The sequence below is a fragment of the Harpia harpyja genome, chromosome 16, assembly GCF_026419915.1.
Source record: "Harpia harpyja isolate bHarHar1 chromosome 16, bHarHar1 primary haplotype, whole genome shotgun sequence".
NCBI classification, from domain to species: Eukaryota; Metazoa; Chordata; class Aves; order Accipitriformes; family Accipitridae; genus Harpia; species Harpia harpyja.
The window spans coordinates 31,544,215-31,614,083 of NC_068955.1; the positions used below are offsets into that span (position 1 = coordinate 31,544,215).

General features: G+C 48.8%; 3 protein-coding genes across 13 annotated transcripts; 1 reads left to right on the plus strand and 2 right to left on the minus strand.

Moving 5' to 3' along the window:
* Positions 1-12,342: 12,342 nt before the first annotated feature.
* Positions 12,343-44,327, minus strand: RAB3IL1 (RAB3A interacting protein like 1). Of its 10 annotated transcripts, XM_052811739.1 has the most exons (14): positions 44,237-44,327; positions 43,501-43,746; positions 29,075-29,126; positions 26,315-26,549; positions 25,705-25,800; positions 24,057-24,134; positions 23,217-23,432; positions 21,058-21,177; positions 19,694-19,822; positions 19,467-19,579; positions 18,535-18,558; positions 16,544-16,643; positions 15,483-15,549; positions 12,343-15,029 (listed from the first exon to the last, which is right to left on the minus strand). In XM_052811739.1, the coding sequence occupies exons 3-14, from the start codon at positions 29,086-29,088 to the stop codon at positions 14,947-14,949; spliced, it is 1,275 nt and encodes a 424-aa protein (XP_052667699.1). In that variant the 5' UTR covers positions 29,089-29,126; positions 43,501-43,746; positions 44,237-44,327; the 3' UTR covers positions 12,343-14,946. The 10 variants fall into 10 exon arrangements, 9 of the variants coding, with proteins under 9 accessions (XP_052667699.1, XP_052667700.1, XP_052667694.1 ...); XM_052811740.1 differs by lacking the exon at positions 29,075-29,126; XM_052811734.1 differs by lacking the exons at positions 43,501-43,746; positions 44,237-44,327 and adding an exon at positions 32,820-33,389.
* Positions 39,653-52,718, plus strand: BEST1 (bestrophin 1). Of its 2 annotated transcripts, XM_052811729.1 has the most exons (10): positions 39,654-40,263; positions 42,626-42,785; positions 43,740-43,834; positions 44,243-44,476; positions 45,548-45,702; positions 46,802-46,879; positions 48,454-48,606; positions 49,111-49,191; positions 50,052-50,203; positions 50,561-52,718. In XM_052811729.1, the coding sequence occupies exons 2-10, from the start codon at positions 42,634-42,636 to the stop codon at positions 51,759-51,761; spliced, it is 2,301 nt and encodes a 766-aa protein (XP_052667689.1). In that variant the 5' UTR covers positions 39,654-40,263; positions 42,626-42,633; the 3' UTR covers positions 51,762-52,718. The 2 variants fall into 2 exon arrangements, with proteins under 2 accessions (XP_052667690.1, XP_052667689.1); XM_052811730.1 differs by lacking the exon at positions 49,111-49,191 and having other exon boundaries at positions 39,653-40,263.
* A 572-nt stretch (positions 52,719-53,290) lies between these two features.
* Positions 53,291-58,087, minus strand: FTH1 (ferritin heavy chain 1). The gene is made up of 4 exons (XM_052811747.1): positions 57,856-58,087; positions 55,752-55,898; positions 54,639-54,764; positions 53,291-53,630 (listed from the first exon to the last, which is right to left on the minus strand). The coding sequence occupies exons 1-4, from the start codon at positions 57,964-57,966 to the stop codon at positions 53,466-53,468; spliced, it is 549 nt and encodes a 182-aa protein (XP_052667707.1). The 5' UTR covers positions 57,967-58,087; the 3' UTR covers positions 53,291-53,465.
* Positions 58,088-69,869: the final 11,782 nt, after the last annotated feature.

Consider the following 69,869-nt stretch of genomic DNA (forward strand, 5'->3'; position numbering starts at 1 on the left):
TAAACCGTTACAAATTGATATATCACCTGGCTTTCTTCCCTGGGAGAGTACGACTGTTCCCAGAACCTCTGAGCATCCCAATGCAACATGGCTTGAAGGGGACCAAAGACCTGATGGTTCTGAGTTCGCATGCTGGATTAAGATGCCTACACTCCAGCCACATCTCACAGCCATACTAAAACCCTCGCTGCTTTTACACGGGGCTTGTACCTCTGCTGAGAATCCACTGGCATTAGCTGAAATGCACTAAGCTAGCCAGTTTTCCAAGTTTTGTCTTCCACAAGCTTAGGCTCTGCTTATCCAAAGTTCAGCTCATCCTTCAGCTGGGAACCTGGGAAACATACTGGCCCTGTGAACCCAGTTGTACAAGTGGCTGGCTGGGTTTCTTTTGGTTTGGTTTTTTTTTATTTATCTGACTTTAAGCGTGAGGAAATTGTGACAGACTAAACTTTCCATGGGCTATTTGAAATTAAGCCTTTTCAGTTCCCTCCCTCCCTTGAAATTAGCACATAGATGGTAAGGAATCTAAGGCATGAAATCAACATAAAATGCACCTAGTATTCTTACGTTAAATACTCATATGCCAGGCATCGAGCTCATCGGTTCCAACTCTATTTTAAGTTACTTAATGGCCTGAAAAATAGAGATTTATGATTGGCAAGATCTATAAAGAAGCTTTCATCCATGAGCAATATTGCTTTAAAAAAAAAAAAAAATCTGTTTTACTTACTCTGCAATGGCCCAATTCCAGATGTGTCGGGAAAGTCTGTGTTTCACAACATACTTAGAATGCAGCATCGACACGATAAGAAATGTGTCTGTGGTGCTCATACATCCAGTTTTTACCCAGCTAGTGCAGGCAGGTACATTGTCACATAGTTCCCTCCTTGCAACAGGTTGTTTAAATTCTGTTCAGAAAAGTCAATGACAAGTTCAGCCTCTGAAGAAACTCAATTTTTAGTTCAGCATTTGTGCTGGGGCTATATCATATTATTATACATTTTATTGGGCAGCTTGAAAAATCTGTCCGCATTCCTCAGATATAATATAGAAACATTTCCATACTATGTCCCACTTACACTGTCCCTCTCTCCTAGCTGCTTTGCAGTTTCTACAGAACAGGGTATAGGTGAAGTTGCTAGCCTCTTGTAAGGCAGATATTTAATTTACATTTCCAGACAGAGAATCATCATTTGTTTGAAAACCATGTTATAAATAGTATTAAGGGAGGAATACAGAAGTCCAGAATTCAAAAGCAGGCCAGGAGGTGAATCATTCCCCCATGGCAACCCTAACGCTGTCCTGGGACAGTTCTCTTTAACACAATATGATTTTCCTTTGCATAGCATGGTGCACAACCCTTCCAGCATCCTAGAAATTTCTCCATTCAAGCACCCTAAGGTCTGAATCGAGATGTCATTCCTGTTCTTCAGGAAGATGTTAAGATCCTTCATGACCCCAGCCACGTCAGTTGTTTAACAACCTGAAGTCATTTTCTACTGAAAGTGTGTGTTTTTAGAAGCACCATGATCCCCAGCCACCGCAGGAATGCAGTGATTCAGCTAGCGGGAGTCACCAGCTAAGCCAGGAGCAAGACAGACGAGGAACATTTTGCAGAAGTCCAACTCGACCACTAACAGAGAGGAGAGATATTACAGAGTCCTTTCAGCAAGGTGGTAAGAAGCCTTTCAAAAAGGATGATGTTTATGGTGCTGCTCAGCCTCTTGCTGATGAACGAGATGGGGAGGAGGAGATCATTGTGAAAAGGTCTCGTTTGTGTACAGAAGTTATTCTTTTCAAATTTCACTTGCTGACAGAATTATTTCCCAAGCACTGACTAGAAACAACATGAAAACAATTAATCCAATAAGAGCTACAGGATAAGCTCATTTATTTCCCAATTCAGAGTGAGAAATCTACTGAGTCTAGACACAGATACGCTATTGAAGTCGCAGCATAGGTGATTTCTCTTTTCTACAAAGAAATCTTTTCTGCATGGATTATGGGCTGGTCCGTGAATTGTCCAAATTCATCTTGTTTCTTTGAGCAACAGGCTGTGTACTCAAGCTGAGAATCTGAGTCTCATAGAAGGTTTAATTTAAAAACAGTCTTCCACAATCCTGAATAAAGACATGTAGCAGACATCCATTTCTATGTGCGTTTATAGGAAAATACAGTGAGAGTAGTCCAAAAGTTCACAGATCCAGAAAAACAGCTTCAATATATTCACCATATACTTCTCTCTCTCCTATAAATATAATGTAAAAGGACCAAAGTTTCAGTCCAATTATTACTATAGTATATCAGTTATAATAGCAAACACATAAAATCTATTTACGAGCAGTGCATTATGAATTTTTTGAAATTAAGTTTTTTGATAAAGTCACTCCAGCCCCTCACAGAAGAACATTCAGCCCTGTGCTAAGAACCAGCGTTAGAAATATCCATAAAATTAACTACTGGCAATGGGAACAGAGACGGAAAGCCTGTTGGCAAGCGTAACTCAAGGGAAACAACTGCTAAAATGCATTCCAGCAAAAACAAACCACAAACACCCAGCCGTGACGAGCAAGATGAAATGCAGAAAAATCCTCATATCTGAGATCCTTTTCTATGATATGCAGGCCAACTCATGATGTATATGGAAAGTTAAGGTTTTTTTCCTTAAATATCATGGTGCGGGTTTGATGATTATGGACCTGTTAAGCTGACTTTCATGGTAACAAGTGCTGTGTGTAGACAGCTATATAAAATTGAACCATAAGACTAATATGTTCCAACTTTTTACCTCCAGCCAACGTTTTTTGTAGACTCAGTGAGAGAATGGACTCCCTGTCAACCAGGCGTTACATTCAAAGCCTTCCCTAGTCACCGAACAAGTCCTGGATTACAGCTTTGCTCTGAATCAAGATGCCTTTCCTAGCACCCCAGGGAGACAAGCTGTCCATCAGCGTGCTGCAGAGTTAGACAGCATACGTACCCAGTTCCAAATGTCTGGTGAGAAGCAGAAAGCCCAAGACCAAAAACCAAAACAAACCAGCATGCCAAATTAACTTCTGTTGCACTTCTTGATCAGAATTAGCCAGTCAGTCTGGGAGGAAAAGTTTTTTTTTTTAGCCTGGGGTTAATTGTGATCGACCAAAAGATAAGGGTATCCAGACCTCAGGATGCTAACACAATATCCTGCTACAACTACACCTACTGCTGATCCTGAGACAAAGACATTATTCTTAGACTGTATCTATGCTTGGGGATTCTACCCAAGTCAGCGAGCTGTATTATAAATAAAGGTGCTATCCAACTCCCATGGAGATTGCTTGGTTGCAAATATGAGCTTCACGGGTGTGAATGACGACTGTTTTCTTAAATACCCTGGGGTTTTGTAACAGTGAGAAGGATTCTCACATGGAAGCACCACCCTTGCTTGAAGCATCATTCTTAGCACAGTTAGACAGCTATGCAACTTATTGGCCAAGTGCTGACTTTGTATATGTCAATGAGAAGATTAATTGCAGTTATTGCTTGTAATTGCACACATCCTAGTTGAAATGGGTGTGGTTGGTTTGTTTGATTAATTTCATTGACTTCACTTAACTTGCACTCAGATCTGCACCCTGTTTCATTAAGCAGTGACCCGTTTTATATAAAACATAGGAACCATACTGTGCTTTCTCTTCTGTGATTTTTCCCATATTTTTGTAGTGACCAGCGCAAAGCCAGAGCCCGTGTGCACGGCTCTAATTACAAAGAATGCCTGGCAGTCGTTGGGTCCGGCCCAAATCAACCTACTTCACTGGGAGTCTTCATGGGTTTCATGTCAGCTCTTGTCCATGCTGTTTCACTGCCCTTCTACCAGAAGTCTATATAGCAGCTTCTGAAATTGTTTCAGGTCCCTTCCGTGCCAAACAATATCCCAGATCAGGAAAGCACCTCTGGTGAAGAGATCTGTGAGGGATTTTGGGAGTCACTGCTCATGGAGATGTAAAAGTGCCAGCTGAGACCAGAACAACATGCTTAGCAGAGTAAATTAGACTGATGATACTACCACCAGAATTAGTCCAGACAAACTATATTAAAAAAAAAAAAAATCCTTACTTACAGATGCCTGATAAAACCTGAAGATTTGGTTTCTGAATCTGCAGAAGATGCTGTTGGTTTCTCAGCTGGAGCTAGTTCCTCCTTCTGCCTGATAAGCATCTCCAGATAAATCACTCCGAGTTGAAATTATCGCCCTTTGCAAGTCAACAGACCTTTCGGCCATACTCGTGATCCCAAATGGGCCTAAGCAGCAAAGCCTATTCTTCACCATCACCCAGGGTGGGAAATAAAGTGTGAACATAAACGAAGGTGCTGCCGCCAATACCAATTCCAATCCCTTGCTCATTCTTGTCTCCCGATCATGCTGAAACTCACAAAATGCTAAAATTAAACATCTGATTTGGTAAAGGTATGTAACTGAAATGCAATCCAACATCACTAGAGGACAAGGCATCATCAGGATGACTTTAAAGCTACAGTGTTCATCGCAGCATTCCAGCATCATGACTCCTTTCACATCCCTGCAAAAAATCAACAATTTGCTTAATAACAAGATGTCTGGACTTGAATGTTGCAGCATGAGATTCTGTCTCTTACCTTGGGCAAGTCAGGAACTAGATGATCTTTAAAGGTCCCTTCCAACCCAAACCATTCTATGACTCTATGAACACTTCTGTCTGCATAACTGAAAATCTATAAATAAAAAGCAAAGAGACATTGCATCAGTCTGCTCTGTGATGTGCAAACGAATCACACACAAAACGGGGGATAGAGATTAAGAAGCAATTTCCCTTCCACAACGTCTCTGTAACCACCTCTCAACAGAAAAGGACAACTTTCCAAGTGTCTATTGAAATACTTTGTAAATGTACCTAAGTTTCAGAAAGGCTCTCACAGATGTGTTGTTGCCAAGATAGCGAGGGCAAGTCAGACTGTGGGAACACACATGCTGCAGTAAGAGGGTTTAAGATATTTGTGCATTTTGAATGAGTAAAGGTAGGCTTTTACAATCAGCATAATGAAGAGAAGCTAGTGACACTACTGCTGACAACAGCAAAATTACTTCTGGGTTTTCAAAACTCGGTTGGATAAGGCACTGGCTGGCCTGACCTAACTCAAATATAGCCCAGCTATGAACAGGGAGAAGGACTAAATTATCTCCAGAGTTTTCTTCCCTCTGTGCAAATATCCTGTGATATTTGCATTGCATGTGAAATGAAAGAACCATCTGCTGCAAAGGAGGTAAGTTTTATCCCATCACTCAGTCATGGACCCAGTAGCACCAGCCCAAGCCAAAATAATTGGAGGACTACGAGCCACAGGGAAACTCTCAAATCTTCACAGAGTCACTGAGGATTTTAAGGAGCTTGTTGTAGTGTCTGATGCATCTAAATTAGTTGTCACACCAGGAGTCCTTTTGCAAACCAGGAGTGAAGTATCACTAAATCCATGGATATGCAATGGTCTGGTCAGAAGAATGAGGGGCTGGAAAGACAACCTAAACAGGGGGTTAAACGTGAGGTCTTCTCTCAGGCACATGCATATCATTTCCATGCTAGATGAACAAGATTTGGTCCTCACATCCCCTCTGTTAGTGTTCCTAGTGTAGAAGTAGAAGAGTCTTTAGGCTTAATGCAAGTCAGAGCTGTCAGGCTTTTTGGGTGGTCCCAGCACTTTACCTGTCCAAAAGGTCATCCACTTGTGGGACCATTAGACACTGCTGCAATTCCCACTGAAACATTATTTGTCAAGCCCACTGCACTATCATCAGTTTAACTGAAAGCTGGATTCGTGCTTCATTCCTTATCATTTTTGTCTACTGACATTCAGCAGGTGGCCTGACCAAGGGGAAGGTCATCAAAGGCAACGGACAAGTCATCTCTTCCAGCCTCAGCTGCAATTCTGCTGCAGAAAAAGCAAAGGTGTCTTTCAGTCGTGACGGACATACATGTCCACTGGCATGAGGCATCTTAAATTGACTCTAAGGTGATTAACAGAGCAGAATTAGCACAATGGGCCAGGGGAATTAAGGGCAAAGAGCTGTCCTTGAGCCAACACCATGTCTACATCTGCCAGAGGAAAACCTGCAGTCCCAGAACTCAAGTGAAAGCATAAATAGGAAACATTAACGAAGTCTCTGGTATGGTACATTGAGTTAAAAAGCTCATGAGGTTCTGCGTGCCCACGCGAATATCACTGAAAGCTAAGTAGTACATAAGTGCTAGAGTTTTCACTGCAAAGTTTTCTAGGAACCACCTCCAATTTCTCTTTCAACTTCCTTTTCACAGGTCCCCTCTCTGAGACCATCCCATGGGGAGCTGTTCTGGGGCTTCTCCTGCACAAATGGCTGTGAACCGCTTTTCCGTCACTGAAGTTACTTGTAAGTAATCAGACATGTACCAATGACTCAACTTTTCCTGTTCAGCTAACCCAGCCTGATATCTTCTCCTACAAGGGGAATCATTTCAAGTTCAACCTGGCCAAAAGCAAGCTAAGAATTACCTTTTCCTTCCCAAACTTTCCCAAACTTTTAACTAGCTAGTGCTATCACATCTCCTGAACAAAGGCATCACTGTCAGCTCAGATTTGCCCTTCTTCCCCTCACAGCCAACCCACAACTAGACCTAGTCTCATTTTCTCTACATTCTCTTTCCCTTCTAATTCACCTCCAAATGAGCTCTTTCACTTCTCTCTTCTTCAGGCTGTGCACTGCATACCTGCCATCTCACTAGTGAAATCATACCGAGTTATGAATTCCCCCATCACGCCAGCGACCCAGCACGAGTTCCCCTCCAACAATATCCACCACTGAGTCTTGCTGCTTCTCTCTGATTTCATCTCCTTTCACGTTCCCTGGCTTGCCTCCTGCCACTGCCCACTAAATACCTTATTTAAAGCTTTCCCTGTTCTTCACCTCAATGCCTTCTGCCACAATGTGTGCCCAGATCCCCCGTGATGGAGGAACCCACAGAATATACTATTACTTGATAAGTAGAGAGGGGTTGGTCTCTTTGGACACCTGCTATGAAGAGGATGCAGAAGATCCTTTGCTGCTTCGCCAAGCTCCGTGGTGCACAGTCTTTGCAGCTGCTTTACCACAGTTCTCTGTGGCAGACATCAGCCCTTCTGGAAGGGCCCTCACTGTCCACTGAGCCCCATCCACTTGACCTCAAGACAAAGTAGATAACGGCACACTTTAGCCTTCTGCTTGACCTAGCCCCCAGCAACAGGCGTGCAACTATAGCATTTCACCGGTGACCAAAATTTGAAGGGTATCGTTACAGCCACGGGGTAAACAGGGCTAGAAGGCATCTTGCTAGCTATTCAATTCATCTCTTGCAAATGGGAATTACCCCACTGGGGGTCTGTTCTGGCTTCTGACAATCCTGCCAGTGTTAGGTAAACCAGCACAAAGTCCATCTGCTTTAACAGGCTGGCCAAAGTCAATGTTTCAGCTCTTTTCGGCTCAGCCCAATAACCCTCGCACAAACGTGGAAATATTGACATGATAAATAGCAAAACTGACCTCTTGGCTTCCAGCACCAGTGGTACCACTGGGACTGCTCCTATAAGGAACGTGGTGCTTTGACAGAGCTGACCAGTCCCAGCCCTCAGTGCCACGTGCACATTAGGAATTGTGCCAGGACATTGACTTCTTCCTGGCAGGGCCACGCTCCCCAGATTTCTGAACCGATTGGAATTTCCCCCTCGCTGATGTAGTGTTGTCTATTCTGCAGTAATCCTCACTGGTTTGACAGATTTGTCATAAAAGAAGGTTACTAGTCATCATGAAAGCTTTGAAATAACTGACTTTTTTGAGGCCATCTGCTTACCTCCTCCCTTCTCCTTGTCTGCACCTGAAACAAACAAAAAAATCTTTCGTTTGTTGGTTCCTGGAAACATACATCTCTCTGTGCATGTGGGGACAGCCTGACCGACTGTGCAAAGACAGCCTGATTTACAGCCCTGTGCAAACCTTGTGTAACCTTGAAGGCAGTGTAAAGCACGGGACCAGCTGACCCAGGGAACTGCCATGAGCAACCAAATCTCTAGGTCCCTTACCCTGGTTTCTCTCTTCTTGCCATTCAAAGTCTCCTAGATTCTGCACTTAAACATGTATTAACATCTAAGTACCTAAAAGCGCCTCATTACACACAACACTAACCTCCATCAGAGATATAAAATTTCCCTTTTCTCTTCCAAACCCAAGCTCCTTTGCAGTCCAGGTTAAGATGCCTCATTCTGGACCTGCAGACCCTTATCCCTCCCAGCCACGAATACATGCACAAATGCTCAGAGCCTCACATACAGGTAGACCAAATATAGCAAGCATACGCACACCTTATCACTCCTACTAGAGCTCTAGATAGAAGCTGTCCTAAATGCTGGGGCCCAAACATCCACCTCATGGTGGAAACTAATCATCTCCCAGTTTGACAGATGGGGAAAGTAAAGCTCCAAGACAGGTAGCTGAACTGATACCACCCAGGATAATTTACACTAGAACCAGTGCAGGAAAAAAAACCACAGGAAGAGCTCTAGTAGCTTTTGCTGGAACTGCCAGACTATTTGCGTTCTGGTGCCACACCAAGATGCCTCACATCCTGAAAATTTGGTTATTAACAATACTAACAAACATCACAGCCTGCTGATGAAGACGCTGGTGGCACAACGGACGTGCTATCAAGCTATGTGTACATTTGTCCTGGTGCCTATATACCTATAGTACTACCATAAAACATCATTACTCAAGGTGGCCAAGCCTCTGCATGAATTATCACAGGGATGACTGAGGACCACTATCCTTCACAGCACACCCTTCGCTGGTCCTACAGTTACTAGGGCATCTCCAGGGCAAATAGGCAGTCAGCTCCCACTTGCTCTCTCCCTTACGAGCTCCAAGAAAAGATTGAGGTCACACACACTTTCTTTTCTACTTACAGAGCGTGAGAATGCAAGAGGAATTGCACAAAGGCTGGTTTATGGACATGGAAGTCCAGATGTGATATAAAACCACCTTTATGCTTTATGGCAGGGAAAAAGGATTTAGGAGGAAGGGAGGAAGGAAAACAAAATCCTCTCTGATGGTTTTGCTCATTGTCCTTCAAAAGCAAGTCAAACACATCTACGAAGTGAGATGTTTGACCTGCCATCCGGTTGAAGCTCTTTTTTGGCCCAGGACAGGTTAGCAGGCCCTAAGTTGTGGGGCAAATGGGCGCAAGGAGAAATGTTATTCATACAGCAACATGTACAAGGGACCCAGAGACTCTGTTCAAAGGACACGGAGAGGATCTGGCAACTGAACCATGGTTTATTTTTGAGAGGGAAACCAGCAGGAAAGCTCTGGTGGAAGAGGTGGGCAGAAGGGATAAGGGACAGGGCTGATGTCTTCTCAGAGCATAGAAACTTGGGCACCAACCTCATGGTTCAGCTCCCAGCCACAGCAAAGTTTCTGAACAGCAATCCCTGCCGATTCTAGTGAGGACGTCACACCTAAAGACCCAGACATAGCAAAACATTCACAGTCTCTCACCTGGCCATCCTCAGTGCTTTGCAATGTTCTTCAGGCTTAACCAAGAATCCCTTAAAGAAATCCAAATCCTTCCTCTCCCTTCCACATCACAGACTTACTCTCCAGTTGCCTAAGGAGAACGGCACCCATCTAACGCCAATTCCCATTGCCAGCAGGGGAGGAAGGCTGCAGAAATACACCTAAGAAGAGGCTGCAGAAGACAAGTCAGCAGGTGGGATGCCTTCAGAGGCAGGAGCAGAAGCGAGGGAGGACCCTGGAAATGCTCCATCCTCGCAGGGTGACCAGCGAGGGGGGACAGTCCCTGCCTGGTCTGCCTGTGCCCTCTTGTGGCTGCATGACCATGTTGCACAGGGTAGGACCAAACCTCCGGAGAAAAAGAGGAGAGGCTACTCTCCCTTGCAAAGAGCAAAGATTCTTGTATTACGTTTTAATACAGAATCTAGAGGATCCTAAATTAAAAAAAAAAAAAAAAAAATTAAATTATAACCCTTTCTGGCGACAGCTCTCAATTCAAAACGTAGGTGCTTAACGCAGGACAGCTCAGGAGCCAAAAAGCACGGTGCAACTTTACAGTCACCTGAGCACAAACAGCTCACTCCGGACCCAGCAGGGAAGGGACGTGCAGACACAGCTCTGAGTTTGGCAGGAGGACAGCCCTTCTAATTCCTCCATCATATCTGCTGTTGGCCCTGGCAGCTGCCTGCTATCTCCTCCTTGAAGCCCCAAACCATCCAGGGGGATTTGTTGTGTCTCTGCCGGCAGCTCCCCTCCGCTCCCACCCCTGCTCTGCTCCAGCACTGGCAGCGAGGGCACGGGCAGGACGGGCACCCACCACCAGCTCTGTTCCTGCCTTGCCAGCACCAGTTGGTTTCCTTCTCCATGCCTAGACGACTCGTCCTATTAAATGGTAACGCTATTTGAAAAATGAGAACATCGCTTTAGAATAAGGCACAGTACCTTTGGGTAAGCATCGCTGCTATCTGTTGGGGTTCTTCGCATCCCAGAGGTGGCAGCCCCTTCCTCTGGGCGCTGGTTTTCTCCCTCCCATGATGTCAAATGCCAATGAGTGCGAATCCCGACAGGGAAAAGCTTATGGACCCTCACCAACCTGAGCAGGACAGGGAATTCTGAGAGCAGCAGCTCATCCCATCAGAGGAAGGCAACAATGCCCACGTTTACACAGGAATGGAAAGGGAAAAGGATGACAAGGAGATTTGGGGGCCTGGCTAAGTGTCTCAGGGCACTCTGAGTAGGGAGGACACAGGACCCCAGTTCCTGGCTTTAAACGCAGTGTGGAGAAGGCTACAGTGATGTTTCTGTCACGCTGTCATAGCAAGCGTCAGCGACTGGGTCTCAGGATTGCATGCAAACAAGAAAAATGGCAAAGGCCTGACCACCCTTGCCTCAAGCACGAATCCAGAGGAAGCCCATGGGGGTTCAGAGGTTCGTTGCCCCATGCTGGGAAGAACCTCAGCACTGCTCACTCACCCTGCCTCACGCAGAGACACAAGGTTCCCTGGGACCAGTCTTTCTCTTACTCATCCTCATGCAAGTTTACCCTTAGTCTAAGAGAAGCCCCAGGTCCCAGAACCAGTACCAGCATGAGGTCTAATCCTGTTTTCTGCTCTGGCTGTACCTCTGCTTCATTTCCCAAAGGCCTTTGATGTTTTGCTTTTTCCCTCCACTGCCATCACCAAGAGATGATGACAAGAGATCTCCCGTGTTAATATCCACAGCTAAATGCAGGAGGAGAGAAAAATTACTTTAGTGAAGCTAGAGCGACCCAGCTTCCCAACTCGGAGGGTCTGAGAGCTGCTGCTGCTGCAGGGCAGGTACACGCTGTGCCCACAACCAGCTGGCATCTCTCACTTGTGCTTGCCTCTGCTGTGGCATGGAGAGCTGCACAGGGGCTGGGGCCAAGGGAATCCAGCCACAGTCCCCCTTCTCCTTCTACAAAGGACAAGAAAGGGCCCGCAGGAGCTGGACCTACCTTTTTAATAAGAAAAGGCAGCCTTTTTCAAATCAAGTTGCAGCTAAAAGCAGGGGAAAATTACCTGAACAGCAGGAGCAAGCTCAGTCCCCGGCGCCGCTACAACTCATGCTTGCCAGCTCCTGCCTTTGCATCCAAAGCCCCAGGCCCCCGCGCAGCCAAGGGAAGACCGGCCAAAGAAGAGTCCGTGATCCAAAAGTCTCCAGAGAAGAGAACCATTCACTCTACACCACTAAGGGCCCATTGGTAACAGCAGCTTCTGAAAGGCAGTGGTGGATCCTGTTGATCATGGACTCTCCTTTGGCAGGTCTGACTTCTCCCTGACTTCTCCGCAGTTCTGCTTCCACCTGCTGATAGGAAAAGCAGGAGACTGCTCAGCCCTGCAAGGAAAGAGGAAGGAAGAAGATCGTTGAATCAACCAGCCTTTGGGACAGCCAGCATATCCCACGCAATGCTTCAAGCCAGTAAACTGAACCAGACCACAGCAGAGCTGGAAGAGACCTCAGCCTTGCTCAGCACGAACCACACAGGCCTGCCTTGTCACAAGAAATACTTGTGATAAAACTCTGTTTGCTACCAAAACACTGTCACTTAGTCCCCTGGGGAAGTCAGGGAGCAGCCAGCTACAGGAGGGGCAGACTGATGAAGAAAAGCATTAAAACCCCGTCCCTTAGGGCACACAGCAGCAGGACAAGCACAGACCACAATGCCAGCCAAACTTGATTTTTCTCTTGGCTACCGAGCACACACCCCCAACCAACCCAACAACTGCGATCAGACCTTTAAAGAGGTTAATAACAAATGTTTATTTTCCTTTAATAAAGAGCAGGGTGCAACCATCCCGCTGTTAACGGAGTGACTTCATATTAATTTACAAATTGTTCTCTCTGCTTTGTTTCAAATGTAAGACAACCTTATACAATGCATTTCTCTAATTCCTTTCATCTCAAAGTGCTTTACAAAGTGACACTGGGGGAAAATTAATCCCACAAACCAAAACGTCTCCTACATAGAGATCATCTCATTCCCAGTGCTGCAGTGCAGCCACGTCTGTTGTGCAATGTAGCAGCTAATGGCACACGATGACATGTAGAGATCAAAAGGTCAGGGGGAACAGATACAAGGAGAAACTGCCAAGGATAGAATTTACCTGAGCTGAAATTTGCAGCTGGGAAAAAGCATTTCTATTCTCTCCTCTGGAAAAGCTGATGTCAACTTGCTACAAGTCTGAAGACACCACCAAAAGAGATACAGGTTTATCACTAGCTCAAGACCCAGCCAGACTCTTACCCAAAGATGTACTTTCCAGGCTTTTACTCCACATTTGAAACATACTCCTTTGGTGAACAGTAGCAGATGTACACACTCATCTAGCTAGGGTGAGCAGCGTGAGTTGGGGCACCCAGCCGTGGGAACCAAAAGCAGAATTGGGGTGGTAACAACTTGGACTTGCAGGTCAGCCCTTCCTGAGCTGAAGGAGGTGGATTCAAAGTTAGTATGTATTGTCAGGAATGTGTTCTCCCAGCTCTGGGGATGACGACTCATGTTTCACTAAGCTACTAACCCTTGGCAAAAAAATACCGTATGCCAATATAGCTATAAGGAAAGGAGTCCCCTGAGGAGCAACTCAGCAGCGTACTGTAAGTGTGCTCAGTGACAGGAAAGCTTGTGCTTATGGGGGTCTTCCACAGAAGGTTCTCAGATCTGCTGTGGATCTGTCCTTGTATTAAGTTCCAAACCAAAAACTTTTTGTCTTCCCTGTCTACTCCTCCCTCCCCTGGACAAAACCACAGCAGCTCAGTTAATTTTCTTCCACTGAAGATAGAGTTCCTCCTGTAGCATCTCCCAGGAAAGGATGAAACTTAATGGAGCTGAGGATGGTGATCTGGTTCTGGGCACCAACTTGCTAAGAAGGGAGTTATGATGATGGCAGAGGGACAGGGTGACACGGCAGTCAAGAATGCAGACATGCCACATGAGATGAAACCTCCAGGGTGGGTGGTGGCTGAGCTGATTCCACAGTCACTGAAAAAAAGGCTAAATTGGCTACAAAACACTGTCATGGCTTTAACACAGTTCTGTACAGACAAGCCTGAGCTCAAGCTGTAGCGAGCCTCTGCTTTCCAACAACTTTAGTGACATCCTTCCCAGCACATTTTGAACTGCAGCCACATCCCTCATGTCCACACACAGATGTCTCAAATCTCCTCACTGGAGATGGTAGCCCAGGAGAAGCTGGGTTTCCCAGGGCACATGCATCTCTAGGTCTGATGTAATACTGGGGAGAAAATCTCAGGGCCTCAAGACAGTGCCCAGCCTGGGCGTGCTCCTCCTGCAGACAAAGAACCCAGCCTGGGACCATGGTTTCCATCTAAACAGTGGGAACAGTACTGCCCAAAGCTCCCTTAGAGCAGGAAAAGCTCAAAGGCATCTGTTTGTGGGTGAGGTTTGTACCTAAGAGCACCATGCGGGAAGGACTTCTGCACCAAGGACTGTCACAGGGCACTGCCTGTCAAGGTCGGCATCTGCCTGTGACAACTGCAGCAGATTCACTAGACCAGGAGAAAACATCCTGCACCGACTGCAGCCAAGCCGTGGCCAGCTGTGAGTTACACAATTTCCCAGCTCGCTTTCTTCTGCCGAAGGCCCCAGGTGCACAGCTCCGGCCTCTGCTCCGGCTGCTCCCCCAGCCTGGATTACCCAGTGCCAAATTGCAAGCTAAAACCAGAAACAAATCCCTCTTTGTGACTCAGTTGGCAGAAAGCTTCTCTTGCAGGCTCCTTTAAAAGGAGCAAGGAAATACTTGGAAACAGGCTGTTCATGGCTCTCCATAAGATTATTGCATGCTGCTGGCATTTACAGGGCCATTCGGGGAGTAAGTGGTCAGCAGGACCTAGGTGTACAGCTGGGCACAGCACCTTCCACCCCAAAGGATGAGTGGAATAGATGGACAGACAGCCAGCATCTGTCCTGAAAGACTTGCGTACAAAGAAGGTCCAGGACTCCTGCCTTGCACAGGGCTGCCCTCAGACTATGCCAAAGCAGACTGCATATAAAAACAAAAGTTTAAAAAAAAAACAAAAAGGATATACACTGCATATAGGAGACTCCATAGAGGACAGTCTATAGACAGCTACCCCAGAGCAGCCAGGGCCAGCCCAGCTCTGAGGGAGTAGCTTGGCAGCTGCATTCCAGTCACAGTTGGAGAAGTGGGACAGCTGAAGGTGGAACTTGTGCTTCTTGCTCCTTGATCAGCTTCAGGCAGAGGGAGGGTGGGGAGGAGTAAGGCCCACTGCAGGAGAGGCACTGCATTAATCTGTTTGGCAGACTACGTTTGACAAGCCGTTCATACAGGAGCAGTTTCCTTCCATGCTCAGGCCTCCGCTTACATCTCACTGGGATAAAACCCAAGTTTGGCCAGAGACATCTCCCTCCGGAGCCGCATGACCTCCCAGTACATCAGCTCCACTGCAAAGCAAAAAGGGAGTAGGGAAGAGGAAGAGGAAAAAAAAAAGAAAAAAACCCCCACAAAACCAAAACCCAACCAAAAAAATCAGTAAGCAAGGCATAGCTGCACATCACCTCATGTTATGCTGTGCTCTCAGCGCAGCCCAGCCAGTCTCATCCCCAAAGTGAGGGAAGCAGACAGGCTGGATGGTCTAGCAGGAGAGGCCCATAAGGTTACCCCTTACCAGTTCCAACCCAGAGAAAAGCTCCCAACAAGCTGATGAGCAAGGAATGGGTGCGTCTATTCCTCCCGCTCATGCCTCTCTTTTGCTATTTAACTGTTCCTCAAAGACACAGGGAGTTCAGGGTACCCCAAGCTGGCCCCATTCCTGTCAAGCTGAATCGGACCTCTTAATTCCTCCCAATGTCCCACAGACAGCACCGCCCCCGCAGCCAGCTACTACCCCCTCTTACCGTCCTGCCTCACCAAGCCCTGCTGGATATAGCGAATGTACGTGAAAAAGTTGCACACCGCTGTGATCTGAGGGAGAGAGAGAAAAAGGAGTCAGCTACAGAAATGCTTTGCCTGTCAAGAGGCTTGCACAGGACCCAGCAGGAGAGCTCTTACTGTTCAGCACCTGAGAAATAGTACTACATACCATCAGATGGAAAGAGATAGGAAGAAAGCTGGTTAAAAAAAAAAAAAAAAAGTCAGCATTCTCTGGGCATCCGCAATCCTGTCCCAAGATACTGCACTATCCACGAGACACTGCACAGGAACTCCAATCTACTGCAGATTTGAGACACAAGTGATCACTACTTAATGTGGCAGCAAAGTCTGTGGTCTTCCTTCAAAGAGCACTGTTCTCCAACTGAATGAAAATCTTTGGAGTTAAAGGTTTGAGCAGAAAGTGTGTGTGCAGGGACGTAAGGGCGTTCATGACACATTACAGTGCTCTGGTGCAAGTGACAAAAATTAGTCGACTTAAGTCCATGCACAAAACCAACTTTTTGTCTCAGAAATTGCCACATGTTGCAGGATCAGCTCTTCTGATTCACAATCCAGGAAAGAATAAATTTCTAATATGCTCCATTGAATCAGAGCCCCAACAGCAACATTAACAAATCATTCACCTTCTCCCTTCCCTCCAAAGAAAGGACAGCTTGTTCTCATAACCATTTGAGTCACTGATCTGTACTGGAACAATAACAAGAGCCAGCATTTAAAGAGCAGACAATTACTGTGTTTTACAAAGGAAAATTAAAAAATAATAATAAAACAAAACAATCAAATCCCTGTCCTGAATCAAACCATGGAAAGCAAACACACTGAAGGAACACAAGGCAGAGCACTGGAGCGTGAGGCAGGGCTGGAGACCTGCACCCTAGTCATTGACCAAGAGCCACCCCAACTTCAGGAACAAACTCAAGCCCCACAGGTCTTAGTTTGAGGGCTTACCCTCAAGAGCTCCTCCATCTCAGGGCTTGGAACAATTTTGGAGGGCTGAGGCACCCTGAGAAGGTGAAGGACTCACCCTGGCCCTGCAGGATGGTGAAATGTAGTAGTAATTCCCAGAATCCCCCAGCATGATGCGGTGCTTGCAGGTCCTGGGGAGGCCACTCAGAGCACATTTCCTGCAGACAAAGAAAAAACACTTCAGCCTTCAACAATCTGGTGGCAGAGCAGAGCACACCAATTCAACAACCGCAAGACTATTCCAAAGAGATAGAAGTGGGAGCTCAGAAGCCAGACCTGTGTCAGTCAGCATGAAGAATTAAAAAACCATGGCTGATATGAGCCTTTTGCTCCTAGAAAGATTCCATAAATGGCAAGTTTAGGAGACCGTAGGCTAAATATCTGGAACCATGAATTATTCCACGCCCAAGCAAACCAAGGCTGTACCCCTTCCCTGGCAGACAGCCCAAGACAAAACCACAGAAAATTATTAAAGAGGTGAGGCTGGAGCAGAGTATAACAACTGCCATCTGGCCTCTGCACATCTCCTCCATGTTCCAGGCAAGGCTTTTGCTGAAGGAGTTCTGCTCAGGTGTATCAGCTTTCCTGATGAGACGCAAACATTCTGTCTGGGGCCCAAACCTGGTCTCAAAAGAGGTAAATCCAGCATTTGAGCAGAATCTGCTCATGCTAAGAACTCAAAACAAGCCACACTGCAGCCTCTATGCTAGGCTCCTACTAATTAATTTGGGCCTGATTTGAAGCTACTCTAGTTGAAGCCACATGGAGTGACTTTGTACTGACTTCAGGGGGCTTTGGATAAGGCTCGCAGTTCCTAAGAACAAGCCAATCCCTTCTTGTGCAGAGAGGGAAGAAGCTTGGCTTCACAATTGTAAGAAGATTTCAGACTGAGTGAAGAAAATAGTCTTTTCAAGACAGCTCAGTTCCCAGGGAGACCATCAAAAGATGTAATCAGCAAGGGTGAAGCATGCCTCTATTTTCTTGCCATTTCCTTCCCTTATTTGCAAGACAAATGGTTCCCAGCAGCAGCCAGTTGCCCTTCCTTCATCACCACTTAAAGCAGTAAAGCAGAATTTTCTGCTGCATAGTCATCACCACACTGCCCAGAGGCTTAGTGCCTGCATGGTGGGAAGAGGGACATAGCTCCCCAGCTGCAAAAAATTGCTCTGTGGGCCATGAAAGATGACAACACACAAGAGCAGATGTTTCAGAGAGCTTCTGAGCATGTCTCTGTGCTTGCTTTCCACTGCTATCAAGGCAAATACTAGCTAAGAGTAGAAGCATGGGCTGTAAGTGTTCAGAAGCAATGAGAAGTAATAGTTGCCCAATGATTAACACAACTTTCGGGGATCAAATCCTCAGGAGGTGCAGGATGACCGATACCTTTGTAAACAAGATACCTTTAAGAGGTCCTAAATTTGAGCATTGCAGCACACTGGAAAAAGAGACTACTGCTGGTCACTCTTAGCTTGGTTGATACCACTTGATGTAACCCCAGCTATCACAACTGTAGCTAGAAGTCACCTAACCCACAGCATTTGGACACCTGCCCGTCAGCGCTCTACACACCCCACGGCACTTTGCCAGACATGCTATCATGAAAGCCAGTTGTCCTCGCACCTCCTGGCCAGCGTTTTGCTCTGATGCTATATAGACAATGTCACATAGTGGCCAACTTGGTCTCTGCCTGTCCAGACTCCTCAAACTGTTGCACTGAGGTCTGTACAGTAGGGTACAGACCAGTAGGTCTGGTAGGTCCCAGCTTGCGCAGGTACCCCAGCTTTCTGCTTCCTGGTTCATAGCATGTCCAAAGTTGCCATAAAAATCAGTGGTTTGCATCTGGGAAATAAAAGGGAACGAATTCCTTTTGGGTCCTTTATTGCCAATAGCAAGATTCCTTACCATCCTGTCTGGGTAGAAATTAAACAGGGTTAAGAAGTTAGCTTAGTTCAGCTCTAGCCTCAAAGCTGCTAAATTGCACTAAGTTAGTAACTTGTTAATGGATTAGAGATCTTTGATCACTGACTGAAAAACAAATACTTCACTTACGTTACAATTTGTGACCGGAACCCACTGTGAAGACACAAAAAAAAAAAAAAAAATCAAAAGGAAACCGATAAAGATAAACACAGGATGGGTTGTTCTTGGAACAGGCCTGACATACTCGTGGAACAATTTGCCTAGAGATGACAGAAAACTCAGAAGAGAGTGGTAGGAAACCTGCATGTGAGCAGCATTTACTGTTACTTGAACACCCTCACTTAGAAGGTCCTCTGCTTGAAGGTAAGGGAAGGAAGAAGAAAGAGAGAGAGCCCTGACTGAACTTAAATTCAATAGCTGAACAAAATCCCCTATCTTCGTCTGGAATATCACGTCACTCCTGCTAGTGCTCCTCTTCTTTGAGGCAATCTCAAGTTGTCTGTCACATCAGATACAGTCACACAAGCTCTGGAGCAGTCATAGCCCAAATTCTGATGGCAAAGTGATCAGCATCAGGTGGGGAAGATGATATGCAGCAAGAGGAGATCTCTTCTGACCTAGGCTCAAGCCCACCTGGTGCACCAGCAAGGTCAGGAGGGCAAGGCAAGTTCAGACCTCACACGGTGCAAGAACATGAGATAATGCAGCTCTGACTTAATCCTTTCACCCTAGGTTATGCACAAACACTCCTTCAGAGAACATTAAACAAGTTGCTACCTTAAGGCAAAAAACCAAAACCCTCTCCCAAGCCAAGGGCACTAACACATCACTAGGTTATCCCCCCAACATAGTCAACTACAGTACATCAGCCGAGCTAATTCCCCTTCTCACGTGAAGAGTTGAGCCGAACTACCACTGGTCATAGGCTAGGAGAACACTCAACTGAGTCCTTTCAACTGTTCAACTCAACTGACTGAGCAAGGCCTGGCCAAACTCCGCTAGACGGTACAGAAAGACCAGTAGCAAGGAGAGGACGAGAGAGCATAAGCATGGTTCCTTACTTTGGCCCACCACACTCTTCTGCTGACACTTTCACCACAGGCAGTGTCTGGGAAGCAACCGGCTCAATGGTGAGTGTATTCTGCTCCACAGCCACTCGCACCAGCTCCGACAGCTGCAGCAAAGAGAAATGAATGCAGATATGAATGTGCAGAGGACACCTCCATAAAAGGTGCAAGTTTGGCACTGCCAGACTGCACAGGTTTTGTCCTTCTTTTCCAGCACTCACCTCCTGCTTAGTGAAGTCCAGACAAGGTCCTACATCTTCTCGATAAATTCTGTCCAGGAAGGAGCAAGATTTATCCAAAGTTGGAGATTCCTTCCAGGCCTGGAACTCAGCAAATAAAATGGAGTCGACCTGCAGCAAGTGTCCAAGAGGAGCAGGAAGAAGGAAGGTGGGTGGAGAGAGAGATACCATATCAGAAGGTATCTCTTACCATCCAGGTAACCTAACTAAAAACATGTGCTTTGGCATCTAGAAAGGCTCAGACATCACAGAAGTGTCTGAGGGAAGCTGGCTTGCTCCAAGGATCTTTCATCTCCCACCCACACTAACACAGCCATACTGGACTTATTCTGCCAGAAACCTGCAGGCACCTCTCTATCCCATCTTCCTCCAGGACAGGGCAGCACCTCTGCTGCAGGAAAGCCACCGCACAACCACCAAACAGACCAAGTGCCCACTCAGCTCATAGCAGGAATGACAATAGCAGCTGAATGGCAAAGCACAGTGGCAATGGCACTCAGGACACAGGAGGTAGAACCCTTCTATAAGGAAAAGATTGCTACAGAAAAGGATGAATTGGAAATATTAAGAAACAGCCATCAGCAGGACTACATTCAGTGAGCCCAAGTATGAGCTCACAGGGTATGCCAGCCCTTTAAAGACCACTCCAAGCCCAGAACTCTGGTGTTTGGGGAGTCACAGAAGTAATGGGAACACTGGGCAACCACACAGGCTTGCAGAGGCAAGCTGAGTGTAGGAAAGGAGCTCTCTCAAAGAGAACTCAGAGTAGGAACAGCTTTCCCTATTCTAATGTTTGCTTATTGCCTTTTACAGGTGGGCTTGAAAGCATTATCACTGCTCAGTAGAAAGGGACCCAGGACAGAGCTTGCTCCCATCCCCTGAGCCAGCAGGAAGGTTGCTTTCTCCATCCCTGTCTGGCTGAAAATACTTCAGTCCTGGAGACTCTCTGGGACCTGACATTTAAACCCCAGATGGATCATTAGCAGAACCACCAACCTGACTGACAGGGCATCTCCTTAAAAGGCCAGCAAATCCTGTTAAAGCTGCCGAAAGGAAAAGCAAAACTAAAGAAACCCTGCTGAGCAACACAAAGAACATAAGTGAACAAAGCTGAAAAAGGTCTGGGTTCTAGCATACTCGCTCTGTGCTACGGAGACTGCTCACCTGCTACCAGGAGACAGCTTCAGAGCCACAAGATGGAAAAACAAATTGAGAAACACACAAAAACAAAACAAACAAACAAACAAAAAAAGCAGGTTAGCATAAAAGCAAGCTAGAACTGAAAGGCTGGAAGTGTGAGAGGCAGATGGGTCCCACCCCTCCCCAGTGCTGTCCAGAAAGGTTACCTGCTGCAAGGATGAGGAAGCATCTGCTCCCAAGGCCTGCCAGCCTGGTTCATAGGTGATGTGGATAGCCTTCCCAGGGATGATACAAAGGAGCAGAGAGAGGAGAGCAGGTAACCCAGACTTTGAGGGCAGAGGAAGAGACAGACAGTGAAGGAAAAGGTTTAGAGAGACAAGCAAGAAAGGGAGGTAAAAAACATGACAAAACAGAAGATACAAAGAAAGGCTCAAGTCCTCCCTTCCAGGGCACTAAGCATGCTGCTTAAGACATCACAGGGCCACAAGCCACACCTTTTGACTTCAGCTTGAGGTGCAAAAAGGGAACAAAAATTCTGTCATTTTTAGGCTCAGTTAAAGATGGGGCACGTTTTTTCCATAGAGCACCTAGCACCAACTCTCTGAAAGCCAGGTTCCCTTTTATCACCTCTCACATAGGCCACTAAGGAATTTGAGAGACAGAAATTAACAAGTTAAAAAAAACCACCCCACCCTTGATATATAAAATTGTTAGTCACTTTGGAAGCTGTAGCCCTGGGATTTTAAGCCCCAGGATATCTGCACCATGTGGAAGTTACCTACACAAAGAAATGACAGGTCCAAGTCTTTAACAAGCAGTCATTTACAAGAGCTAGCATTTCTCTAAAGATCGTCAACACAAGATTTGCTGAGACTGAGCCAAGAACAGCAAAATTAACTACCCAGCAGGCAAAAGTTATCTCTGCTTGCTGTAAGCAGAGGGCAACTTCTACAGGATAGTCAGTGGTTCACCGAACTGAGCTCTCAGTTTGGAGCTCCTCTATTCTGACTGGAGGAATAGTTAGCACTGGGAGAGGTCACAGGACCTTAAAAAGATTAAAACCTTTTTCTTCCTGGCCCCCAAAGCAGCTTCTAGCTGACTGCATTTGACTCCAACTTCCAGTGTATCTGGACTGTTCCCTGCTTGACCAAGAGAAACCAGTGCATCAGGCCTTCACAGTTACTAACTGATTTTTCCTTTGGCTTTCTTTCTGACATAGCCTTTGTTCCTCTCTGCCTGTGAACAGAGTTAAAGATCTTCATCTATTGCTGTCTCAGGACAACGGCTATAGTCAATGTTGCCTGAAGCATTTCATCCAAACTCTAGCAACAAGAGCACTACGCAGAAGCTGACAAGGCACTTTCATTGAATCCACTGCCAAAAGCAGACGTTACCAGTGTTGCCAGCACAGTCGTGTTTGGTGAGAGTATTAATTTCACACGCGGCCCTTCTGCATACATACTCACACAAGCCAAGTGACCAGGTGCCTTCGTGTTCCCTCAACAATTCATGACAGATGCCGCAGCTCCCCAAAAATCATTAGGGAGACATAATCCCCCACCACATTCTCATTCATTTTCATTCTTCCTGACCAAGTGCCATAAGCTGCCTCCTTTTTGCTCCCTGGGACAGCTGTGTACACATCTGGCTAGTGGAAAGTTCCCAGATGGAAAGGTCCTGCTAGCAGGAAAAAGCGTTACTTACACCCACGGTCACAGCAGATGGGGGACTATCAAAGGATCACCGAAAGGAATTAAACAGTGTTTGTTTGAAAGATATTCACAAATGCCTTGTATGCTTCTCTAGCCAGTTTCTTCCAGTGGGGAAGGAATTAAATATAATTAATTAAATATACACTCTACAAAGAAGAAGAAGAACAGTGACATGCCCAAGAACATAAAACAAGTGACAGAGACTACAAGTTGACAGAGGTGTCCTGGTGTCCAAGCCAAACTAGGCAGAGAGAAGAAACAACAGCAAATCAACGCCAGAGCAGGTAGTGGACTCAACTGTCAAGATGCAGCAGAACAACTGGCTTCTCAGCAACTTCTGACATCCACTCTCAGCACTGGTAACTCCTGGATCTGTCCATGCCCTCCAGGGATCCCTCAACTGCTTCCTCTAGCAGTTGTCCTGACGCAGCCTTGAACGTGCTTCCCAGAAGGGGAAATCTCCACAAATGGAAACCCTCCAGAGCCTGCCTCAGCACAAATTTAGGGAACAAGCCAGATTACTGCACAGACAGCTTCTCCCAACACTGAAACCACAGAGCTCTCCAGGAAGCCTGAGTCAGAAGCCGCACACCTCCCTGAGCACAGTGACAGCAGTGGCTTTAAGGCCGATGCAGTGAATGGCCCTCACCCACCTCTTTGCATTCATGACTGACTGGCTCTGGAGTCACATTCTGGCTGGCAGCTGAGACCATTGCGCTGCTGGTGCTTTTGTTTCGCCCATGGCCCTTTCTGAAGACAGCTTTAGAAGGGCTCTGGAGCTGAGGATGCAGCTCCCGGTTTGGAGAGGAAGGTGTGGATGTGATCACCAGCGTCTTCAGAGCTGTTACCTCTGCCTGCAGCATGTCGATCTGAGGAGACAAGGCAAGAGTCAACAGCACCTTCAGCAATTGCTGAGCTCGAGCTTGCTGCACCCCACCAAACACTAAAGCCACAGGGAATCAGCTACAAGCCCAGTCCTGAAGCCTTGTCCCCATTCTCCCAAATGTCCACCATCACCCAGAATTTTAAAGAGGGCTAAACTGCAGCTACTTGGGAACCCACCCCACTGCTCCTCAGTCTGAGCACATTTCGCTCCAGGCTCTTTTTAGACCCAATAACCCAGAAGAAATTTCTCCCTCCTCAAGAATAAACCAGTTGAGCAGCCCTGTGATGCAGCCTTGTCAGGAAATTCCAACTCCCCAGCTCCCTGCTCTAACCATCCCCACAGCTGTGGCAATTAAACAGCATATCCCTTCTCTGTGGTTCCCCTGGCATCCATTTCTCAAAGGGGAGCTGGATCAGCAGCAGACTGCAAGGATGCCTTTTCCCCCTCAGTCAGCGTCTGCTGGAGAGGGAACAGAGCAAATGCAGCATCTCAAAGAGACCGAGCTGCAGGCACTTTACTCTCCTCCAGGCAACAGACAGCACCATGGCTGAGCAGGGATGGCACCAACCTAGCACAGAGATCAAGTCACAGAGAGCGCAGTTCTCACCTTCCCCCGTGCCTCCCTCAGCTGTTTCTCTGACGCCGCCTGTTTAGTGTTTGCTTCTCTCACCATCTTGTGCGCTTCCTGGACCAGAGAGAATTTTAGTCTGCCTGTTGCAGCCCCAACTCATGAAGCCACCAGGACAGGCCAAAGCTCTGCCATATCACATGCTCTGGGCAAGCAAGCAGGGGGACAGATATCACTGCCACATCCAAGGGTTTTACTCTGTCAGCTGTGAAGAGCCTTCCCCCAGAATTTCCCAGAGAAGGCTCTCAGTGCCAGAGCCTGGAGTGCATCCCCCTTCTAGGAGTGTAGTTGGCTAAATTAAAGAGTTCAGCTAGCTGAGTCCAAGGTCACCTCTTTCACTGATACGGGCTGCTGTGAAGAAAGCTAGAAGCAAAGGCCTGCCCCTCCTTGCCCTTGGGAATTGCTTTAAAGCTGAGGCTTTAACATTAGCACCCACCTGTGCTGCATCGCAGCTGTGTAGCAGCTGTGTCTGTGCCCAGTCCAATACCTCTGCAACTCTGACCTTGACTCACACACACTAGCTTGGCCTCCTGACTTGACCTCAGGCCTGTGTTGTCACTGCAGACTTGCTGCTTGATCACTGGACTGTTTTCTGACACTGATTGCTGTTTGTGGCACAGAGCCTGATCGAGACTTGCTGCTCCATGTCTTAGCTCCCCACTGGTGAGGTCACTGCTCTTGCCTGACTTATTATTGCACTTTGCTCCCACTTCCCTTGTGGAGCGGCCAACCCTCGCTGCTCTGGGCACGGCTGCAACACAGCAGGAGCTGTAACTCAGGTGAGGGCCAAACGGTAAAGGCTAGCTTAAAAGCATCTCCCACAGAAAGAGGGGAGCGGTGCAAGTCCCAGCTGGAGCCTCCCTGCAACGCTGTCTGGAAGCAGTCTGTCCAAGGCCACCAAAGGAAGGGGACAGCCCTCAGCTACTTATCACTAAGTTCACCCTGAATGCAGGCAGCCAAATTTCCAGAAGGGGGATGTTCTCTTGGCCCTCGCACTCAGCACCAGCCTGTGTTTCAAAGGTACAGATGGGCTCTGGCTTTCCTCACTGCCCAGTCAGATCCAGACATTAGAGCTGCTGCTAAATGGGATTTTGCCAGGATAGAGCTTGGCAAGAATCATATTACAAAAAAAAAAAAAACCAACCCCAAAAAACCCCAACCAACAGGCCTTCTGAACACTCATTGGAGCAGAGTATATGAGGACATCCAGCTTGTTCCCACCCCAAGCAAGGGCTGACACGAGCCAGGGAATCATCTCTATTACACAGCAGCTGCTGTCCAGACTAGAGAGCAGGCATGGGAGAGGGACAGGGAGCTATGCTTAGCTCCAGCTACAGGCATCCCCACATCTGTTTTTGCTACCAGACGTACAAACCCATAACTACTGTGCTTTTTATGCCACCCCACAGCTGCTAGAAGGGGAAAGAAATGCAAGCAAACACTCCCCAGGAGCAGGTACAAGCCCCTGCTCTGAGGCTCTGCCTGCAGCACTGCCCAGCTCTGCTTCTCCAAGTGGGAAAGAGGAAACTGTGGGAGGCGATGGCTGGAAGTTCAGGGAAAGCCTGTCTTAAAGGAGATGGATGTAAGCTTAGCTTAAGAAATGATGGGAAAAGGAAGAGGGTGGTACCTCAAATAGGCTCGCTGTTAACTCCTCTAGTTCCTGCTCCAGTTGTTCTCTGACTTTTGACAATCTCTCACATTCTTTGTCCTTCAGCTTCAGCTCCTGTTGAGGAAATGGAGAGGGATGCGTAAGCTCATAGCAGGCTCCAGTAGTGCTGATGCCTGCCTGCCTCCACCTGTCAATCACAACCTTTCCTCCCCACCATGGCACGGATTCCCAGCCCAAGACTCCAGTTGCTAAACTCCGTACCATGCTCCATGTCACCAAAGGCATCCCTCCAGAAGTTGTCGCAGGCTTTTCAGGCTAGAATTGCTCATTTGCCGTTAGCAAGGAGGCTCCATAGTAAGCACTGCCTGCCTCAAGCTGCTTTCTGCAGCAGGTTTCCAGGACTGATTTGGATGTTGGCACGGGGGCTTTGGGTCAACCTAGCAACTGATGTCCTGCTCCAAAGCACTTTATGGCCACCTCAGCTCAATCTCTCTCCTCTTCTGCCTGCTCCAGACTGCGGCACAGCCACATTGAGACTCTGCTGCCCTCAGTACCACCTCTTGGAAAACCCCCACTGCTCAAATCTGTACCACCATCCTCAGGTGTTCTCACAAACTCTGGGTCTTACCTTTTGTGCTTTGTGCAGCTCCTCCTTCAGGAATTCAGACCCCTTTTCACGGATCTCCACTGAAGAGCTGCGTAGACGCGACACGTTGAGCTGCTCAGTGGACTGGGTCTCATCCACACCTCGAGCATCCTGGCATCCAGTCTCTGGCTCCTCCTTGCTGCCTTTGGATGGCATCAGTGTCTTCCAGTGTCCCACAGCTGGTTGATTCTGGCCGTCTTCCTCAAAATTGGCCTGGCTGTGGGGTACCAGCACAAGGAAACTTTATATGGGGGCAATTCACAGCCTTCCTCTAACACTCGCAACACATCCACCTCCAGCCTCTCACAAGCACTGAAGTGAGGCAGGGAGGGTGGTGGTGTACGAAGAGGCCAGAATTGTCTTAGAGGACTTGGTCTGTGCTCAGCAGCAGCAGCACCAGTTTCTTTACGCTGCATGCAGGCACTGCCTCCCTATTGAAGTGCTTCACCCTTCTGGCATGGATTGTTTCCAGACCAGCAACAGAAGAGGAGATAATGGTCTAAAATAAAGACTCTGGGGGAAATCTCCGCTCCTATCCTGGGATCTTTAAGAATCACACCAAGTCTAGTTTGAGATGCCCAGCCTGCACTCCTTTTAAGAAGGGCTGGTTTCTCAACAGTGAGTACTCCCTCACAGATAATTCTGGACACACAAAACTTAGTAGGCAAAGCAACACTATGAGTAACTCCTGGTTTTACCCTTCTCAACCAGCATGTCCCAGATACCATTAACTCAGGATAAAGCAGGAGAACTGAAGACAGCTGCTCCAGGAATCCCATTCCTGCCTGCTTTCAGAGAGAAACAGACTGCAGCTGGCTTGTTTAGGACTCTGGTATACACCCAGTAGACCTAAGTTCAGAGACACTGAGAGTAGCAAGAAAAAGCGAGTACAGCTCTCCCATTCCCTAGCAATATACAGACCCTAATCCCCTCCACTGCAAACCCAGCCTTCCTCTCCCGCCCACCCCTGCTTCAGAGGGGAAGGATCTATTTTTAACCTACTGGTTTCCCACCAAAGTCTTCCACAGACCTGTCTAAAACAGTGTATTTCCACAGAGCTGAGATGAAGCCCTATTTTTTAGTTTCAGTGGCTGGCAAGTAAAGAGGTACTAGAAAGAGGAAACCAGAAGAGTCACCCAGGACACTGTTCCCCAGTGCTCAGTAGGGCTTTGTCAACTGTCAACAGACTAACACAGACCCTGGAAGGGGCTGATGAATTTAGTAGGCTTTGCAGCTGCTGAGGACTTACGAGAGGAAAACATAGGCTTGTACACCACCCCTTCTTCATGCATTGAACTGTCCTCACATGGTCACTAGCCATTTGAAGTCAGTGGGAGCACGATCAAGCCTTGCACACATGGAAGCTTTCTATCATGTGCAGCCACTCAGCAAGATGCACACACTGCACTACAGATTAACCTGCTGCCAGTTATCTCTGGGTCACAAGCCTCGGCTGAGCTGTGGTGCTATTGTCTTCCATGCACAGCACCAATCCCTCCTCTGCACACTCCTTCTGGCTACTGCTTCTTGCCCACTACCTTCTCCTGCAAGAAGCTATCACCTTCTTTTGGTTAGGTTCACTTTCTCTTCTTCCCTCTTCCCAATCTACGTATTTTCCTCTCCTGAATTTGCCTTACCTCTTGTATTCCAGCCAGGCCACACTCTTCCCCCTTGCCCTGACTCCAGCCCCATACTGCACGACAGAGCACCGACTGGGCTTATCTCCTCAGCCACGTGCAGCTCAAAAGAGCCTTGTTCTTCTTCATCTCACCCAAACACAAAAGGCAGTCAAACCATTAGGCTCAACTACTGACAGGCCTTTTTCTCCTAGGCTATGCCACCTGGCAACAGCATGGTGCTACCACCTTTTCTACTCAAATTGCTCCCTTTCTGCCCCCCCCCCCCCCCCCCCCCCAAGCTGTCCATGAGCAACAGTTGTCCACGGTCATCTTTCAAAGAGGGAAAGAAGCAGCAGCTACCAGCTAGTTCAGCTCAGGTACCACAGGAAAGCATGTGGAAAAGCACACACGGAGAACTCCCTGAAAGCTTGGAAGATGAAGGGCACAAGATCATCCCTGATGCCATGCCATGCCAACTGGACAGCATTTTGACTACAGAACTGGGTGTGGGGGACATGCAATCAGTATCACAGATTTTGCTGACCTCTCTTGAGCAAGAACAAGTGAAAGCACCAGAAGGATGGTCACACAGCAGTGCTAAGAAGGTAGGAAAGGACAGGAACAAACTGGCATCCCCTTGACTTCCCCTGGTTTTACTGAACATTCACCGGGAAGATCTAGAAGGAGAGGCTTATCCTGGTGATACTACTTAATTTGGAAATGTGGAAAATAATGTAGAAGGATGCGTTGGGGAAAGGGCAAGAAAATAAAATAGTTTTGGCCAAAGGAAAAAGGACAGACAGTGCCTCCAAGCAAAGATAATTCATCTTGAGCTATTCAGCACACTGGGACTGCTTGATAAAAAGCAACATACACAAACACAGAGGGATATGCCTGACGGAGCGAGCCATGACCAATGGGAACTCCCAGACTGGGCAGGCATCTACAGTTTGAGGTGCAAGAGAGCACACAAGTGCAAACTACATGGTGTCCAGAGCGTGCAGTGCCTGCTCCATCCAGTTAGGCTGCTCTGTTGGCACGTTTGGTTAAAGGAAAGGCAGAACAGCACAGAAGAAATAGAATGGTTTAGAAAGGTCAAGATTAGCTAACATGGGTCACTTACCTAAACAGTGACATCGCTAATGGGATGAGGAGGTCTCCAAAGGCTCCAAACACTAAGGAAAGAGAGGGATCGAGCAAGAGAATGACCCAAAGGAAGGAATTAAATCCATTACAGGAAGCTGGGGACATAACAAGACCAATTCATCCCAGAGATCAGGACAGGTTCTCTGGAATGGATTTGCCACCAAGCAGGAGAAGCATGCCAAACAGAGAGGTCTGTCCAACAGTTAAACCATTTCTCAGGTGGCATAGTGGAAGCCCTGTCTGCTGTGGACTTTTTGAGATTAGACAGGGTAAGTTGCAGAGAACACATCTCTCCAGGTTCTTCCGTATTAGAGAGGAAACACACCAGAAGGGCCCCAGCCAGACCGAGCACCTCCAGCTTCTGTGATCAGAAGGAAAAAAAACCAAAACAAACCAGAGCACAGAGGAAAAGCTGGATTCAAAACCAAGCAGCTAGTAAAAAAAATAAAGAAGCAGCAAGGCAAAGAGACATTTCCACAGTCCTCTAAACTACTAAGACAGCCAATCTAACCCATACATAACAGGAAGAAAAAAACCAACATTTTTTCTTTATGACTTTCAAGTCCTCAGAGGAAAGTTGTCTTGGGAGACAGGTATTCCAGTGTATTTCCACACGTTATGGAAGAAAACTAGAGGACACAGAGGAATGAAACAGTCCCACCCACACTCCATAATGCCAAGGGACCTAAAAACCTATCCTGAAAAATCATCCCATCTTCCATGACAGAATAGTACATTCTCCACGCTGTGCAAACAAAATCCCCACAAAAGCCTTGGCTATGCTGGCTTCTGCCCAGCCAAGTCCCAATCTCCAGTGTCCAGCTGGGGCTTTGAAATACACCCCCCGCCCAGAAACCAAAAGACCACGACGTACACTCGCACGCTCTTGCTATCGCTGGTCTGACTGGTGGCTATCTTCCTCGGCAAAACGTATCATATCCTAAGGGTCCCACACTGACACAAGAAATGCAAACTTAAAAAAAACCAAAACCAACAGCCCACAACCTTCTAAAGTTGGATTCTGTAGAAAAAGCAAAAAAATGTGCAGGATCTGCACTTTTTCCAGCGGGCCCCACATGTTTCCTGCAGTGCTGATCCGACAGGGTTATTTCCCGTACGAACAACCTGTGGGTCTGTCCAGGTTAAACTCCTACCCTCCGGCTTGCAAAGGGGACCTGACTTTTCCATCCCGATCAGGAAAGAAGCCTGACCGCTGCCGTACCGCACCGCCACGAACCGGCATCGGTCCACAGCCCGCTCACCGCCCGGCCAGGCGCTCGGTAACGTGCCTCTCAAAAGCTTTTGGCAAAGCATATGGTAGCGTTTTATTATAGCGTAGCACGCAATCTGTATTTCTTGTATTTCCCTCAGCAGACAGCAATCACCCACCGTGTCCTTCCTGAGGGTTGCTGGGGGACACGGTATCTCCTTACTCCGCTTCCACACAACTGCACGCACAAACACACGCCTGCAGAGCCTTGAGAGGACACCGAGGCTTTGGGCTGCAGGGACGCGAGGTGTTAACGACAAAACAAGCAAACCCAATGGAAGTCCGAGGGGAAACTCAGCCCGGCTTCTCCCCACGAAGACGCCCTTGTCCCCCCACCCACAGGCGGTGAGGCTCGGGGGCTGGGGGGGGACACGACAGCCCGGCCCGAATCCCCCCGAAGGGAAGGGAAGGGAAGGGAATGTCCGGCCACCAGACGCCGCGGGCCCACAGAGCCCGGCCGCCTCCCCCGCCCCACACACCGGCCCGGCCCCGCTGCCCTGAGCCTCCCGGACCCGAAAGGCCGGGCTCCCGGACGTACCCCCGCCGCATAGCTGGGTCCCACCGGCACCACCACCACCACCACCGCTGCTGCTGCTGTTCACGGCGGAGGCGGAGGAGCGCCCGCCGCCATCCCCATGCCCGGAGCCGGAGCCGTGCCCGGCGCTGCGGCACCGCCTGAAGGACGCGCTCCCGCCGCCCGCGGGCGGGGGGGGGGGAACACACACCACGTGATCCCGGCGCCGCTCTGCGCGGCAGGGGGCGCGCCTGCGCACTGCCGTCCCGCCGGCCGCTGAGGAGAAGGGCGGGAAGCCATGGCGGGCGGTTTCTGTCGCCCGTCGTCGCCTGTCGCCCGTTGTCGCCGTGTCCCGGGAGCGGCCAGTACCGGGTGCCGGAGCCCAGCCCGGCTCCTTCGCGGCCTTGAGGCCGTGCAGGCCTCTTCGTGGGCCGCCCGGAGCCGCTCCGGCGGGTGGTGTTGCGCTGGGGTCGGCGTCCCGTCCCCTTGGCGGTGTAATGGTTTTATTAGCCTCACGGTACTTTGTGTTTTCCTTAGAGTTGCGGTTGCCCGAGCTGGAAATCACGCCGGTCTCCCGTCTCAGCAATAAAACCAGGAACGTTTCCAGACCTATGATTCAGTGGAAGAGTTTGCAAGCCTTCTAAAAGGCCTAAGGGGATAGGCATGAGAAACACAAACCTCAGAATCGCTGTCAGCGTCCTGGTTTGGGGCTCCTGACTCACGATCTCTGAGATGTTCTCTGCTGGGGTGAGTGAGAAGCCTTCCTACAAAGCGGAGGTTGTGGAGAGGCAACCCCTGCCGCAATGCTGGTACAAGGGAAGCAGCTGCATGCAAGTGGATGTCACTAGGATTTACAGCCTGCAGAGCTGGAGGGGCCCTGGGAGAAGGTGTGTGCTCAGCCAGGGATTCGGACTGGTACCAGCAGCCGATAACACCCTTACGCTCCCTGTTAACACATCATCCCTCCCTGGCACGGAGCATGTCCTCAGACTCCTGCTGAGACAGCTCTGTGGGCTCAGTGGGGAAGCCTGGGATGTGAAGAAATGATAATATACAGGAAGGTGAAAAGATGGGGTAACCTGGCTGGGGGCAAGAAAGGCCTGTGCTTCTTAGTGGTGGGCAACAGTGGGACTGGACCAGGATTTTTAAACGTGGCATTCAGGGAAAGCACTGGGCTTTCCATACCCTTACATGAATGAGACAAGTCGGTCTCATTGTTACTGAGCTTTGAACTTTGGATGCTGTGGCTCCAATATTTAGCTAGCTCATCCTTCCACTCACTGTCTCCAGGAGGCTGAGGGAGCCGGGCAGCTCTCCCAGTAGATGAGAGCAGTCATGTGGCCGCACTGATTTACATCCTCTCTGCAAAGCAGTGGGAACACACCGTTCTCTGTCCACCCGTTCTCCTCCGCCCTGCATCACCACCTGTGTGTGGAGGAGCCCCTTTGCCCAGGGCATACTCATCCTGAAAGGTTTTTCCTCGCTTGCTCTGCTCTGCTAGCACAGAGGGGCAAAAAGGGTCAGCGCCAGGGGATTCCTGGGGCATTGGGAAATGACCAATCCACTCCACAGCCCACCACTGAAATCAAGAGGAGCTACAGTTCTAGGAATTTCACCCTCTCACTGGGGCATTACCTACAGGCAGAGGGACAACTGCCACTGTGGGGTTCCCACCTCCCCAACAAGTGCTCCAGGGAGCGCACAGCACATTGTCCCTGTCCCTGGGAGCATGTCTGCCTGCTGGGAACAAAATGGACAAAACATTCCTGCCGGGACCCCAGTCCCACAGCAGATCCCACAACCACCTCTGGATTGACAGCACTGCAATTTTGGTGACAGTGCCTCCATGGGACCAAAACCCGCCCCTGCCCTCGCAGGCCACCCTCAGAGCATGTCTTCCAGATCCGTCCTTCCCCCACGTTTCCCATCGCATCCTACCTTGCCATTGCCCTGGGCTTTCCTCCAGGCAGCGGTATCCCCTCCGAGCCTTCGCACACAGGGGCAGCTGACCCGCTGGTCTCAGCTGCCCCATCCTCTGCCTCGCTGCCAGACACAACGCCAAAGGCAGGCAAGTTAGACATGGTGATCCTTGTATCCACGGCAGAGCGCCGCTGTAGATACTACACAGGGAGCAATTCCCTGTTCCAGCTTCTCCTGGGTGTCGGTGTCACCTACAGCCCTGCCCTGCCTCATGGCCAGGCTCCACGGTGACAACAGAGGCTAACCCCATGCTCCGAAGTCTCGGAGCGAAGTGTCTGAGAGGTTTGTGTTGATGGCTATAACCTTTGTTATCTTCAGGGAACTTTTGGGAGGAGGGGAAAGATCTTCAGCTTTGCAAGGCAGCACCAGAAGTAATTAGTCTTTGTAATTATTAACTCCCAAGGCCTGGCTGGCAGGGACGGAGGGTCCTCAGATTAGAAAGCTAGAACTTCCAGGATCCAACAAAGGCAGGAAGAAAGAGAACTGATAATGCAGACAGGAAGCATTAAAAGAGGATGTGTTGGGGATGCTGAATCCCAGCCGCTTGCAAAAATAACATGTTGCAAGGTGAGAGTGGCATGTGCTCCCCCTCGCTCCCAGCCCCAAAGGACAAGCAGAGCTATTGAGGAAGCCTGGACAGACCCTGAGATTTCTCCATAACCAGGTGAATGGGCTGGCCCAGCAGAGCAAAACTCGGCACGTATCACTCCCAAGCTGAGGGTTATCATGCAAGCTGCCTTGAGGCAGGAAAAGCTGCTGCCTTCTCCATGCCCTTTGCACAAGGCTAGCTGTCCTCCAGGCAGTGTTGTGAAGTGTCCCAAAGTGTCCAGCCCAGCAGCTGGTGAGACACAGACCCAGCTCCCACCTCTGGTTTAAAAAGACAACAAACCACCAGACAACCTTAAAGTCTAGTGCAGTTGGAAGCTCTAACCCAGCACCCTCATCTCACACCATGGAAGTACCTTGCTCTCTCCCACATTATTTCCCATTTACATTTCATGGAAGCTGAAAAAATCACTAACCTCTGGGTAATGAAGTGTCATAAAATCCACTTTGCCTCCTGCAAGTTTCCCACCGTGGTACATACCTGTTGTGAAGGCCCTGACATGGTACCTCCCCACTGCCACAGGCATTTTTAGTCACCTTTTTTCCCCCCATATCTTCCCCAGTTCCACCGCCTCTGCTCTGTCACTCGTACCCACTCACCCCCCTGGTTCTCACATCCCTCCTGCAGATCCACCTTGCCAAGCTACTGACCTCCCTGACTCCTCACCTTTTGTTTCTCATCCTCTCATCTCCTCCAGGCAAAGCATCATCTTGCTAATGCTTTCTATGACTTCTTGAGAGTCAGGTCCCCTCAGGTCCCTTGCTCCCCACAGCTCTTTCACAAAGGAAAGGACCCCCCCAAGCCTTCCTCTGGGTTTCTCAGACGCAGGGATACACTTGTGGCACCCCATTGGGTCCTCTGACCCAGCTCCGCATCTGAACACCTCCTCCAGCACGCCGAGCGGTCCTCTGTCAGTCCCTCCACACCATCCCCCGGTGACGTCCTCTCAGCCCAGGCTACGTGGAGGCAGACACTAATGCACATGTACTGAGCAACCACCAGAGCAAAGCAGGGGCTCCCTTTTGGTGGGATCTGTTTCTGGTGGTCCTAACTGCCTCCTGTAGACAGCAAGTTCTCTGCCTCCATATCATCCCGATCCTTCATATTCCCTCCCGGAGTGCCCACACCTTCCTCTGAATGGGTCACAAATGAAGAGCAGGACTCAAAATCCTGAGTTTGGGTCAAACAAAGTGCAAGACCAAAAGCAGAGCAAAAGCAGCTCTCAGGTAGGACACCCTGCCCAGTACAGATGCTTCCCATTCACGGGAGAGGGCTGAAGCCTCCTCTGGGTTGCCTTGTCTGCTCATGGATTCAGATCCTACTACAAGTTAAAAAAAAAACAAAACAAAACAAAAAGAAAAAAAAAAACAGACACAGGCTGGGAAGGGAAGGAGAAACAGGGATTATCTTAGAGCTTGGAAAGCAGGACTACACCCCTGACCCAGCAAACCCAGACCGGATGTTATTGCCATGAAAATGAGAATGAAAACAAATGGCCTAAAACTCCAGGCTTCATCCACCCACTCGCTCCCCTCCCTCTCGCCTGTCTCGGCCAGCTGTGCAGCATGTTTTCTCAACTGGCTGGAAGGGCTTCAGCAAGGGCCCTCTGGGATCTCTGGGTCTAAGATCTCCGATTTCATGGAGATTGATCACCCAAGAAAGTGCAGCCCCTGTTCCAGGGCAACAAGGTGAAAAGACTGAAAAAGCATAATGCTCAGCTCCTGACTGAGAGCCAGAAGAGCAGAGCTGGGGGCTAGCCTGGGGCAGCAGTGCTGTATTGCTCAGATGGATGCTGCTAAGAGCAGTCGCATCGTGGCACTGAGCAGAGACGCACCAGAGACGCTGCTGGTCCCGCTGGTCCTCAGCTGCAGACAGCTGACAGAGAGCAACCTCACGCTCGGCAGCATCATTCAAAGGAAGGGTTCAGCCTGAGCCCAGGGGAAGAGACACCAGATGGAAAAGGAGGAAGAGAAGCTGGGAAACCCAGAGAGAAAGGAGGACTGTCCCTCAGCTTTTTAGGAAGGTTTTTCTTTCTGCTGGCTGATTTGGTTGCTGTTTATCCAACCAGAAACTTCTCAGTCCTGCATCCTTCCCACGACATCTGCAAGGAGGCAGCAGGCAGTCCCTAGAAATGACGTGATGGACCAACACGTTTGGTCCTCCCTTTGGAATGTAATCCCCCACCATTGTGGCTAAGGCAGGAAAAGGGGGACCTCACTAAGGACTCTCCCCTCCTTTTCATGTCTGTACAAACCAAACTGTGCAACATCAGAGGAAGAGGGGGAGATTTGTCCCCCTCCAGGCCCCTGAAAAATAAAATGCAGAGGGTCAGACAGAGATTGGCACTCAGATTTGCAGGGAGATACAGAGCTTGGCACTGAAACCACAAAGCAATACAGAGATGTCGTGCTTGTATATTGCTGATCTCTCCTGGGCAAAGACATACCTAGATGTGTCAGGGAGTGATGGCAAAAAAAGGCTATGAGGTACAGTCAGTCTGTCCACGTACTGAGCATTTGTCCAGGATTCCCAGACATCTTGCAGCTTGGTCCGTGCCATCCCAAATGCCTGCTTATACACACATATGCCAACTCCGCCTCACAGGCAGTAGGGAGCCTAGTGCTACCAGATGGCTCTTGGTTTGCCACAGAGCTGGAAAAAAAAAAAACCCAAAGACACTTGTAAAAAGCAGCAGGGCTGGCAGGGACGTGGCTTCTTCCACTAGAGCAGCAAGTTACCCCCTCCCTATGTCAGAACAGCACATAGTCCTCGAAGAAAGAAATTACCACACTGAGCTCGAGTGCTACGCAGGGGGCAGGCATCACCCTTAGTGTGCCCCCAACTCTCAGGGCCCCCCCCAGGATGGCGCAGAATCCGTGATGAATTCTGCAACATAAGGGAAAGAAGTCTGGGCGTCCTCACAAAAGCACTGAGGGTCACTGCATCCTCTTCAAACATTCACGGCCAGCTCAAACCTCAGAGTAAATCCTGTCTGTGCAAAACAGCACCTCCTGAGATACTTTCCACTTTTTTTTTTCTTTTTTTTTTTTTTTATTACACCAGATTCCAGGGAAGAATGTCTGTTTGAGAGACACCCCTGATGCCAGCTGCCTCTGTGTCTGTCTCAGCACTGAAACTGGAGAAGGGAAAAGGATTTCTCAAGCTTTGGCACCCACAGTGTACTTCTGAGAAAAGCACTTGTTATTCTATGGGAGACAGCAAGGAGGGCACGGTGCCTTTCCCAGACAGCTGCAGCTAACCCAGCACAGAGAGTGGCCCTTCGGGGTTCCCAAAGCGGGAATTCACTTCCCATCACAGTAACTCAATCTCTGCATCTGTAAAATGGAGAAAATGAGAATGATTCCAGGGCTGTGAGACTGAGGATGGACGTCAGCACCTCCTTGCTTCCTCCTCTGCTTTTGTGCAAGGCAGGCTTTCGGACCAGCATCTTCCTCAAGGCCTGCAAGGATTGAGGCCACAGGGGACATGAAAAGAGATCCAAGCAGCGCTGCCACGCTGGTAGCCCCTCAGTTATTTACTTTCATATTAAATTCCACAAATATTTCATGCTGTCCTAACAGCAACTGTGAACCACAGGAGCTGCCAGCTGACCTGCTCTCAGAGGAGGGCAGCAGAGTCCCCCAGATGCCAGCACATCCTCCCACAAAGAGCAGGACACTCGAGGTTTTGCTGTTTCATGTTAGAGTCCCCAAGAGCACCCAAAACACTCCCGACAGCTCCAGCAAATGTCTCAGCTGAACCATTTTTGTCCCTCTGCCACATGTGGGGATGAGGGCTCAGGCACTGAGACCCTCAAGAACTGTCTCAGCTTGCCTGTCCACTAATTCCTTCTCTCTGGATACCTCCCCAACGGGGAGGACCAAACCGTGGAGCTGTGCCTTTGCGTGGACCACCTTGCCTTCAGAGGGGGTCCACCCCTGTGCTCTCCCAGCTCTTACCCCCATTCACAGAGCTCTTTGGTGTTTCAAGACATTGTCACGATCCTGAATCACTTGGGGACTCTGTCCCAGCCCTGTGATCCTGGCCATAAAAAGGGCCTTTTGGGAGCAGCCACAACCTAGGAGCAAAGTTTCAGGGACCTCATAGCAAGGCCAGCCCCAAAACACAGCAGATAACACAGTAAGTACACCTCTGAGGGACAAGACTGTCCCAGAGCCTCAGCAAAACCGGGGCACACCACCTCCTGTCCCAGACAGATGCCACTTACACAGGGGCAGCTACACCAGGGTCTGAAACAGCACCGCTGCCTGCCCAGGGCAAGGCTTCAGAAAGGGAGGACAGCTGGGGTGTTTTGGTCCTGGTGGATGCTGCTCTTTCCTCCTGAGCTAGCAGGTGCTGCTCATGACAATAGGCACAAAGCTACGTGCTCCATTAGTCAGTATGATGAGTTTGCTGTGGTTGGGCCAGCGAGGCAACCCCCTACTCACTTGCCTCTGGCCGCTGCTGAGAGCCCTTATCTAGCTCCACACCTCGAATGTGAGCCTCTCCCAGTGGCCCTCCATGTGCCCCTGCTTCTCCTGCCAGGTCCTTATCTCACACGGCAGAACCACCATGCTGCCTGTTCTCTTCTGCATTGCCCTCCCACCTGCCCAGAGAAAGTCACCCCTGGTAGGGGGGCTGCAGGGCCAGGGAGCTGCAGCACACCCAGGGATGCAGAGTCTTCATGCGGGAAGGACTCTGGTAAGGCCAAGCGCTCCAGGTCCATCCCTTCCCCCTGTAATTATACCTGTTCTCCTAACACATAGTGTGGCAGCCTCCCAATTGCACAGCCAGGTGTTGTAACTTACTCCCACCAGATGTGTGCCCATGTCCTTCTGCACATCACGCAATCCAATACAGAGCAGCTTCTACCCAGAGACTAGCAGAAGTCAGGAGATCTCCTTGGTTTTCGTGCCGGGTAGAAGAAGCGAGGATTGTTCCCTCCATTTTTGTCGAAAAGGAATCAGGACCAGAGGTAATCCAACACACTACAGCCCACACCAGAATTAAAACCTCAGATGCTGGCACTGAGTCCCATGTTTTAAACGATCATCTCCCCACCGTTGACAGAAATTCCCAGGACTGCCCCAGAAACCCCACATTAGACAAATGCCAGGCAGCGCCTGCTTCAGAGAAGCAGTGACACAACACCCTCCCCTTGTCTAGGCTCAGCCACACAGGAAAGAGAAACCTACAGTTTGGACAAAATTAATCCCCGCTGCTGATGCTAAACAAGTGTCAAAGACACAGGCACATAGACCAGCACAAGAGAAAGTAGGTTATTACAAGAACTAGCTCTTCATTTAATTTCGTTGGAGACTTTTCTGCCTGCTAGCTAGAAAGAGCAGTGAAAAAACACACGTGGCAACCCCACAGAGCCTCACCAAGGAGTCTTGGTCTGCAGCTGCTCTTACCTGCAGGGATCAGACCTGTGCTCCCCCTCCACAGTGGCCCACAGCCGGCTAAACGATGGAGGGTCGGAGCACACTTATTTAGTTGGGCCCAGGTGGTGAGACAGGGGTACAGCTTGGCTTAAGGCTCAGAGCAGCTCCTTGTCTCCAGGTCACTGAATGTTGTAGCAGCTCAGCAAGAGCTGAATGGAGGAAATATAGGTGTTTAGGGGACAGATGCTACTACCTTGGACAACAGAAACAACTTCCCAAGGGATTGAGCAGAAAGGAGATGGAAAGACACGGGGGTCCTCCTGACGAGCTGTGGGCTATGCAAAGTCCTGTGCCTACGGGCACAGGGTTGCTGCCCAGGAGCCTGCTGACAGCGAAGGGTGCATGCCACAGCAAGACTAATTTGGTAAGGAAGGATCTTGATTCAGAGCCTCATGGAAGGGGAATGTCTTAAAAGACTTGACAGGAGAGATTGCCAGAGATGGTGGAAGAAAGAGAAGGATGGTCACAATTGCGAGGGACAACTTGGGAGCAGAAAAGGGACTGAGGACCCTGGAGAGACAGAGGCAACGAGTTCTCTGGCTTGGTGGAGGCTTGAGGACAAAGGCAAGGACCGGTGTTTCCCAAGGTGGCGTGCAAGAAAGAGCAGTGACAGCCTCCGAGCGCTGCTGGAGAAGCAAGTGGAAAAGAAAGTGAACACTTGGAAAGAGTCTTGGGGAGCCAGTGGCAGAGTGGAAGTCCCCAGCATCCAAACTACAGCTAGAAGAGATGGCAAACTCATCCAGGGACAGAAGAGATGGTGAGAGAAACATCTGCTGAGAGCCAGGCAGAGCACGGGCCAGGTCTTTCACTGAGCTAAGGAGCTAGGAGTTTCCCCAGGGAAGAGAGGGCTGCGCAGTCCCCAAGGGTGACACATTTTACAGCCTTTGTGGAAAATTCCAGCCCTACTTAATCTCCTGGGGCTCCTGTAAGATTGTGACACAGAGAAAGGGACCAAACAGGAAAGAATTAGAGGAAAAATGCCTCTCTTCTGGCAGCCACCATGGCTGTGCCAGGAGTTAGCAGCAGCAGTTGCGGAGCAGCCAGCCCTGCCTCCCCCTCCTCCGGCCGCCTCTATAAACACGCAGGGCTTACTCAGAAGATTAGAAGGGAACAGGGCAAAAGACAACAGAGTCTCTTTTGTAATGAGGAAGGATTATGGCATCAAGTGACCGGCTGCAGCTCCCAAGTGGGTTTCAGGCTCCTTAGCACACCGTGTCTGTCAGGTTCAATCCCCCCATGAGCCAAGGGGGCACAAGGAGGCGGGCTGTGGCGTGGGCCACAAAGGACCCAGCAAGGACACGTGCGGGACCAAACCTCCACAGCCTCCAGCCCAGCTCAGGACCCCATGACTGTAAGTATCTAGTCCTCCCAAAAGCAGATAGATCCCTTCAAAGATCTATCTTCCTGCCTATCCGTGACCTCCTCTCACTCCATCTGTCCGCTGTACCCGCTTGCTCTCCGTCTTTGCGATAGCTGCTCGTGTCTGTTTGCCGTCGCACGTGGCGGGTAATGCACCTGACGCAGGCTTGCTGTTGCAGAATCTTGCTTGCTGCTGCAGAATCTTGCTTGCTGCGGACTCCCACAGTCTGATTAGTGTCAGTCGACCTTCAGGTGCAATGGTTAGTCCGGACGGATCAGGTAGGCGGATGCAGGCAGCGGATCCCTGGGGAACGGGCTGTGCCGGCACGGCGCAGGGCATGGCTCTTTCTCCCCATACCGACTCCGGTGTGCCAGTGCCGGTGCTGCGGCGAGTCGCCTCCCACCACGTACCTCAACCCCAAGTGGTATTTGGAGTGTGCCAGCTGCCGAGCGACATCCCGGGGCAGTCCCGCACAAGCTGGCAGGTGGGCAGGGAAGTGCCTTAACTATTCAGGGCTGGAGGAAAAAGCACTGGGAAAAGCCCAAGATCCTGTGCCGGAGCAGAACTGCATAGAGGTGCATGACATCCATTATTTACAAGGGCAAGAGCTGAAGTTTTCCATCTTTGGTAAAGAGTGAATCTGTATTTGAATTATGCAACAAAGAGTCTCCCTGAGTACTTTCAAGACCCAAAGCATAGAGAAAACAGCCAGCGCTCTGTAAGCAGCCCCCAACAAATTTATGGTTGTTTGCATACATTTCTCATCTTTATACTCCCTGTGTGTGCAGTCTCTAGGGCAGTTAAAAACCACTCTTCTAGGTCCTGTGCACTGGCCAGAAATACATATGGAAACGGCATGCATGTACACGAGGCTCTAGTGAAAGGTGCGTTTGTGCAGCTGGGGAGCCCTTGACAGGGCAGGTGCCAGCTCTGCTCCTCCGATATAACCTGTGAGAGGGGACCTGGGGAGAGTTATGACAGGGAAACCCAAGGGAGGAGCAGCACGGAAAAGCCAAAGCCAGGACAAACATGCTATTTGGTTGAAGTAGCCAACAAAAGAGAGTTTGCTGTTTTTCTTCACAGCACTAGCTCACTGAGACCTGAGTTGTCCCCACCTAACTGTAGATCTTTCACTGAGATGCTTAAATGAGGAGCATGTACACTAACTAACCTGCCTTCAGCTGCTGCTACAGAGCAGTAAGGTCTGAATTGTCCCTTGAAGCGCTGGTTTGTCCCCATTGTTCAGGGAAAAGCCCAAGGCCCCATAACTATTAACGTTATTACCTCTGTTAGATAGTAATGTCTGTCTAACATCCTGGTAACATATTTTGATTTAGAAATAGCAATAGTTTTCACATTGGATAATTATTTATGGACCAAGGGACCATTGACTTATCTGCTTGGCATGGATTACAGTGGTTTGGATTTTTCTTCACAAATGTAGGTTTATATGAATATGAGTCTGATTATCAAATGATGATAAGGAATCACTTATCCAGGGTTAGACTAGAAGTGCAATGGGGATGCTGCGTGATTGGGAAGCATTTCATGAGCCTGAATGCCTTTTTACATCCAGCGTGATTTATTGTGCAACGTATGGTTGAAGGAGAGAGGAGGTAGAATTGCTGGAATTTGTGCTCTGCGAGCCTGGACAAACTCCATCCCTCAGTTCTCTAACAAGGAGTGCTGTTCTGCCTGCAGGACTAGGACCAGCACAGTCCAGATATGGCCCTCAGCCCAAATTTAAAGACAGCTATACTTGCTGGGCAAGTGCTACAAAAAACTGACAGATCTCCAGAGGTACCTTCATCTGGATCTCGGGTTTTTGTTTTCCTTTGCATTTCTTTTTTTTTTGCTAGCAGTATTCCAGGAAGACACTTCCTGACAAGCAGATTTACAGAAACAATGTATTTGAAGCAAATACTACAAGAAAAAAAAATATAGTAAGCAACTTCGGAGTTTGTGACCCTGAGAATTAATCATAAACAACTGTTCTGTGGAAGGGAGTGGCACATGCGCTCTGTCCCGTCCGACCAACCAGCCCCACTTGAATTCTGATAAACAAACACTAGAAACTAAGGGCTCCACCAGAAAGTATATTCTCTATCACTGTAACCAGCTCACATACAACTCAAGGCAGGAAAAAGATGGCAAGCTCATGAAATTGCTTGCCTACCATAAATTTCCTCCTGGTTCTCTATGTCACTGACTTCATCTTACCTGTCTTTGTTTCTTTCTCCCTTCCTTCCTTCCATCTTGCTTGCTTGCTGGGACACTTGAGGTGTCCCTGTCTCCTCCCTCTGTGCAAGCTTGCTGGCAGCTTCAACATCTGCTCATTTTGTGTCTCCACTAGGATCTGTGATGACAGTGACATACACCAACCGTGTAGCTGACGCCCGCCTAGGCACCTTCTCACAGCTCCTGCTCCAATGGAAAGGAAGTATCTACAAACTTCTCTACTCCGAGTTCCTTATTTTCATCTCTCTCTACTTCACCATCAGTCTTGTCTACAGGTAAGCATCCTTACACTCCGACACTAACACAGCCCCTCACTCTCAGCCTGACCTGGAGCAGGACAACTGAGCGATGAAGTATTGGGACAGTGGTCCTGGCGAAGAGGAGCTGGCCAGCCACTCACCAGCCACAGGAGGAAAAGAACTGCTCCAGTATGGCTTAGCAGCTGACAAATCTCCTTTTTCTGTCCTGGGAAGGAACACAGTTTCTCTTCCCTGAGATGAAGAGTTGCATTTGATGATTACCGACAGAAGAATAGTGTGTAGATCAGTGGAGACCAAGGCTGAACTAATACTGGAGATGTCTCACAGTGGGGAGCTTTAGGAGGGAGTTTCCCTTCTTACACAACCAGCAATACCTTGGGTACATTTTTGAGAGCAGACATCAGCTCTGGGACCACAGATCTGGGATAAGGCAACTGTATTCTGTGGCTGGTCTGGTTTTGGTGAGCAAAGACAGGGAGCTCCCCTAGCTGGTTCAATCACAGATGCAGCATGGAGGTAGGAAAGCAGCTCTAAGAGACAGGAACCATAGAGGTAGGAAAGCAGTTCTAAGAAAGAGGCAGGGACTCACCTAAGAGCAGAGCTTGGACTGACATTTTGCAGGATATTAAGTGGTGCACATCCAAGCTCGTGTCAAACCTTTGATACCACATAGCACTCTCCTGAGTGAGAAAAATAGAGGTAGTCCCTGACATCAGACTGCATCACTTACCACATGCTCTCTGCCAGTGACCACTTCCAGCTGCTTTGGACTGGTCAGCAGGGTATTTTGGGGAGGTGGGCTGATGTCCCAGGCACACGAGGGCTGTTTGCTCGCATCATCCCCAGACTGATGGCGTGGCAGTGTCGTGACTACCCATCCTTGGCTTCCCTTGCCAGACTCCTATCCCAGCAGGCCCAACAAGGCACCGAGTCTTCTTTGAGGCTGATGCTTCTCTTTCTCCCTTTTAGGCTGATCCTGAGCGAGAGCCAAAGGCTGATGTTTGAGAAGCTGGCGCTTTACTGCAACAGCTATGCTGAGCTAATCCCCGTGTCCTTTGTGCTGGGTAAGGAGCTCTGTTTGGGAACACACAGGGAAGGGAAAGGGAGAGCATTTCTTCTCCCTGGTTTGATATAGCTCTGCAGGCAGGCAAGATTCACTGAGCAGATCCCTGCCTTTGTAAAACTCCTCAAGCAGAATACATCATGCCATGTTGCAGCTGTGAGGTATGCCCCCAGCACACAGCTTGCACTGGCCAGATGTACTAGCATGTTCTGGGTTCTGCCAGGAGGGCAGGGACAAAGTAGCACCAAATAAACTGTGAAACCCAGACTCCAACTTCAGCATGGAGATCTGAATTGCCCTCCAGGCATGCTTGCACCCATACCTGTATGCGCAGTACCAGAATTCCTACATATAAGCATTTACATCTCCCACTTCTTTAGGACAGCTAATTTGCTCGGCTCACCTCTAGGTTTCTACGTGGCTCTGGTGGTGTCCCGCTGGTGGGCTCAATATGAGAGCATCCCATGGCCTGACCGGATCATGAACTTGGTCTCCTGCAACGTAGATGGGGAGGATGAATACGGGCGGCTCCTGCGTCGCACCCTCATGCGCTACAGCAACCTGTGCAGCGTGCTGATCTTGCGCTCAGTCAGCACTGCTGTCTACAAGCGCTTCCCCAGCATGGAGCATGTCGTGAGGGCAGGTCAGTACTGGTACTGCCTTCTGCACAGCTCTGGCACCAAGCAGGCAGCAGCACCTTCCTGCTGGTTTTGGGGCAAAGAGGCTTGGAAAGGGCCACATGCCCTCCAGACTGGAGATGGGGTAGTGCTGCGATGGGCTCAACTGATGTCTGCAGCGGGTGCTAAGCATCTGCTCATGCCCTAGCTCTGCTCTTCTGAAATAATCAACTGTTTCTGTTTCCCCATTGCACAGCGTGCTTGTTCCTACTAGTGGCTGGAAGGCTTGTTTGAAAGATGAAGGATCTCTGCCCAAATTTTTTACATAAGGAGAGTGTTGAGATCCTGTTTGTGAATGCAGATATGCTGCAGGCCACAGGGCAGCCCTGGCTGATCAGATTAGGGTAACTGTGGTGCAGTGATTTCACTGGGAGCTGCTTGCCCCGCAGTGAAAGTGTGCATGGGAAGAGAAGAGCTCTCTGTAGTAAATGACCCGGTGCATAGATCTATAGCAGAGCACGAGCAGACCCCTGCCAAGTGGTCATGTTTGTCCTCCCTCAGGGCAACAGTTTTCCACTGGGCAGGTGGGAATTGGAGCCTCAGACTTCCAACCTTAACTGCTGGGCACCCTGAATCCTGTCTGAAGATGCTCCTCAAGGTACAACATTTCCCAGTCTGCCCAAAGGGAGATGTCTGCACCTGCCCTAGTCAGCTGGGTTCCCTTTGCAATCCAGAGAGAGAAACAGGCACTTCTAGGACACAAGTTATCCCATTCTCAACAAATGTCTATGTACACCAGGCAATTGCACCCTCAGCAGTACTTTATCTCCCTGCTGACTGTGATCTGGTCAGATACACTGCAGACATCCAAAGTGAAATGAGGAAAGCCTGCCTTTCACACTTCCATAACTCACTGTTTTAACAAGACTACTTGTCCTTCTATGTGTCTCCCAAAGGCTGAGTGCCTGCGTCTTTCCTGTGATTTTTAAGGAGAGCTAGGGTGACCACCTGAGATTTACATGTTTTCACTCCAGACCAGGTCAATTCCTTTCTGCCCTCTATGGCCGTCCCTCTCCCATCTACTCTTTTCCACCCAGGCCTCATGACACCAGAAGAGCACAAGAAGTTTGAGAGCCTGAATTCCCCCCACAACAAGTTTTGGATCCCATGTGTGTGGTTCTCCAATCTGGCCGTGAAGGCAAGGAACGAGGGAAGGATCCGGGACAGCGTGCTGCTCCAAGGCATCCTGAATGTGAGTGACAGAGGCAACAGGCAACTGCTTGAGATCCTCATCCAGTCCTCTAGGTGGAACTACAGGGATTTCCAGAGTCAGGCAAGGAACAGGAATGTGAGGTAGGACAGTGAGCCAAGCCCATCCCTGGGGATATTACATTAACTTTGATGGGAAATGCTCCCACTGCCACTCTCCAGCTTGTGACAGAACAGAGGTTTTTCATGGCCTGCTGACATGGTAGCAATGTCACGTATATTAGAGGTGAGGGGAATGTGACATCTTTCTCAAATGTGGGACTGGGAGGAACCATGGGACTCACATCTAGGTGTGGTAATGGGAGACACCCACGTAGCAGGTCCTTGATCAGCTTTCCTCCAGCCTTCACACACTCCAGAGCAGCCAACGACAGTGGCCAGTGGAGGTCTCTAGGATACAGATGAAAAGCCACAAGGAAGCACAAGGAAACATGTATCTGAAAGAGACCGGGAGAGGTCAAAAGCATCCCCAACAATGAAGGTCCCTGTAGAAAACTTCACTATTGAAAACTCTTAGATAGTCCTGGGAAGCAGGCCATGCTCCACACGCAAGACCTGGCAATGCTCCCTGCCCAGCTGCAGAGAAAAAAGGTCCAGAGCAGCTCATCATTCCTGGTATTCATGTGCAGAGAAAGTCACATTGTCTCTGTTGCCTGGAATGACATTCATCTGCCCAGAGAGAAAGATCTCCCCCTGGGCTATTTATCTAGACTCACTATATAGTCAGGAGAGAGAAATGGATGCTCCTGAGACATTCTTTGCCTAACCTGTTGGCTGCTCATTTTGTGAGGAGAGAAACTCTGCTATGAAGTGAGCTAGGAAGGGATCTTGGGCTCAGACGGAGACACCCAGGCAGCAAGGAGCTCCTCCAGGGCAAGCGTGAGACCCTGCTGGTGGTCCGCTGGGGTAAGGCTGGGCACCAAGGGAGCAGGAGTCCTTGCTGAGCCCCCCCCTTCCAGAGGAGGTGTGAGCAGGAGGGAATGGGCTGGAGCAATGAAGGCCAATGGGGCCGGAGAGGCTCAGCGTCCCCAGCAAGGAGATGCAAAGTTACGCTGACAGGCCGTTCCTTTTCCCCACTGCAGGAGCTCAACACCTTGCGCAGCCAGTGCGGGCGACTCTATGGGTATGACTGGATCAGCATCCCCCTGGTCTACACTCAGGTGAGAAGGGATCCCCCCCACCTATTGCTCCACTGCCTGCCTGAGCACGCTGCCCCACGCTACAAGGGGCACCCCCATTTACACCCACACCTGACCCACCCATGGACCACGCTGACGTGAGATACGCTTGGACCCCTCATCCCCACCTACACGCGTCGGCTCTCTCACATACGTAGCTCAGCAGCGCACACCCAGCCTTATTTCCCTCACTCGGACACAGCCACCTCTACAGAAACACCCACTGTCCAGGGGTAAGTAACCACGATGTGTGCCACACGGGTGCACGGAAAACACAAGATACACACAGACCCACTCCCTGCACCACCTTGCAGGGAGCACGTCCCTGAAACAGTTCCTTCCTACTCAGCAGAGTTGAGATCTGTCTGCCAGCAAAGCTGCTCCAGCAGGCAGGGCAGCTCTGATGGAGTTGTTCCATGTGTGTGAGAGAGCTGTGTGCCTGTACTCAGCTGTTTAATAGCTCTCTTGATGCAAACCCGGACAGACACTTCGGCACCAACTTGCTCCTTTGTCTCATCCAATCCAGCTGCTCAGATAACACTAATGCACTCCACCGTGAAACGGGAACTGCTTCCGTTCATGCAGCCCTGAAGGTTAATGGGAAACATGTTGGGGAACTATATTCTTGCACAGACCAGTGTCCTGCACTCTAGGAACAAAAGCAGCATCATAGCATGTCTTTGCCCCCTCTGCAGTACACAACCTGTTTTTTCATAGGTGCCCATCCACAATGCAAAAAATCTGTCATTCCAGGCACTCTCTATCCTGCCCATCATGAAACAGCCCTGCACTGTTCACTGCAAGGAACTGCATGGCTGTCTCAAGAGTCTTGTGATGCTGGGTGTTTGTTTTTATCCCCCTTGCTTGTTGCATCAAGAGACCACGCAAGAGTCTCAGCTGCTTTTAATTTGAAAAAGGGGAAGTTTCCAGTCCCGTGATTACAGAGAAAAGCACAAAGCTCATTGTAGCCTGAAATCCGGGCAAGCAAGCAGGCAAACATAAAAAAGGCCCAGCATGAAGACCAGGAAGGAAAGAGCTAGTTCAGAGCTGGCAGCACTGCCAGGGCTTCCCTCCCTGACTTGGAAGCAGGCTGCCAGCATGGACTGAGCCATGAGGGGCTCGGGACAGCTTTCAGGAGAGGCAAGGACAAGAATGAAAAAAGCTTACAGCACCCCTTACTTTGGCAGCAGAACAACCATGCAGCCATGTGTCAGTTGTTTAAGCTCTTTCCATCCAGGATGTCATGTGCTTTCTTCTGCCACTATCCTTCTGTGACGCCTACACGGATGTCATTCCAGGAACAGCGTGGAATGAAATACAGTATATGTAAGAGCTAAAGGGCAAAGGGCATATTTAAAGCTTTCTGCAGTGGAAATGCATCTTCCTGCAAAAGCCTGTCATAACTGAATCCAAGGCTTTCAAAAGGTTACAGAGCCAGTAGCTCTGCAGCAGCTTGCCACTCTTTGGAGTTGTGTGGGATGGAACTGAAGAGAGATGCTGGGAAAGCAAGCTGGGAACTCAAACTCCTCTGGTGTGTCCTCTGGCATCTTTCCCAGGTGGTGACCGTGGCTGTTTACAGCTTCTTCCTGGCCTGTCTGATCGGGCGGCAGTTCCTGGATCCAGAAAAAGCATATCCTGGCCATGAACTAGATCTCTTCGTGCCTGTCTTTACGTTTTTGCAGTTCTTCTTCTATGCTGGCTGGTTAAAGGTAAGTCCAAGAAAATATGTCTGGAGCTGGAATCCAACCCAGCTACGGGTTTTTCCCAGTGTGTGCTCACCAGGGACCCAGCTGTGTTCTCTGGCCTATGGGCGACATGCCAGGGGCTGGCAGACAAACGGGAAGCCAACAGGGACTGAGTATTGCCAAGACCTTCTCAGTTTCTGAGTGTCTCACCCTGGGATCAGCTCCAGCTTTCCTAAGCTTTGGTCCTGACTAGTTTGGGGAAAAAGAGAGGCAGTAGGCTATACTTTACCTGCAGGGGTGGTCTGCAGCTGCAGGAGGGCTGTGTGAGCAAGGGGCAGTTATCTGTGTGTACCAACCTCTCCCAGCCGCTGGCAAGCCTCCATTTTTAACCCACCCCTTTCTGGGAGGAACAGCATTGCTCCGAATTCAGGGGACGCCACGCTTGACTCTGCCACACAGGTCTTCTCCCTGCAGGGAAAGGGGCAGGTATGACCATGATGACCTTTGCTATGCGCTCTCCACATGCAGGTGGCCGAGCAACTCATCAACCCTTTTGGGGAGGACGATGATGACTTTGAAACCAACTGGCTCATCGACAGGAACCTGCAGGTAAAGTGAAGGCAGGATCCTCCAGATGAGCCTGACCTGCAGAGGAACAGCGAGGCAGGACTGCACCCGAGGGTTTAGCAAGCCCCATCAGCGCAGTCACAAAGTTCTCCTGCAACCCCTCTGCTGCCTACCTGCCATGCCTGCAATGGAGCGGAGAAGCAGTCCCTAGTGCCCTTGTGCTTTCCTGAGGTGTCGGTGGCTGCACGTTAAGGGGCCCAGGATCTCCAGAGGGAGACGGCTAGGAGAGCAGGAGGAGAGCATAAGGCCTCCCAAGAAATACGAGGGTGAAGGGGGCCAGCTCAGTGTTCCCCCTCAGCAGCCAAGGAGGCACCCCAGGCTCCAGGAAGAATGTGGGGGCAAGAACTGTGCCGGGAAGACCCCCCCCACGCCAGGGAAGACAGGGCTTTTGGCGTATCTTTGTACACAGAGACCGATTGCAGCTTTAGTCCACGCTCTGGCACACACGATGGATCCAGACTGTTCATTTCACACCCTTGCTACCTTTGAATGACACATCATTCTTGCCTCTCCCTGGCTTTTCCACCCTGTGTCTGTATCTAGAACTGCCTCCTCTGCTTTCTTCCATGCAATAACTCCTCACCTTCCCTTCCTAACACGGAGCCCTTCTGTCCTAGTGAGCATATTGCTTTCCTGTCTCCTTCAGCATCACTTTCCTTCCAATTAATTAAATCTCTCCGTGTGAGAAACAACCCAAGTGGCAGAAAAGCACATAGCAAACCCAGCCACTTGGCTCGCTTCCATGCTACGTTGCTTCTTCCTGCCCTGCATTCCTTTGTCCACCGATAATAGGCACACGTAATGCTGCTCACCCCATATGACATTTCTGCTGTCCCCTGCAGGTCTCCCTTATGGCAGTGGATGAGATGCATCAGGATTTACCCATTCTGGAGAAGGACCTGTACTGGAATGAGCCCGATCCCCAGCCACCCTACACGGCAGCCACTGCTGAGTACAAGCGCCCATCGTTCCTTGGCTCAACTTTTGATATCAGGTGAGTGCAGCCACAGGGTGTCAGAACAGTCAGGTCTTGTGCAGGATATTATACTTGAGGGGTAAGAGGTAGCAGTAATCTCTTTCTCTATAGTCTGTGAAATCTTGCCCTAAGATACTTTTAGGCTTAACCAGAGACAATAGCCAACATCCTCCGCAGAAAAGGATGCCTTCGACCTCTTTCCCCCCTCCCCTCTACTATGAGCATCCCTATTGCGGGGGGCCTAACACATATCTAACGGCAGTACAGGAAGAGAGAGGCTTGTCGCTGGCAGCAGCATTCCCTGTGCTGCCAGCCTCTCCACCAGAAACCACCTCCTTTTGTGGCTGTGTAACAGCCCATTTTGCCTTTCCCCAGCATGCAGAAAGAAGAGATGGAGTTCCAGCCCTTGGAGCAAATTAAAGAGAATGAGGAGGCCAACCACTCCACACCGTTACTGGGACACCTGGGCCGCCTCCTCGGCGTCCAGTCACCGAGTTTCTCCAGGTCCTCTTCCCGGATGAACCTGCTGCGCCGGCGAGGAGACCCCACATCCCCCTTCTCCCATTATACATACCAAGACGTGGGCAAGTCTGCAAGCCCTTGCAGCATCAATCAGCCAAGGGGAGACTCCAGCTCACAGGAGCAGTGGGACAGCGAAGATGGAAAACTAAGGGAGTTTGACGCCTTCATGTCAACCCCATTTTATGAGAGACCTGGTTTCTACAGCGCTCCACAGACACCGATCAGCTCTATCCCCATGATTTTCCCTTCTAGACGCCAAGGCCGCAAGAAGCCTCCTGCACTCTCCAGCATCGCTGCATGCTCGACTTCTCTTCGGGACGTCATCGTCAACTCCTCACCTTCCAGGGTCAGCGATACGTATAAGAGCCAGAGCTCCATTGGATCAGGTGCAAAGGAAACATTTATTTGGCCAACAGATCGGAGCAAAGGTCCTGACTCACTGGTTGCAACAGCAGAAGAAGAAAAGAGCAACTCTAACAGTAAAAGCAGAGAAGCTACCACCACAGGAAGTCCGGGAGCTCAGTCCACAGCATCACAGAGCCCTAAATTCCCCTTCTTAGCAGAGTCCCCAGACCACGAGAAGCAGGGTAGCTTCAAGAGTCTGAAGAGCTCGAAAGCTTCCCACCCACCCTGGCTATCCCTGGAGAACACAGCATCAGCCACTCCCAATTCTGAGCACTCAAGTGCGTTTCACACCCCCAGTAACAAAACCCCCGGAGGCAGTGCCTCCCTCTGCTTCTCATTCACTCCTGTAACATCTCCAGCCCTGGAGAGATCCCACATGGGGAACATGGGCCCTGATGCTCACAGCCTAAGTTTAGAAGATGCAGCCAGCGCTCCAGACCAGCATCCAGCAGAAGTTTCCAGGAACACGAGAGAGACTGAAAATGGAAGCACCAATACTCCCCCTACAAAAGAGCCAAGAAGAGCAGAGAGTCCATCCCCCAATGACTCTGGCATCTCTCTAGCCGAAGGTGACTACGTGGGGCTGATGGAGGTCATCATGGAGACCAGTGAAAGCACATGTGAAGAGCAGATAGAGCAGTACAGCTAGAGGAGACCGAGGCATACGCAGTTCTGTTGAGATACTTGCCATATTAGTGATATTGCAGTGTCTTTACACCTGGCCACGCTGGCACTCACCCAAACAAGGGCAGTGCAGCCAAACCACCTAGGGCTGCAACACGCAGCTAGAGCCCAGCCTAGGCTAAAGCCAGCACTAATGACACACTGCTACTGGCTCCAGGTACAGTAGCAGGCACAACTTCAGTGTTGCCATAATAACAAAACAAAACCCCCTCTGCATTTGTAGCAAAAGAACAAGACTTTGAGGGTTGAGCATTACAGACACCTAACAGCAGAACAATAGCTCAGCAGGTAGCAGCCTCAAGAGCCTGGAGCGCAGGCACAGCCCAAACCAGAAGAGGAATATAGTTAATCAGGATACCTCCCCCCTCCTCGTCACAGCAAGAATCGGAACTTGAGCTTCCCGTTCACATTTGTCACAAGACCCATCACAAGTCTCAGGCAGGACTTGCACTACTGACAAGATACTCCAGGGAAAGTAAGGGACTGAAGCAAGTCATGTATTTGTGATGCAGACCCACAGTGCTTCTTGGAAGTCAGGTCTAGCTGGTGTTTTCCAGTACTGGAAAAGTAACGGGATAAGGCAGGGCAAGTGCCCACTAGAACAGGTGGCTGCAGCCAACGGTATTTGCCCAGCACATTGCTTCCTTTTGAAGTTCCGCTCACATCTGCCACTGATTTGACAGCACTCAGAGAAGCAGCCATCTGGATGTTAGCAGACACCATACAGCTATGAGTTTTTACTGTCTTCCCTAAGAAAATAAAAGCAAGGCTGAAGTCCAGGACCACCTGTTTTGTTTCCTCATTTTAGTTTCCATGCAATGATAGGAAACCCTGTAAGTTTTCCTACTTCTGTCTTTAGAAACAGCTGCAAATCTCCCATATCACAGGGGGCACATGGCAAATTTACTCTACTTCCCACATCCCTTCCAATGCCTTCACAACAGCTGCCTACCCTCTCTGCCTTCCAAATACAGCTGCTAGACCTAGGCAGGTGTCACCACCACCCGCTGCAACACCCAACAGTGTCCTTGAGGCAGTTCCAGCAGCACTGCTGTTTCAGTCCAGCCTGATTACAGTACACGGCTCTAAAGTCTTGATTCATAGTACACTTTCTCCGCACACAAGTGTAGTGCCATTTGTTAGACAGGCATGATGCCTAGTGAGGTACTAGCCCTCCTCCCCCTTCAGTACCCTCATCTAAATTCACAGGGACCAATTCAGGAAGCCCAGATACTCAAGCCTTCCTTTCCTTGCACATTCATTACAGCAACAGCTTCTGTCGCAGTGGCATTTAAAACACAACTTCAGTCACTGAGCAATTCCTGCAGAGGATCTCACTGGATTGGGGAAAAAAAAAAAAGCAAGTAAAACCTGATCCCTCTAATATATTTGTTCATCCATGGCCAACTTAAGATGACTGTCACAACAATGATTATGGAGCACAATCCTGCAAGTACAGGCCTCTCACTCCTGAGAGAAACAGAAAAAGCCAACTTGAACCAAGTCACTTTATTGGATGGAGGGCAATACACAAAACACAAGAGAAAAGAAGGGTGATATTTGGTACAGAGTACGAGAACTGTTTATCTATCTAGCTGAAGATGCATGCATGGCTGGACAGTAAAGTAGGAGTCCCACTGAAACCCACAGGGTGGCTCGTGGCAAGACTTCAGCTCTCATTGTCACTGTCCCCTAGGGTGTGCTTGTCAAAGAGGTACTCTGCCATGCCATATTTTGGTGCCCCCATCTTCCGCAGGTTGGTCACATGGTCACCCAGCTCTTTGATGGATTTCACCTGTTCATCCAGGTAGTGAGTCTCAATGAAGTCACACAACTGAAAGGGAGACAAGAGAGTTTAAATTTAGGCCTGAGCACAGCTTACCCTGCTGAAGCAGCATCTGAAATCCTACCACCCTCTCTAAGGAAAGGAAAAGATAAGGAACAACAGTGTCAAAGCTGCAGAAGATACCCAAGAGGAAGAAGCCTTTAGTTTTGCCTCAACAATGCCAGAAAAAGACCAAAGTGAGGCAGGCTTATCTAGGCACACTTGCTCCAGAACCCCACAGTACAATGTCAACTCACAAAGTCCCCTCTCTTCCTCACTAGGAGAAGCAACAGGAAAGTTTCTGAACATATTCAGAAGCCCCCACTGCACAGCACTTGAATTCACGACCGTGAGGACTTAAATCTCTAGAATGGTCCAGCTATGTTCTTTTTAAAAAAGTCCCTCCAACTTATGCAAGACACTTCCAAGAGTACTTTGATTCAGACACATGCTAATCTCTTCCTGATACTAAGAAGTTTCAGTCCAGCCTTGCCAATAACTTCCATCTGTGAAGAAACCTGTATTTTCAGACACTGTATTCTGAAGTGTCAGGGCTTTTAATATTCAGAAGTGACTCCAAAATCTTATGACAAAGGCCTTACAGGCATCTATTGGTTTAAAGTTAGAACTCATCCCCCACAGGAACGAGCATTCTCCGTAGAGCTTAATACATTTCTTCTCTTCAAAATGCTGTTCACAGGAGTGCTCTCTGCTCCCAAGAGCAACAGAAGGGTTTGAACAAAGCAACGCACCCACTGTTCTGTAAGGCAGGCCTCAGCCACCCTAACGCACTGCAAGTGGTTCTCCTGGAAAAAGATGGCAATAACCCTACCAAACAGCTAAGGTACAGGCTGACACCTGGGCCCTTCCCTTTGGAAAGGCTGCACCACTAGTTCACACCCTTTCTTTACCTTTAGGAATGGCAGAGACACACAACTTGCCCCTAAACCCACGCAATTAGACACATACAAGCCCCCTCGTTGCACAGCTACGTTCTCGGCTTCAGTATCCACTTACATGTGGGTCATTCTTTTCAGTTGCCAATTTGTGCAGTTCTAACAGTGACTGGTTCACATTCTTCTCCAGGTGCAGGGCACACTCCATTGCAGTCAGTCCATTCTCCCAGTCATCACGATCTGGCTTCTAGAAGGGGAAAGCACACAACCATATTTTCTGTAAGTACCCACAGACCATTAGGGAGCAAAGTCTTTTATATCAGTCTCGAAGCCTGTTTACACCAAGTCCAGGCATTTAGATACTTTCTAAAGTTTGGCGGACACACAGCACACTCAGAACAGAACTGAATGCATGCTCCAAGTCCCAGACCTGTCCCTATTCTGTAGGTTCTCCTCATGGCATGTTCTCTGAGGTCTTGTAGGCAAAACAGCTAACAGAGCTACTGTCTTCCTCCTCCCATTATAACCTAATCGCTTAAACATCTGCCTATGTAAGTAGGCACCGGGCACAATTTCAGAAATGAAGCAGTAAGAAGGCACCAGTACAAGCCAGTCTAGTCTTCAGCTCAGACTGCCTACCATAGAGTCTGGAGTTTACAAGTACTCAGACTTACTAGTAAGCAAGGGAATTCTTAGATGCCCATCACTTACTTTGCTGCTTTCCCCACGAAGAGCATTAAACTGGCCCTACGACATTGCTTACTTTCTGCTGTTCTGAATAATCTAATTAAAGTAACTTCAAGAAAACAGTGCTATGAAATCTTGTAGTGAGCCATAATAAGCAATTGGAAACTTGAGATTTCATATTGCCATGGCAAGCGAGCCAAGAGTTCTCTACAAAACAGTTAGAGAGAACACTCTTGCCATTAAATTTAAGGTAGATGAACCTGTTGCGTTCTAGTTACTCGCAAACCACCTAGGGCTAGGCATCTTCTTCTTACACTGGAAGTACTTTTTATTAGTCGATCAGCACAAATTATCAAATTACTATGCATCTCTAGATTTTGGGCGGAGTGCCACGCACAGATCACAGCAATGCAGTATGCCTATCTACTGTCAGATGCTGCTCCTTCTGGGAGAGGATGCACAGCAAAATTCATCCCCTTCCAGCTTGGAGGCAGACCACAAGTCTAGTTCTGCATTAGATAGGACAACCCACAGCTCCACTCCTCACCTTGATGTCCTGCAAGAAGATGCGTCCACCCCTCTGATTCTGTAGCTTCATCAGTTTCTCAGCATGCTCACGTTCCTCATGGGACTGATGCAGGAAGTACTTGGCAAAGTTTTTCAGAGCCACATCATCACGGTCAAAGTAGTAGGACTGAAAAATAAGAATTCATATGCTCAAAACCCCAAGCCTCACTCCAGCAGCCACACAAAGCCAAGTCCACACCGTGACTTCAGATATGTCTCCTATCAGCCCTGCTTCAAGATGGCTGGAGTCCAAGCTAAGACTAGCAGTAGCACTGACAACAGCAAGGCAGTGCGGCAAAACTCTTCCCTTAGTAGCAAGTTAGATTTTCCTGACTGGGATTAAATTTTAACCTGTATCCCTACAATGAACACCAGTGACACTAATAAGTGGTATTTGTGGTTCAGTTCTGAAGATACACAAAAAACCCCCCACCCCACAAACATACCTGTTCTTCTGAGCACCATTCAAATGCCTTAAGCACAACTGACTTGAAAAGCCTTTTTCAAGAAGTCTTCCCTGCTCCCTTTGTTTGCCTGAGTTTGTTTACAACGATCACAAGTCAAGGTTCTAACTTGCAGTACCAGTTAAGGGTGGCCAAGAACTTTAAGGTACTTCTGCAATAAAGCTCCCATGCTTCCCTAGGCTTATCAGGGATTAGACTGAGAAGTACACCTCCTACTTTTGGAAAAAACCAAAAAATTAGTATCACATTTAAAAAACAAAAGATAAACTGAACTAAAATACATATTCAACAGCAAATACAAGATCATTTTTTCTGAAAGCCAAAAAAACTGTAACAGCAGTTAGAAGCCATCACACAGCTTGTTTGTTCTTTGGTCAGAGCCATTAGACAGGATTCAATGGGAAGCTTTGTATCAACTGCCAGTTATTTACCAGACAAACTACTACAGAATTCTCTGCTCTTAAACCAGCAGCTTGGAGGTTCAAGGCTAGACACTGGTGCTTGTGTATCACTATCATCCACCAACATAATTACATTTAACTCATAGGTGAGGTTCAGACCATCATAGTAACACAGAAGCAAGCTGTACAGTTCTACACCTCCATGCCACAACACACTACAGCGTCACTAGAACGTCTCAAGTTACCTGCACGTCTAAAGCACCAAGATTCCTGCACAGAGGTCAGAGCTGCTGTTTGGACCAAAGTTACTCATCTCAGCTACGGCTAAAATGGGAGTCTCATGCCAAGCAAGACATGTTAAGCACAGTGCCAAGAAACCACGGATTCCTACCGATTCGCTTCACCAGCTACGAACGAAAAACCTTGCCTCAGAGACAAGAGCCTCTGTGGGAAAGGTGCCAACCGCTTCGTTAGTCAACTCCTGTTATCCAGCCCAGCCCCAAGGGCAGAGCCGCTTGGAAGCTGCTGAGCTGTGCTGATAACGAGTCCGCCAAGGGCAACAGATAGAGAGCGGTTAACGTGTAACTGAAGTTCGCCGCCGAGATAAAGGCCTCACCTACCGAAAACAAGCGGCCGCCCCACCCCCAGGGGATGGCCGAGAACGCCCCGGAGGAGGAGGAGGAAAAGGAGGAGGAGAGCGGCTGCGCCCGCAGGCACCGCCCGGCACTCGGAACCCCCCCCCCCCCGCCTCGCCCCCTCCCCGCAAGCCGGTGAGGGAGCTCGGCCGGAGTGCGTGGGGCGCCCAGGCCGGTCCCTCGTAGAGCCCGAACCGGGGATGGAGCAGCGCCAACGAACTCCCCTTTTCGTGGGGAGCGCACCCGGGACCGGCAGCCCCCACAGCCCCCGCTACGCCTTTACCCCTCGCGAGAGCCTTCCCTCATCCCACCGCCCCCCCCACCTTCCTCAGGCAGGCCCCACACAGAAGCTGCGACACTTCTTCCCCCACCCCGGCAGGGCCCAAACACAGGGCGGGCCCCGGTCCCTCTCGTGGGGGGGGGAGAAGCCACACCGGGTGGGCCCCCCCCACACCTGAACACAAGCGTTCCCGGGTGGGCCTGAAGCACCCCCCCCCCCCCGCCACCAGCAGGCCCCACACCTCTCCCCTCCCTTTATCCCCACAGCGGACAAGCCCCAGAGCAGACCCCCCCGCCCCACTCACCATGCTGAGGTACACGTAGGAGGCGTAAAGCTCCAGGTTGATCTGGCGGTTGATGGCGGCTTCGCAATCCTGGTGGTAGTTCTGGCGCACCTGGGAAGGGGGGGCTGCCATGGCGCTGCCTTAAGGGGTGAATCGGTGGGTACGACGGCGGGGAGGGGGGTGCTAGTAGTAGTAGTAGCGTGGGGGGTGGCGGGCCCGAGCGCGGCCGGTTCCGTCCAAGCACTGTTGACGCAGGAACCCGCTCCGCTCAGCCGCACCGACGCGCTCTGACCGAAAGGCCGCTCCGCGCCCGCCATTTTATAGTGCCGCAGCGTCACCGCGCGCGGCCCCGCCCACCCCCTCCCTCGCCAAAGCCGACGGGGCGGGGCTTCCCGCCGCGCTTCTGCTAGCCCAGCGTGACTCAGCACCCCCACCGCCACCCCCGCCCCCTTGTGGGCGGGGCCCGCGCGTGTCTCCGCCCCCTTCCCCACAGCCGCGGTCTGGCTGCGGCTGCCACTATGGCCGCCGGTCAGGGCTGCCTTTGGGGGGACACACCGACCCTTCCACCCCAAAACTGCCAAACCTCCCGCCTCCAGGTGTAGCCGACCCCCGTCCCAACCTAAATCTGGAGGCCGGGGGTGTCTCTTCGCCAGAGCGTGGGGCTCCCGACCCCACAGGGAGGGAGCAGGCCTGGGGTGGAGGCCCAGAGAGCGAAGCGCCTCGTGGCCCTGCGGGCACCGAGACGTGTTCGTTCAACGAAAAACTGCGTAGAGCTTTTAAACCTTAACAGTAAGCGTTCGAGCTGCTTAATTAATACAGCGTTGGGAAAGAAGGAATTCACGCCATGGTGGATGGGGTTTTTTCTCATTTCACTTACTATAAAAGTGGTAATTGGGACTGGAAACCAGTATAAAAAGGGTTTTTTCTCATTTCACTTACTATGAAAGTGGTAATTGGGACTGGAAACCAGTATAAAAGCTCAGCTGGTTGTCAATGGTAGCTGCCGGCTCTGGCTTGCCACTCCAGTAAAGCAGGGGGTAACTCGGTGGTGAGACCTGGTGGGTTTTCAGACTTCCTTCTTTCAGTGACCTGGCCCTCCTTTAGATTCTGCCTCAAAAATGCTCCTAAGAAATGCAAGAAACAATTAAATAAAGGGCAAAATCCTTGTTTAGCCTGATGAGCCAACCAAGCACGAACAGACAAACACAGCTGAACAGTACCATCGCTCTTCAAAGTTGCTCCAAGTTATTAACAGGCACCTGCAGCGATGGCTCTTGGTATTTGCTAATGATGTGGGGAAGGAAGCACGCTGGATGTTAGCACCAGTGATGACTAAAGGCATCGTACACAAGAGAGCTGGTGAGAAACTAACATTTCGTGCCCTCAGATGTTTGATTTGCTTGACGGTGAGTGTCCTGGTTTCAGCTGGGATAGAGTTAACTGTCTTCCTAGTAGCTGGTACAGTGCTATGTTTTGAGTTCAGTATGTGAAGAATGTTGATAACACTGATGTTTTCAGTTGTTGCTCAGTAGTGTTTAGACTAATGTCAAGGATTTTTCAGCTTCTCATGCCCAGCCAGCGAGAAAGCTGGAGGGGCACAAGAAGTTGGCACAGGACACAGCCAGGGCACCTGACCCAAACTGGCCAACGGTGTATTCCATACCATGGGACGTCCCATCCAGTATAGGAACGGGGAAGTGTGGGCAGGGATTCGCCGCTCGGGGACTGGCTGGGTGTCGGTCGGCGGGTGGTGAGCAATTGCACTGCTCATCATTTGTACATTCCAATCCTTTCATTATTGCTGTTGTAATTTTATTAGTGTTATCATTATCATTATTAGTTTCTTCTTTTTCTGTTCTATTAAACCGTTCTTATCTCAACCCACGGGTTTTGCTTCTTTTCCCGATTTTCTCCCCCATCCCACTGGGTAGGGGGGAGTGAGTGAGCGGCTGCGTGGTGTTTAGTTGCTGGCTGGGGTTAAACCACGACAGTGAGGTTTAGGATGGGAGCCTATAGTCAGTTCAAATGTAATGCCAAATAAAGTGATTGAGAAATCGAAGGTCAAACGGAAAAAACTGAGCCTTCTGGTAATGAGATGATTATTTCAGCTGCTTTTAATACTACCATAGTCATTCAGATTGTGCAGTCATTTAATTTTCAATAAACATTGGATTCTTTTACTTTCCCGTTTCTGAAATTTTAAGCAGATTCTAAGTGCAACCTTGAGGCCTAGAAACATCCTACTTAAACTGAGATCATCCCGTAACATCGGGCTCCCAAAATCTTGGCTTTTACTAAGCCAATGTTAATGTTGAAATTCATCAGAAATATTACAAGTTACTGAGCCTGTAAACTCAGATTAAATCAATTCTCCTCTAACCAGTTCTTTCTACAAAGTTTTATTTGGTCTTTGAACCTTCCTGGTAATAGGTGATTTCCCATGCGTGATGGCATAGGTGTCTGTCTGTGTGTAAAGGGCAGCGCAAGGCTTATGTCAGCACAACGGCACTTTTCGAGGCACTCTGAATGCCTGAAGGAAATGGGCGGCCTATGGTTTCCTTTGTTTTACTGTTTTCTGTTGCTTCTGACGGTTAACCATCAGAAGTAATTAAGATCTGTAAGTTAACGTGGGACATACCTATCGCTTCAGCAGGCTGCCAGGTACATTTGAAATCTCCTGTTCTCCTCCCACACAAATGCTTATGTAAAAAAAAAAAAAAAAAAAAGATGTAACTGCTGCGCGGACTTGGATTACTGTCTTCATACTGTAGTACTTTCACCAGCTTGCAGGTACCTCAAACAAACCTCGCGTTTGGCTGAAGAGGCTTGCCAAAAATTAGGAGTTGTCCTCCTGAAGCACAGACTCATGTATAACTTGACACTCTACATTGGCAGTTCATTGCAGAGTATGTTTCAGTATTCCAGAAAGACTAACTTTGAACCTACAAAACACTAAACCGTTTCTTTTACGTTATGTTTGCTGTTTGTGCTCTCTTTCCACCTAACCTTTTTGCCTGTGATTGACAAAGGCACACTTGGATGTATGAGAATAAAGTTGCCCAGCGGCTTACAGATTGCAAGCAATTGCTGCTTATTTTGTTCCAATCCTCATTACATTGTTTCATGAAAAGGCTGTGCAGCAGCACAGTTTGTAAGCAATTGAGCAAAAAGTCCATTAATAATAGGAATATTTCCTCTGTAGTTTGGACAGTCTGTGCCACCCATGATTAAACGTCAGTAAGATTAGGGAAGTCCTACATTCTGCTTTCTGGATCAATTGCAAGTTGCACAATATGCATTTTCTTTGATGACAGCAGATTTATGTGGCCAAAATAGGACACATTGGGTTCTACAGCCATGCGTCATGGTATCTTGGTGACCAACACAGAGTGTTCAGCACGCTGGTCTGGCAAGAGTTTAGGTTCAGCTATATCGAGACCTTTTCTATTGACTCTGCAACTGACTCTCTCGAATTACTATTACATTGTGTTTTAATTTTCTCTTTATTTCATACTGTTTTCTTACGGCTTGGGTTAAGCCTTCTTTTATCTTGTGCCTTTCTTCCTGAAGAATGCATTTACAAGCATTCTTGGGAAGAAGCCTGCTAAAAGCATTACCATACTCGGGCTGGACTTCCCATCAAATGACGTTCACATTCAGTAACTGCAAGCTCATTTTTTGCATCTGACAATGCTTCACACACTACTTTCTATCATATTATTTTTAGTAGCTAATAGTTAATTGCACGCCTGACTGCTATTCATTAAACTGTTCAAATTAGAGGCGGGATCCTGGCCTTTCTCATTCAAATCCAGTAAATTAAAGATGTTGGTGTTTAATTAAAGAGGAAAAAGAGCCTGGTAATCCAAATTACTTCTTTTGGTACACTTTTACACACCAACATCACAGCTGCCCAGAGACTGATCCATCTTCTCTGCAGAGTGCAGGAGCAGCGTTACTTTGAATTCATAATGGCTCTCAGCTGCTTCGCTGGTCTGAAGTAGAGGCATGCTTCACGCTGCCCACAGGCAAAAGTCAATGTATTGTCTGCCTACACAAGCTTTGAATTGTTGAAGACAATCTCTGTTTTCCCCTGGACAAGATCCCATCAGAAACAATGGAGCAAGCTCTCTTGTTTACAGCTTAGCTGTTATACACAGAGCACAGACTCAAACATCGGACAATTTAGGGACAGTAATGCTTAGCTTCCTCATACGACAGCTGGAGATGACAATTTAAGTGTGCAAAAATAATCTAAGCTTCTTTGAGAAATGTTTCCCTATATATACAGAAGATGATTCAGTCAGAGAACTGGTGGACCTACATGCAGAAAAATCCACGTGTGTGTGTGTATGTGCCCGCCATGCGCCTGTCTGTCTGTCTGAGGGAGTCCCAGCCTGGGCCAAGGGTAAATAGTTTGGGAGCCTGGAGGGGAGTTTTAAGAGGGCAAGACACAAGGTTACAGCCAGTTTGCGCTGACAGAGCCATGCATAGCACCATGCAGCAAAAGTGTTTGAAGTTGGTAAGGCCTAGGGTATGCTATTAAAAAAAGGGAAAGTTTCCATGACTCTTAAACCCACTTTAATATCATTCATACTGACTCTACCTGTGGCCTTCTTGTGTATGATCTTTCCAAATGATGGCAGTGATCTTACTGTGGGCTGAAAACATGACTTTTACACAGATACTGGACAATATTTGCACAAAGTAAATTCTGAGCTTGTAAAAACAGAAGCCAAGATTTTTGCTGATACAGTCCCTGAGCAAAAAACTTAGCATGTGACTTAGGCATCCAGCTAGACCTTCAACGAGAGGCCTCCCCTGCTGCGAGCAGAGAGACCTCACTGTAGGTGGACAAGCCAGAATGTTCAGGAATGCACAAAGTTTCATTTATCACCTGTAGAAATGGTTCCCCTCTAGCTTTAAAATGGTTGCTTTTTGCCATGCTAGTTTAATGGCTAGAACAATAACAGATCTGAGTTAAAAATCAACAACAGTTCCAAATCCAGTGAGCAAGAGAGCTGAACATGCCTCGAATATTATGTCAATAAAAATACAGCAACCTTTTTTCAAAGCTCAAAGTCCTGTAAATAAGATAAACTATGCATCCAGTCAAATATTTGTTATGGAGAACTTCCATTCCACCTACAAACTTCAGTGTAATTCAGCTCACAGACTTTTATGTAAACACAAAAGCAACCCTAAACTTGGCTCCAAGGTTGATCATGTGTCTAGAAATTTGACACCGATCTCAACTGTGAATTTTGAAAGCCTTTGACTAAAAACATCTGGGCTCCACTTGTTCTGTAAGATATCCTAAAAATGGAATCGCAATTAACTGCAAACTCCTTCTCTAGCTCCTTGGGCAAAACATTGTGCAAATTTTTCAGTCATTTCTTTTAGGTGCCTGAATTTCTACATGTGGGAAACCCAGGTTTTAGGCAACACGTTTTCACAGAGTACTTACGGCACAGAATGCAAATGACCGGGTTACGCAGAACTGCTAGTTCCTGGAAACAGTCCTAAGACAGAAAGACAAAGGATATTTGAAGTTACTCTAGGAAATTGGCTTAGGAGACAACTGAACACTAAGCTGTTGTGCTATAGGAAAAAAATCCCAAAGACAAAATAATCTGTAACAGTCTATACTACAGGATTTTGTAGACGAGTAACATAAAACCCATTTTAGACAGACAAACATTTTCTAAGTTGTCTTGCAGGTTTTCTTCTCTCTCTGGAACATTTTTGCACACAGCCAGTCTAAACGAAATGCCACAAGAGACTACAGTTCTCTAATTTGTTCAGAATACCCTTTTAATTAAATTTTTTTTCTTTGACATGCCTCTAAAAATGTGCTTAGAGGCAAGAGAGTGAGGAAGAACAATGTTAATAATACAATTAATTCTGTCTGCCCGGCATGGCCAGAAGCAGAATTTGGTGAATTTACTAGCATGTCGCAGCCCCATTTAACCTAATTCCAAGACTGACTCCACTATCTGTGACTGAAAAGCTCTAGCTCTGATCCCAATGACAGCCTGTGCACTAGGTGGACATACTGTAGCTTTCACAAGACAGATTTGCCAAGTTGCAAAAGCCACAGTTAGTTCAATGTTGACATTCCACCACAGGCCACAATCCACAGCATTTGCTATACTGTCATCATCCTCTTGTAGTGTGATCCACTTTTTTCCCCTCTCAGATTTACAGTCTTAAAAACAAGGGGTGGGGGGTGGGTATTACTGTCGTTCCCTACTTCTGTGGTACTTAACTTTTTCCTCAAATACTGAAAAGCTGGAAAAACCCCTGCGCTTTCAAGTAGAACCACCCAACTATAACCAACAACCATAGGGAAACTTCTCGATACACCAAAAATCACCTCCTTCCTAACATGAATTCCCCTGCAAACCACCGGTAAGTATTCAAGCCTTCATGAATGATCGGGCAGCTTTCATTCTGAGCAGGATACACAGGCAAGATGTCATTTTTTTAAAGATGAGGTTTCATTTGGGAATCTGTCAGAGACAAACTTTAAACATATATCTATCCCCTCTATCCCTCAGGCTGTCAGCTGAGGCCATCAGTTAATTTTGTGAGGATGCACAACAGCGCGTCTTAGGCCCACATGCTGGAGCTGGCACGCTAACAGCACTACGCCTGGCCCCACGTGCGACATAGGGAGCCCACATGCTCCCAGCACAGTGCCACAGGGTGCCATAGGGTTATCAAGCAGAAATAAGTGGTGGCACTGCACTTGGGCAGCAAGAGGCAGAGGCTGGCGGGGGAAGTAAGGCAGTAATACAGCAGATCTGAGGTGGAGCCATGCAGCTCTTTCAAAGCTTCCCTGTCCCATGCCTGTGCCCATAAACCAGGCTATCCATCTGCCAATGCATGCTCATATTTGTAATTATTGCTCATCCCTGAGATGCCATTTTGACAGTTTGTGTAGCATCAAGTCTGAACAGACATTATACAGCATTAAGCCTTCCAGAGTAGGTGGTGTTTGCTTTTACATTTAACCGCCCAAAAAGGGGCAGGCAGACAAATGCTTTCAAGCATGATGAGAAGAAACAAGCTTTTACAGGGAACTGGCAGTTAAACACCAGCTTAAAGAACATGCATCAGCCCGATAAAGCATCGGCTCCACCACAAAAACAAGCAGCAGCCCATGTCATGATCTCTCAGGCAGGGCATGCTGATGGGGGGTGCACCTCTGAACTGCTGCTGTTGAGCAGGTCTCTCCAGGAACTCATTTATTTCATGGCTTACTTAGAGGAAGCAAAGAGATTAGATCATCTTAGTAGCTTAGAAGAACTGGGGGGATTTTCTTTATAGAGGTGAGGCATAGGCTAGCGACCGCAAGTAGAAAGCAAAGAGAGTTTTCTGAGAGTCTGTGGGAAAAGCTGGTTCCTGCTATGCTGTAAAGGGACACTGAAAACACCCATGTGGTTTATGCAGCTGAGATGCAGCCACAACTCTGCAGGCTCCACACGCACCGCCACTTGCACACCTTTTCTGCTGGGTGTCATTTCGTCCTAAGCCATGTCCAGCCCCTCACGATCAGGGTAAAAATATTTAAAAGCAATTCAAGGGGCTCAAATAGTATCTGCTGCTACATGTGCTCCCTGCAGAGCAGCCAGCTAGTTTTGAAGCGCAGAGTATTTGCCCCTGCAAAGTCACCTTGGATGAGCTGGACACAGCTCCTTCCACAAGCCAGCAGTAGCTGGTGGGGAAGCGATCCACTGCTGCTTTCCCTGTGCCGTAACCACTTCTGCCCCGCATGCTGAACAAACTGGGCAAAAGGAGAACCAAGACCTTAGAACCTGGTTTTCAATTCTCAAACTTATTCCACCACAGCATTTGTGGAAAAAAGAAAAGCAATGAAACTGGACACAGACAGAAATAAAATGGGGAAAACAGTCAACAGGCTCTACTGGGGCAAGACCTGACCTTGCTACCAATACATAGGATAGGATACGAGAACAATGTATAAGTCATCATCTTCAACTCAGCACATGTTGGACCATGCCCACAGATAGCAACATTTCAGCAACCAACAAAACAGTTAGAGAACAGGCCACCCACTCCATGCAGTCAGCTAGATAACACAGGAGGGCAGGTACAGGAGTATGTGCTGCTACAGAAAGAAATGTACAAACTCCTTAGCAATCACATCTGTCTATTTCAGACTGTAGCAGATGTGGCAGATGCTCTGCTGAACAGACTAGGAAGAATCATCAAACCCAGGCAGACCACTAGCCTCTTAAACCTTGGCCATCAGCTAATGCTGCCCTGTGTTTTTGGTCAGCAGGCTGGAAAGATACTTCCACTAAAAGCTGTTATTATCAGTCTCATGTGCTAGCAAACGATGGCAGTGTGCAAAGCTCCCAGACTTTTCTAGGATAGCAGCCAGCTTCATTTCAGGTTTAAGACAGCCGGAGGAATGCTCTGCCTGGTCTAAGGAATCAGTTCTTCCACTCAGTTGCTCTATGTTATGAGTAGGCTTGCTCAGTCATGCATGGCCACACTGCCCAAAACCTGTCTAAATAGGCAGTGATGACCAACACTGAAACCGGTCAAATCAGGAACTTTCCAGTCCCACAAGAAAAAAAAAAGATTTCCGCTCCACGCTTATTTAGCACAGGCTGGACTCCTTGCCTTTTGTTTGATGCTCTTGGTTGCCTCTCAAAGCCATTGTGAAGGGATACAACCCACAGGACAGCAGTAGGCTCAGAGTAAAGCTATACTGTGCAGCTGAAACATTCACACAGCCTTAGGCTGTCAAAAAGGGGAGACTGCATTCCTCACACACACACACACCACCCCCACCCCCTTCATTTGCTGCTTTTCCCTGTCTCCAGCCACCCTGCTTACCCCACACTAGCTTCAGCGTTCATCAGGGCCTCTACAGGCCAGTTCAGCTCATGAACCTAGGCAGAAAACAGAAGAGGAAAAATGAACCATTTCTGGCCAGTTTCCAAGGTTGGCTTGGCTGATGGATGGATCTGACAAGCTCCAGAATCAGGTGCAGGGTAGGAGGACAGCAGGTTGCTCGATCAGCTCAAGCATTCACGTTATGCCTTCATGCTGAGGTGGATGAGGGGTGCTGGCCAAGCTCCATAGCAATGGGAAGCAGAAGGGGGAGAGACAGAAGTGAATTGCTTCAAATGCCACAGCCAGATCTTTAAGAGCTAGTATACACCCCTCTTGAAAGCAGAGGGTGCTTCCTCACACCTGCCACGGCCAAGACATTTGTTCCCAAAACTGCATGGGCTATAAATCCTGTGCCTAATTTGGTCCATGTAACTTCCTGTTTAGACAAGCCCTCTGAATTTCTGCTGGCTGTCATGATCCCACCAGAACACCTCCGCAAATGAAATTAAAGTTTCCAGTGCGTGTGTGTGTGTGTGCAAGCCAAGAAAGAAAAAAAAGCAACAACAAAACAGGAGGCAATGACAGCCTTGCTCACAGGGGTCAGTCAGTGCAGGTCTGTGATACACAGTGATGGCAGCGAGGCACTGAGCACGCTGCGGCAGCAGGGTTAGGACCTTCAGTGTTGCAGGGCAGATGGAGATGAGATACACCGAGGAGACATCTCACAGACAGCCATTCCTCAGACAGGGACTTGTGCTGAAATAGCGAAGGCTGAACACCTAGAATTTGGCCAAGATGCCAGGACACCGAGAAGCAGCGAAGATGTTAAATCACACCCGAAAGGGAAGTGACTGTAATGAGTTCTCTTACAAAGCATCTCTCCAGTCAGGAGGTGCAGATTGAGCAACAGGCTGACATCAGCTAAAATAACAGGATGGTGGAGGGAGTGGCTCAGATGCTAAATCACACACATGTTACTTAGGTCACCATGTAAAACATAATTTCTGATTGGGAAGAAAAATAAGCCAGAATTGCAGCGTTGTTACTTAATCCAGGAAACTTTGTCAATGAAGTTCAGCTGTATGAACTGGGTCAGCATGACCACACAAAAAAGCTACCAGCCTTTTACTGGAATTCATAAGCGACTGCATCCCTAGCCACAGTGAGGCTTAACTAGCAGCAAAGACTGCCTGACATAGGCAATTCCTACTTCTTTCCCTGCCCCTATACCCTCACTATAGCAGAGCTTCCCTGGAGAAGATGCTGTGTCAAGTCCAGGTCCTTGCCCAGCAAGGAGTATGCTCCCCAGCCCTTGCTCACTCATTATCCCGAGTACCTCACTTTCAGAAGCAAGGGTCGAACGGATTTGCCATCAAACCTCATGCTTATTTAACTCCCACTCTTATCACGCTTCTCTTTGATCAGTCAGTTCAGATCCACAGATAACAGGGCAGTGAGACAGCCTTTTCCTTAAAAAACAATTTGGATCTAAGATCCCCCATAAACCAGAACTACCCATGTATACTTTGCCAGCAATTATGACTGGTCCAAGCAGTAGACAAGTGATATTTGCTGATCCTGCTGTTGAGCTATAGAATAGCATTAGGGCAGCATACGAGTCCCTGCAGAAGATCTCCACCATTTCTCTAGCTTCTTTATTTGCCCAGAAGCCCACTTGTTAAGAAAAGCCTGTGTTTACTCTCTGCTTTCTTCATCTTTTCATATACCTTGGAGTCACTGGGGTCTACCTCCTTCCCCGTAAATGTGAACATTTCAAGATGAACAGGGTGGACCATAGTTGTCAGCCTAGCAAAGAAAAGAAGAACATCCATTTCCAGTGTTTTCTATTGAAAACCCTTCTCCTTTGCATCGTCAGCTCAGTGCTGCTTGCAAGGCCCTGTGTCATCACAAACTTCCTCAGGTGGGAAGAGTTCAAAACCTTCTTGCTCTATTCTAGAGGCCAGAAAAACAGCTTGATCCAGAAGTGGCTCAGTACAGGAGACAGGAGTGCTTCCTAAACTGTTTCAACCTAAACCGGCCCATAGTCGCATCACAGGAACACAACCGCACAGAGGCCTACAATAACAAAGTTGACAAGCTAGGAACGAAGCTGGAAATTCAAGAGACTGAAAAGGATGAAGAAAGGGAACTGAGAATCTGTCTGTTTCTACAGCTACATCCAGCATAAGAAACACCAGTGCACGAGAGACAGAGGAACGGCAAGAGAAAGTGACACCATTACTTTAGATCAACTGGAAACTTTCTCTTCTTGTACTAAATCCTTCAGAAGTGCTTTATTCCAGAAGCAATTGGTTGGAGACAGTTCTACCCCTTTCCCCGTATCACCCACAACCATAATCAGACAGACCTCTTTCTGTTTCAGTCAGTTTCTGCTTTCCTCTTACGTAGGAGTATCAGGATTGAGCAACAGCACCTATGAAAGCAACCAAACCCTACGGGCTAGGAATTGGGAAGCTGACAGAATCTCTTCCTGACCAGCACATGACCTTTATTCATCTTCCTTCTTGAGAACAAGATAGGATTTCATTTTCAGGCAACGTGTTTTGTCTGATGTCTGCAGTAACCAAACTAAGAAAGGCGCTATTCATTTGCCAAGAGCAAATTTTAAAATGCATCTTTTTTCACCTTCGAAAACCAGCAGACTGTCCTTGTGTTACACTGCAAGTCAGGGGACGTGTGGAAAGTTACAGCACTTAGCTTTAATTTCAGAGTTCAGTTGTCTGTGAAGAATGCTGTCCTTTACAACTCTTTCTAGGAAGATTTCAGAAACTTTGTTAACATTCCTGTCTTGCTTACAGGACCAGGATTACAGTCAACAGCTAGCACACTGAGTTGGCCACAACTCCCAGCACCCTTCCTCCTCCTGTTTCAACCCCTTCACCCCAAAACACAGAGGTTTAATAGAATTTGGGGGAGGGAGGAAGGACAATAGAAAGCTGCCAACTGCCAGTGGTGCCTTCCAGTATCGTTATCATTTGCATAGCTAACACACCTGCCTAATCCTGTCATCGTAAAGCGAGAAAGCTCATTTTCCTATAAGTACTTTCCACTTCGTTGGTCTTCATATACATTAGCTCTGCTTCCTTAAGCTGTACAACTGTGTCATAACTCATCTGAGTTTTCTTTCCCTTATCAGAACCAAT

Excerpts from the sequence above, each read along its gene's own strand:
- RAB3IL1 (XM_052811734.1), bottom strand. The coding sequence starts at position 32,913 with ATGGGGCAGCTGAGACCAGCGGGTCAGCTGCCCCTGTGTGCGAAGGCT. Across the intron at positions 26,550-29,074 it reads TTAGCGATGTCACTGTTTAG|CCAGGCCAATTTTGAGGAAG; the intron begins GTAAGTGACCCA and ends GGTACCCCACAG. Across the intron at positions 16,644-18,534 it reads TTCCGGTCACAAATTGTAAC|GAAATGTGCTCTGAGTGGCC; the intron begins GTAAGTGAAGTA and ends CTTTGTCTGCAG.
- BEST1 (XM_052811729.1), top strand. The coding sequence starts at position 42,634 with ATGACAGTGACATACACCAACCGTGTAGCTGACGCCCGCCTAGGCACC. Across the intron at positions 45,703-46,801 it reads TGCTCCAAGGCATCCTGAAT|GAGCTCAACACCTTGCGCAG; the intron begins GTGAGTGACAGA and ends TCCCCACTGCAG. Across the intron at positions 49,192-50,051 it reads TCATCGACAGGAACCTGCAG|GTCTCCCTTATGGCAGTGGA; the intron begins GTAAAGTGAAGG and ends TGTCCCCTGCAG.
- FTH1 (XM_052811747.1), bottom strand. The coding sequence starts at position 57,966 with ATGGCAGCCCCCCCTTCCCAGGTGCGCCAGAACTACCACCAGGATTGC. Across the intron at positions 54,765-55,751 it reads TCTTCTTGCAGGACATCAAG|AAGCCAGATCGTGATGACTG; the intron begins GTGAGGAGTGGA and ends TTCCCCTTCTAG. Across the intron at positions 53,631-54,638 it reads CTGAAAAGAATGACCCACAT|TTGTGTGACTTCATTGAGAC; the intron begins GTAAGTGGATAC and ends TCTCCCTTTCAG.